General features: G+C 49.1%; 3 protein-coding genes and 1 pseudogene across 3 annotated transcripts; 1 reads left to right on the top strand and 3 right to left on the bottom strand.

Moving 5' to 3' along the window:
- Positions 1–3,132: 3,132 nt before the first annotated feature.
- On the bottom strand, positions 3,133–23,383 carry LOC100280205 (uncharacterized). The gene is made up of 20 exons (NM_001366123.1): positions 23,220–23,383; positions 23,046–23,115; positions 22,548–22,590; positions 22,166–22,243; positions 21,967–22,051; positions 21,794–21,876; positions 21,604–21,661; positions 20,006–20,116; positions 19,693–19,750; positions 19,422–19,518; positions 17,296–17,331; positions 17,072–17,208; positions 16,145–16,215; positions 16,016–16,069; positions 15,732–15,874; positions 15,486–15,632; positions 15,063–15,293; positions 14,871–14,930; positions 13,354–13,572; positions 3,133–3,684 (listed from the first exon to the last, which is right to left on the bottom strand). Exons 1-20 carry the CDS (start codon positions 23,338–23,340, stop codon positions 3,550–3,552), a joined length of 2,037 nt encoding a protein of 678 aa, NP_001353052.1. The 5' UTR covers positions 23,341–23,383; the 3' UTR covers positions 3,133–3,549.
- A 3,710-nt stretch (positions 23,384–27,093) lies between these two features.
- On the bottom strand, positions 27,094–30,451 carry LOC101027259 (uncharacterized). The gene is made up of 2 exons (XM_023301704.1): positions 30,118–30,451; positions 27,094–27,364 (listed from the first exon to the last, which is right to left on the bottom strand). Exon 1 carries the CDS (start codon positions 30,297–30,299, stop codon positions 30,126–30,128), a length of 174 nt encoding a protein of 57 aa, XP_023157472.1. The 5' UTR covers positions 30,300–30,451; the 3' UTR covers positions 27,094–27,364; positions 30,118–30,125.
- An 18,105-nt stretch (positions 30,452–48,556) lies between these two features.
- LOC100285364 (uncharacterized) lies at positions 48,557–50,638 on the bottom strand. The gene is made up of 4 exons (NM_001158256.2): positions 50,234–50,638; positions 49,656–49,757; positions 49,057–49,371; positions 48,557–48,974 (listed from the first exon to the last, which is right to left on the bottom strand). Exons 1-4 carry the CDS (start codon positions 50,558–50,560, stop codon positions 48,912–48,914), a joined length of 807 nt encoding a protein of 268 aa, NP_001151728.1. The 5' UTR covers positions 50,561–50,638; the 3' UTR covers positions 48,557–48,911.
- Positions 50,639–62,740: 12,102 nt separating this feature from the next.
- Positions 62,741–64,294, top strand: LOC118476263 (uncharacterized; annotated as a pseudogene).
- The last annotated feature ends 7,133 nt before the right edge of the window (positions 64,295–71,427 follow it).

Raw genomic sequence — 71,427 nt, forward strand, 5'->3', positions numbered from 1 at the left:
GAGGATTTGGCGAAAGCTCTTGATGATGAGCGTCATCTCCTCGTTGTCGAGCTTGGAGGCGTCGATGGGGAGCCTACTCGACGTAGACTCTTTCTTCTTCTCCTCCGTCGCTTTGAAGGCGACGGGTTGCACCTCGGGTGTGGAGGTGGCGCCTCGCTCGATGATTTGTTTGGAGCCTTTGATCATCAACTCAAAGCTCACAAACTTTCCTATCACTTCCTCGGGAGACATTAGCTTGTATTTAGGATCACCACGAATTAATTGTACTTGTGTAGGATTAAGAAAGACAAGTGATCTTAGAATAACCTTGACCATTTCATGGTCATCCCATTTGGTGCTCCCGAGGTTGCACACTTGGTTCACCAAGGTTTTGAGCCAGTTGTACATGGCTTGTGGCTCCTCCCCTTGGTTGAGCATGAATCGACCGAGCTCCCCCTCGATCGTCTCCCGCTTGGTGATCTTGGTCACCTCATCTCCTTCGTGCGCGGTCTTGAGCACGTCCCAAATCTCTTTGGCACTCTTCAACCCTTGCACCTTATTATACTCCTCTCGACTTAGAGAGGCGAGGAGTATAGTAGAGGCTTGGGAGTTGAAGTGCCGGATTTGGGCTACCTCATCCGAGTCATAGCCTTCATCCCCCACAGATGGTTCCTACACTCCAAATTCAACAATGTCCCAAATGCTAGCGTGGAGTGAGGTTAGATGGTGCCTCATTTTATCACTCCACATACAATAATCTTCATCGTAAAAAACTGGTGGTTTGCCTAGTGGGACGGAAAGTAAAGGAGTGTGTTTGGAAATGCGAGGATAGCGTAAGGGGATCTTACTAAACTTCTTGCGCTCATGGCGCTTAGAAGTGACGGACGGCGTGTCAGAGCCGGAGGTGGAAGGCGACGAAGAATCGGTCTCGTATTAGACCACTTTCTTCATTTTCTTCTTCTTGTCGCCACTCCGGTGCGACTTGACGCGGGGAGGTGATTCCTCCCTCTTCTTTTTGCCGGACTCTCCCGATGGAGCTTTCCCGTGGCTTGTGGCGGGATTCTCGCCGGTCACCATCTCCTTCTTGGCGTGACTTCCCGACATCACTTCGAGCGGTTAGGCTCTAATGAAGTATCGGGCTCTGATACCAATTGAAAGTCGCCTAGAGGGGGTGAATAGGCAAATCTGAAATTTATAAACTTTAAGCACCACTACAAGTCGGAGCGTTAGAAATATAATCGAGTCCGAAAGAGAGGGCGAAAACAAATCACAAGCAGATAAGAGCGGATGACACGGTGATTTGTTTTACCAAGGTTTGGTTCTTGCAAACCTACTCCCCGTTGAGGTGGTCACAAAGACCGGGTCTCTTTCAACTCTTTCCCTCTCTCAAACGGCCACCTAGACCGAGTGAGCTTCTCTTCTCAATCGATTGGGACACTTAGTCCCCACAAGGACCACCACACAATTGGTGTCTCTTGCTTTGATTACAAAGATCTTGGGAACAAGAATAGAGGAAGAAGAAAAGCGATCCAAGCGCAAGAGCTCAAAAGAACACAACAAAATTCTCTCTTCTAGTCACTAATTGCTTTGAGTGGAATTGGGACTTGGAGAGATTTTGATTCACTCTATTTGTGTCTTGTATTGAATGCACTAGCTCTTGTATTGAGTGTGTTGGCTGAAAACTTGGATGCCTTGAAGTGTGGTGGTTGGGGGTATTTATAGCCCCAACCACCAAAGTGGTCGTTGGGGAAGGCTGCTGTTGAAGGGCGCACCGGACAGTCCGGTGCGCCAACCACGTCACCCAACCGTTAGGGTTCGACCGTTGGAGCTCTGACAAGTGGGACCACCGGACAGTCCGGTGGTGCACCGGACAGTCACTGTTCACTGTCCGGTGCGCCTTCTGGCGCATGCTCTGACTATGCGAGCGCAGTCGCGCACTGTTCACTGTTCCTGTAGCTTTTGCAGACGACCGTTGGCGCAGTTAGCCGTTACTCCGCTGGCACACCAGACAGTCCGGTGCTACATCGGACAGTCCGGTGAATTATAGCAGAGTGGCTCCCCAAATTCCCGAAGCTGGCAAGTTCGGAGTCGATCTCCCTGGTGCACCGGACACTGTCCGGTGGCACACCGGACAGTCCGGTGCGCCAGACCATGGCAGCCTTCGGTTGGTTTTGCTCTTTTTATTTGAACCCTTTCTTAGACTTTTTATTGGTTTGTGTTGAACCTTTGGCACCTGTAGAACTTATAATCTAGAGCAAACTAGTTAGTCCAATTATTTGTGTTGGGCAATTCAACCACCAAAATCAATTAGGAAAAGGTTTGACAATATTTCCCTTTCAAATATACTATCCTTCTATGGAATCAATGTGTTGATTAATATTCGCTACATATTTATCATTGTTTATTTTTTATCAATGACAAAGCATATGTACAATCTTATATATCTTTTAAGATATGTAAACGTCCACTTTTGGTGATGCTAATAAAAATATAGAATAACATATAATATTTTTGGATATCAATGCATTTTATCACTATTTTAATTGCGCACAAATTTCATGTCATTAGTGTTAATTTGTGAGATATGGGGTTGATGATATATATGTTGTTCGTTTTTATGTAATCATTGTGCACTAATATTTATCGAATAATTTATACGCCGTCATAATGCACGAGCACATACCTAATAATAATATATATATGTTATCTAATCTAAAGATCAGTAAAAATCGACAATTTGTATTCACACCATGAAGATTGAGGACTTGGCAGTTCTAACTCTTGTAATAAGGTGTTCCCCTGTTTCTGATTACTCGTTGCCTCGTTGTTTATCATGTCCCTTTCGCTTCAAGATCACAGATCACTCACACTTGCAGACTCCAGATAGCCTAAAGAACAGTCTGGACGCAATTGCAGATCAATAGCACTATAAGAAAATTTGAGGCACAAAAGAGTTGGGGATAAATAATCCGAGATGAGGTTCTACTAGCAGGTGCAGGGAAGATCAATCATGAATCAAGTTTGGGTGCCTGGCAATCCGAGCTCATGGCTTGTATTCAGGGCAAAGGCTGCTCAATGTTTGGGCATTGACAGCGTCTGAGAAGGTGTTTGGCAACCTGCAGTTTGATTCAACTGCAGCGAACGCGAGTGGTATGTCTGAAAAGGGATTATTATTTAAGAAAAATAAAAATAATAGTCCGTGTCACGACGTTAGCCGAGTTTTGGCTCACGACGAAAATACCTGCCGGCTTACATCAGACATGATGTACGTTAACACTCTGTCTACCATTGTTTACTCCATTCTGAGACCACAGGTTAACACTCTGTCTAATAGAGAGGCTTGTCAGTTTTCAAGCAGGTGTCAACAAATACGTCCCTGGAGTCACGTCACAGGGCAGCTGAAGCATCGGAAAGATGGCAACTGGATTACTTCAGTGGTCCAACTGTTTTCACTACATCGGTTATACTCTGTTCCATTTCCCAAAACTAAGGCCACCGCACTACTATGTAGTTTACTTAATTTTAAAACGTCTTTGCAGTACGTCAGGTCCAAATGTAAGAAGCGAGTCATTAGTCTGAATCCGAGCTTGACATTTCCCACTGACGAGCATCTTTTGGGTCGACGTCTGGGACAGAAGGTTCACCGAAGAGCGACGTGCTAAGCTTCGGACGGGGCCTCTTTGCCTTGTCTTTCCGAGCTTTCTCCTGTGAGATGACACTACATACTGTCAGAGTTCTGAATGCTGAGTAACAAGTCAAACATAAACATACTTTCTGCAGTGTTAAGAACGTAATGTTTCGATTTGCTAGGAAAACAAGTAGGTTTTATGGAATGCAAGAACCTTCCGATCAAATACTGTTAGACTACCCGTCTAGGGTTTGTGTTATTCCATGTGTAATGACTGTTATACCCCTGTGTAATGGGCCTTGGCCCAGTTACTCTCTCTATTTAATATCACTCCCAACCCCTGATTAGGGTATGGGCACACATTCCAACATGGTATCATAGAGCTAGGGTTAGTTTTTCCAGCCGCCATCCCTCTTCTCCCGCCGCCGGCACCCCAGCCGCCGGCTCCCTCTCCCTCCCAGCCGCCGGCTCCACAGCCGCCGGCCTCCCTCTCCCTCCCAGCCGCCGCCGGCACCCCAGCCGCCGGCTCCCTCTCCCTCCCAGCCGCCGGGCTCCCTCTCCCTCCCAGCCGCCGGCGCCGGACCGCCGGTCCCCTGCCCAGGCGCGGAGCGCTTCTCTGCCTCTGCGCGTCCGCCGCCGTCCCTCTTCCCCGACGCGCCCAGGGCCCCTCTACCCCTGCGCGTCCGCCGCCCCCGGACGCCGCCGCCGGACTCCCTCGGCCGCCGGTCTTCCTCCCCTGCGCGCCCAGGGCCTCTGCCCCTGCACGCCGCCGCCGCCGGCCTTCCCCCTGGGAGCGGCGCCCGTCGTCCCTGCGCCCCCTCGACCAGGCTCCTGGCCAGGCCACGCCCCTGCCCCTGCAACCCCGCCGCCATGAACGCCAACACCACTGCCGCCACCGGCACCATCACCCCCGCTGCAACCGGCAGCGAGCCCGCCCATGGAGGGGCCCCGTACATCACCGGCCTCGGACCGCTCCGCGCTTCGTCCCCGCTGCCCCTGCATCGCACCTCCCCGCCGGGCTTCCCCGCCTTCGCTTCACCCACCTGGAGTCATCGTGTCGCACCCTCCACCATCCCCACCACCGACCCCCCGCTCGTCAGCACCCTCGCCTCGATCCAGGCCGCTGTGACGGCCTCGCGGGAGCGCGAGCGCGCTGCCTCCCTCGCCCTGGAGCGTGAGCGTGCCCTGGGCGCTGCTCTGACCACCCAGATGGCCACCACGCAGCGTCTCCTCGGCCACCCGACTCTCGCCGATGCGGAGCCCCCAGAGGACCCCCACGCCTCCGACCTCGACGCCGACCTCATCGCTGCTCTCCACGCTCAGGCCGCTGGTCTGCACAACATCCGGGCCCTCGTGTCCGTGGTGTTGGATCCGGCGTCTTCCCACTACCCCCGCTGGCGAGGACAGGTCCTCCTCACGCTGCGGCGGTTCGTCCTCGACGATCACGTCCTCGTCGACCACGACGCTCCACCGCCTCGCTCCTGGTGCCTCATGGACAGCGTTGTCCTCTCGTGGCTCCACGGCACCATCACCGTTGAGCTGCAGGACATCATCCGCGATCAGGCGGACACTGCTCGCCAGGCGTGGCTCGCTCTCGAGGACCAGTTCCTCGGGAATCGGGATGCGCGGGCGCTCCACCTCGACGCCCAGTTCCACCTGTTCTCTCAGGGAGACCTCTCCGTGGGAGAATACTGCCGCCAGATGAAGGGCCTGGCTGACTCTCTCCGCGATCTCGGCGAGCCAGTTGCCGATCGTACCCTGGTGCTGAACCTCCTGCGTGGCCTCAGCCCCCGCTACGGCCACCTGAAGGCTCTCATCAAGAGGAGCGTGCCCTTCCCCACCTTCCACGCCGTGCGGAACGAGCTTCTCCTCGAGGAGCTCACCATGGCGAATGAGGCACCCACTCCTGCCTCGGCCCTCTACAGCGCTCCCACCAGTGGTCAGCCGCCTTCAGGGGGCCAGGCCACCCGTCCTCCGTCGACCGGGGCTCCCACCCGCCCCACTCCTGCCGTCCCGGCGGCCCCTCGTCCGACATCTACGACCGACGGGGGTCGTCGCTCCCGCAAGGGCGGCCGTGGGAGCGGCGGCTCCTCTCGTGGTGGTCCCTCCGGCCGGGGTGGCGGCCACGCGTGGCCGTCCTTCTACAACCCCTGGACCGGGACCATCGCCATGTGGCCGGGCCAGGCACCGAGTACCCCCCGTCCTCCGGCGCCCGCCCTCCTGACTACACCTCACTACGGCGCACCTCCTTATGGTGTTCCCGTCGTGCCCCAGGCTCCGCCCGCGCTCCTGCCCCCGGGGACCCACACCTCGACGCCTTGGTCCCCGCCGGCTGGTGGTTGGGACAGCACCTCCCTCGCTGCTGCTTTCAGCACCATGGCGATGACCCCACCCCCCTCCGACTGGGTGATCGACTCCGGTGCCTCGTACCACACCACCCCCACGGCAGGCACGCTCTCTCGCTCTCATTCCCCACTCCCCTCTCACCCATCCTCGATCGTCGTTGGAAACGGTTCCACCCTGCCAGTCACCTCAGTAGGTGCCTCGGTTCTCCCTGGGCCGTTTTACCTCAACGATGTTCTCGTAGCTCCCCACATCACCCACAATCTTCTTTCTGTTCGTCGATTCACTACTGACAACTCCTGTTCCATTGAGTTTGACCCCTCTGGTTTTTCTGTGAAGGATCTGGCCACCAGGACCCTTCTCGCCCGCTGTGACAGCTCGGGGCCTCTCTACACGCTCCAGCCCTCCACCGCCGGCGTGTCTCCACCTCCTGCCTTGGTCTCCACCACCTCCTCCACCACATGGCATCGACGTCTCGGCCATCCTGGACCCGACGTCATGACCAAGATTACCAGTAGTCTCGATCTTTCATGTAGTAGGGGACATTTTGAGGGTCTCTGTCATGCTTGTCAGTTAGGCCGACATACTCGTCTCCCATTTACTACTTCTTCTTCTCGGGCTGAGCAGGCTTTTGATCTGGTTCATTGTGACCTTTGGACCTCCCCTGTACTCAGTCTTTCTGGTTATAAATATTATCTGGTGATTTTGGATGATTTTTCCCATTTTCTCTGGACCTTCCCGCTTCGGTTGAAGTCGGACACATTCACCACCCTCACACACTTCTTCACCTGGGTATCCACTCAGTTTCGTCGCCCGGTCCGTGCTCTGCAGTGTGACAATGGCCGCGAGTTCGATAACAACGCCTCTCGCTCCTTCTTCCTCACTCATGGCGTCCAGTTGCGTCTCTCGTGCCCCTACACTTCTGCCCAGAACGGCCGCGCCGAACGCATGATCCGCACCACCACTAATATGCTCCGCTGTCTCCTCTTCCAGGCGTCTCTCCCTGCCAGCTACTGGGCAGAGGCCCTGCATACTGCCACCCACCTCCTCAACCGTCTTCCCTCGAAGGCGGTCCACCACCCTACCCCCCACTTCGCCCTTTACGGCACAGCCCCTTCCTATGACCACCTTCGCGTGTTCGGCTGTGCCTGCTACCCTAACACTTCCGCTACCGCTCCACATAAGCTTTCTCCTCGCTCCACCCGCTGTCTATTCCTTGGCTACTCCCCTGACCACAAGGGGTACCGGTGTCTGGACCTCACCTCCCACCGCATCATCATCTCTCGTCATGTCGTCTTTGACGAAGATGTGTTTCCCCTTGCTGGCTCCACCCCACCCACCGATCTTGCCTCCCTCCTCGAGTCCGATCCGATTCCTCCCCCACCTTCGGCTCCCCGTCTTGCGCCGTTACCTGCTCCTCGTGCGGCCCCCACGACCTCTTCTGCGCCACGCGCGGCCCCGTCGACCCCGCCTGCGCCACGCGCGGCCCCGTCGACCCCGCCTGCGCCACGCGCGGCCCCGTCGGTCCCGCCTGCGCCACGCGCGGCCCCGTCGGTCCTGCCTGCACCACGCACGGCCCCGTCGATCCCGCCTGCGCCACGCGCGGCCCCGTCGACCCCGCCTGCGCCACGCGCGGCCCCGTCGACTCCGGCTCGCTTCGCCAACCCCGCCCTCGTCTACCATCGCCGCGGCCACGCCACTACCTCGGCACCCCCCGACGCGTGCCCATCGACGGGCGCGGCCCGCTTCGCCGACCCCGCCGTCGTCTATCACCGCCGTGAGCCGGCCCCTCCAGCCGCTCCCGACGTTCCGGTGGCTCACTCCGAGTCATCCGTTTACCACCCGGTCGCCATCCATCGCGACCCCGGGCACGTCCACCCGATGGTGACTCGACGCGCTGCTGGCGTTCTCCGCCCCGTCGACCGGCTCATCCTGGCAGCCGCTACAACCAGCACTCCACCCGACGCTTCCCCGGTACCCTCCTCCGTTCGCACTGCCCTCGCCGACCCACACTGGCGTCGCGCTATGGAGGAGGAGTACGCGGCCCTCTTGGCCAACCACACTTGGGACCTGGTGCCGCGTCCACCAGGCACCAACGTGGTCACCGGCAAGTGGCTATTTCGCCACAAGCTGACCTCAGACGGCTCCCTCGACCGCTACAAGGCCCGTTGGGTCCTTCGGGGCTTCACCCAGCGCCCCGGAGTGGACTACGACGAGACCTTCAGCCCTGTCGTCAAGTTCGCCACTGTTCGCGCTGTCCTCTCCCTCGCCCTCTCCCGCTACTGGGCGATCCATCAGCTCGATGTCAAGAATGCCTTCCTCCATGGCACTCTGACGGAGACTGTCTACTGCAGCCAGCCCACCGGCTTCGTCGACGCTGACCGTCCGGACCTGGTTTGCCGGCTGAACCGATCCCTGTACGGCCTCAAGCAGGCGCCACGGGCTTGGTACAGCCGCTTCGCCTCCTACCTGGCCTCTGTCGGCTTCGTCGAGGCCAAGTCGGACACGTCCCTGTTCATCTACCGGCGCGGCGACGACACCGTCTACCTCCTGCTCTATGTCGACGACATTGTGCTCACGGCATCCACCGCCGACCTCCTTCACCGCACGATCGTCGCCCTTCAGCGGGAGTTCGCGATGAAGGACCTGGGGCCCCTCCACCACTTCCTCGGCGTCACCGCCGAACGTCGGCCTCAGGGTCTCTTCCTCCACCAGCGCCAGTACGCCATCGACATCCTGGAGCGGGCTGGCATGTCTGACTGCAAGCCCTGCACCACGCCTGTCGACACTCAGGCGAAGCTCTCTGAGGACGACGGGCCTCCGGTCGCCGACGCGACGTCCTACCGGAGCCTCACCGGCGCGCTCCAGTACCTCACGTTCTCCAGGCCCGACATCGCTTACGCCGTCCAGCAGGTGTGCCTGCACATGCATACTCCGCGGGAGCCCCATCTCACTGCGCTCAAGCGGATTCTACGCTACCTCCGCGGCTCCCTCGACTACGGCCTCCTACTCCGCCCATCCCCGACGACGGAGCTCGTGGTCTACACCGACGCTGACTGGGCTGGCTGTCCCGACACGCGCCGATCCACCTCCGGCTACGCCGTCTTCCTGGGCGCCAACCTCGTCTCTTGGGCCACCAAGAGGCAGCTCGTCGTCTCTCGCTCCAGCGCTGAGGCCGAGTACCGTGCCGTGGCCAACGGCGTGGCCGAGGCCTCCTGGCTGCGCCAGCTCCTCCACGAGCTTCACAGTCCCCTCCAGCGCGCCACCCTCGTCTACTGCGACAACGTCAGCGCGGTCTACCTCTCCACCAACCCCGTGCAGCATCAGCGCACGAAGCATGTGGAGATCGACCTGCACTTCGTCCGCGAGCGTGTCGCTGCCGGTGACGTCCGCGTTCTCAGCGTCCCCACCACGCTTCAGTTCGCCGACATCTTCACCAAGGGGTTACCGTCGAGTGTCTTTTTAGACTTCCGATCCAGCCTCAACATCTGTACAGGATAGAGTTGTGACTGCGGGGGGGTGTTAGACTACCCGTCTAGGGTTTGTGTTATTCCCTGTGTAATGACTGTTATACCCCTGTGTAATGGGCCTTGGCCCAGTTACTCTCTCTATTTAATATCACTCCCAACCCCTGATTAGGGTATGGGCACACATTCCAACAAATACCACTCAAGTGTTTTTTTTGTGTGGAAACAAATGAATAATGGGAAAGAAAAAAATAATGTTTGAAAAAATGGCAGGAGATCTGCCTTTCAATTAAGATAGGGAAGAGGTTATGTACATACTTAGAATTAAAAAGAAGCACGCTCCCAACAGGTAACCGGGCAGCACTAAGGTGCAAAAGAAACCAAGGAAAAACTCTACGGTTCTACACATCCCAAGTTAAGGCCCTTTGTCGTTGTTCGATGTCTTCTTTCACTCTAGAGGCAACTTGCACTGCCGTTTCGAAAACACCGTTGAAGATTCTTTTGTTCCGTTCTTTCCAGATGTTCCAAATAGTGTAAATCACTACCCCATTGAATCGCCTTCTCTCACTTTTTTGAATCCTGGCCTGGGATTCCTCCCACCACCGGATCATCTTGCTCGGCTCCTCTAATGGAGTGATTAGATTTTCGTCGAAATGCCCCCAAGCCAGGGTGAGTGACCAAACTGATTTGGCAAAGGGGCAAAGCAATGCCAAATGGATACAAGTCTCCAACGGCCCATTACAAAGAGTGCAGTGATCTTGGTGAGGCCAGCCCCTTTTTGTAAATTGTCTACGGTGAGAGCTTTTTCCACTGCCATTGTCCATGCGAAAACCTTGCACTTGTTTTCAGCATGTGCTCTCCACCTTAGGCTGGACCGGAAAGGCCTCAAGGAGCCTCTAAACTGGACACGGTAAGGTGAGGAGCGGAGTATGTTCCGTCTGCCGTCCATCTCCATAGAATGGAGTCCCTCAAGCCAGGCGTAAGGTGGGTGTCCTAGGTTCTGATCCAAAGGGAGACGAACTCCTGCATCTGGGTTGCAGTGGTGATTCGTCCTCGCAGCGCGTTGATCCAGTGGTTATCCCGGAGCTCCATGAACACCGATCTGTTTTTTGTCCTGGATATCGCAAATAGGCTAGGAGCTAAGTGGCATGGCGCTTCTCCATCAAGCCAAGTGTCATGCCAGAAACGGCATCTATGGCCATCTCCAACGACGACCCTTGTTGAGGTAGTGAAAAGTGCTCGATCAGTGTCGTCCGTCGGGGTATCCATGCCAGCCCAAGGCTTGGTATCATCCACCCATTCCTGCCATAACCAACGTAGGCGTAAAGCCCTGCCGAATTTATCAAGGTCTGGTATCCCTAAACCGCCCAAGTCCTTCGGTCTTGTGACCGTTGCCCAATTCGCTAGGCAGTGGCCCCCGTTGGTGTTTTCTTCTCCTTTCCAGAGGAAGGATCTTCTGATTCCGTCGATTCTCTTACGAGCCCAGACTGCGAGCGGGAACACCGTCAGATGATAGGTTGGTATGGAAGAGAGGACCGATGAGACAAGAGTGAGACAGCCGGCACTATTCAGCCACTTCCCTTTCCAGCCAGGGAGTCTATGAGCAATATGTTCGATGAGCGGCTGAACGTGCACTTTCTTTAGAGGGCGTGTATGGAGCTGCAGGCCAAGGTAGCGGCATGGGAAAGATTCTCTGATCCCATTGAAGGGCTCAAGGACGTGGTCTAGCTCGATGTCTTCACAACGTATTGGATGAACGGAGCTTTTTCCTAGGTTTATGCGGAGACCAGAGAAATGGCCAAAAGCCTGGAGAATCTCCATGACCGCCTGCATGTCTTGTCTGACCGGGTTTAGGAGAATGGCAGCAGCATCTGCGTATAACAAGGTTCTCCATCTAGCCGTCTCTTCAGGCAACGGGGAAAGTGTGCCATGGTTGGTTGCAAGGTCAAGTATGCGTTGCAGAGGGTCCATAGCTAGGATGAATAGCAAAGGCGAGAAAGGGTCTCCCTAACGCACCTCCCTGCATGGAAAAGCTTTGGGCCTGGCCGACCGTTAATGAGCACAGAGGAGGTGGCCGTGCGGAAGAGAATGGACACCCATTCGCGCCACCGCTGACCAAAGCCCAAAGCACGCAGTACTTCGATGAGGTAGCTCCAGTTGATTGTGTCAAAAGCCTTATGAATGTCGAGCTTCATGAAGAGTGCAGACGTCTTATGTCTGTGCATTTCCCTAATGGTGGATTGCACGTAGAGGAAATTATCATGGATGCTTCTCTTCTTGATGAAAGCACTCTGACAGTTGGAAACCATATCATTTAGGTGGGGGCGAGTCTGTTGGCCAGCAGCTTGGCGAAGATTTTAGCGATGCTGTGAATAAGGCTGATGGGCCTGTAGTCTGTGATTCTGAGAGCCTCAGCCTTCTTTGGGAGCAGGACAATATTAGCTGAGTTTAAGAGCTCGAAGCCTTGGGAGTTTAGTTGGTACAGACAGTTGAGTGCGGCCGTCAAATCGTTCCCGATAGTGTCCCAGCATGCCTTAAAGAAGGCACCCGTGTAGCCATCAGGGCCTGGCGCCTTGTCGGACGGCATGGAGAAGACGGTGCGCCGAATTTCGTCATAAGAGAAAGGTAATTCTAGGTGTTGGAGGTCCCTCGTCTCGTAACCTAGCGCCTGCCAATCAATGGTCATGGTTCTAGTTGCTGCAGTGCCCAGGTGCTCACTAAAGTAATCGTCGGCCATCTTTTCTTTCTCATGCTGTGAGAAGACTATGCCATCCTGGGACTGTAAGCATTGGATGTAGTTTTTCCTTCTATGAGCATTTGCTTTCAAGTGAAAGAGCTTGGTGTTGGCGTCTCCACAGTGAATGTAGGTGAGCCTAGACCTCTGTCGCATTCTCGATTTCTCAATGACAGCCAACCCCGTGCTACGGATTTTGAGGCGGCGCCTTAGATCCAACTCCTCGGCGGTGAGAGTCCTGGATTCCTGCGCCAATTCCAGCTGTAGGATGATCTCTTTGGCTATGGCCAGCTGCAGTCTTGTGTTTCCTATTTTTCCTCTTTTCCATTTTTTAAGGTTCTTGGCCACTCTGGATAGCTTGATATGAAGCCGCTTGATGGGCAACGTCGTGGACAACGGCCTGTCCCAAGCCTCCTGTACCGCCTGGAAGAAGCCGTCCATTTTTGTCCAGAAATTTTCAAAGCGGAAGAAAGGGTTGTGGAAGTGCTCCAAATCCCCTAGAAGCAGGAGAGGTGTGTGGTCAGACATGAGTGAAGGCAGGGAGTGTAGAAAGCATGCTGGGAAGAGCAGTTCCCATTCGGGAGTGCATAGCAGCCTGTCAATTCGAGTCATTGTTGGATTTTGTTGCTCATTACTCCAAGTGAACCGACGCCCGTTTAGCTTAATCTCTGTCAGCCCCAGATCATCAATGGTCGACTTGAAGGAGGTCATTAAACGGCGGTTGAGGTTGGAATTATTTTTATCTTCCGCCTGATAGATTAGGTTGAAATCACCAAGGATTAGCCAGCGCCCATGCGACGGTGGGTTGATGTTTTTGAGTTCCTGGAGGAACTGCATCTTGTCGTCATCGCTTTGAGGTCCGTACACCACCGTGATTTGCCACTGAATCGCATCCGCGCGCATAGAAATGGTAGCGGTTACCGCATGCGAAGAGAGATGGATGTTAGATAGGTCGAAAAAGCTCTCATCAGTGGCAAGGAGGATGCCGCCTCTGGTTTGGGTGGCAGGCAGAGTCGCGAAGGAGTTTGCAAAGTTGTGTCCAACAGTGCGGGTGACCATCATCGCATCAACATCTTGTAATTTTGTGTAACTGATTGATCAACATTAAGAAAATTGAGCATAGACATGGGGAGAACTTCAAAGGTTTTTGGATCAGTAAAAAAGATAATGCTCATCAAACTTTATATCAAACATGAAATTACCTGTCGAGTACTTTGAGTGGGTGTGTTGTTCCTGAACCATAATATTCCCATAGAAATACATCCGCACATAAGCAAAGTTGAACCAATCATTGGGTGGGTTAGGTAATCTTGGAAATGGAAACCGATGTTCTCTTTTAGACTTTTCCCTGCTGAGCGGATACTTTTAGAATTCCATGCTTTGCTTGTTTCCTCTGGTACAAGATCTGGCACCTTTGAAGTCTACACGCACAAAAGAGCATTGCAAAGATTAACGATATGGGGGATATGGTATACACTTTGTGCAATGTGATTGCCCTGAAAACATTATTTTCAGAAGTGAATGCATTTTCGTCCCTGGTACAATCAACGTTAAACCTTAATCGCATATAGTAAGCCATGGTAAATTTTTACTGCTAGTGCCAACAAGTTAGATATTCTAGGTGCTTGGGTAGATACAACAGGTGTTCATACAAAAATGGTTAGAGGCAACTTGTATCGACCAAATAATGTTGACTGACTGTTGTCAAAAGCATGAGATACATTGGAGAAAAAAGACCGATTCTCGGCTGCAGCGGTAGCTCCAATACTTGAGGAGTGCTACAACACGATGAAGGAATTTCCAGTGGCCTCAGATTGAGCACTGTGATAGAGAGCAAATCAAGTTGCCCATGAGCTGGCATGGAAACTTTTATTTCATAAGATTTTTTTTATTTGGGTAGATTCACCCCCTAGTTTTCTTTTCCATGTTTTATCAAATGACGTAACACTGTTATCAGATGCATAATAAAGCTTGCCGAAAGGCTTATATAAAAAAAAGACAGGATCAAGTAAGGCTCTGTTTGGAAGCAACCTAGTTTTTAAGAATCCAGTTTTTATTTCCAGTTTCTAGAAACGGGTTTATAAAAAAACTGGTTAATAATTTTGGAACCACCCCAGCTTTTAATAAACTGGCTTTAGCTAGGGGAGGCTAGCTTCTTGGTTTTTAAGAAACCGAGAATCCAGTTTCTATAAATTGAGGCATAAACTAGTATGTTTGGAACCACTCCAGTTTTCATAAACCAGTTTCTTGAAATCTGGGTGCTTCCAAACATGCCCTAAGACAAGCCAAGCAATTCATTCAGTCATTCTTTGGTCTATGTGAAAGTACATTCCATTTCTTATATATTCTTACCCCCTTTCATTTATGGATACATGCTGGAGAGTGAAAAGGTAATCTAATTCAAAATCATTAATGGAATGAACATTCTTGAAGTCTACATGTCTAGCTAACCTTGTACACAATAACATAAATGTTTTTTCTTGTAAAACTATCGATTCAACTAGGCAAAGGTCCAGTGCAACATCCTGCAGATTTTTACAAAAAAATAATCTTGTATTCCCTACATTCTAAATTATAAGATGTTTTAGCATTTCTAGATACATAGATTTTGCTATGCGCTTAGATATACACTATGTTTAGATACAGATAAAAAATGTATCTAGAAAAGCCAAAACGTCTTATGATTTAGAACAGAGGGAGTAACATGCAAGAGACTTACAAAGTAAGGAATTTCTCTAGTATCTCCATCTTTGATAATCTGAGAGATCCACCTATTTATCTGGAATATTAGTTAAAAGAGGTATAGAATTAGCATTTAGCAGTGATCTTTTAGTGTTGGTGTACCTAACCTGACATAATTATCAGAAGGCAAAGATAATGCACTAGAAGGTAGGAAACCTTAAATTCTCACCTCTTCAATTTCAACTGGGCCCTTGTACCTTGCCACTAACTGGGACGCATCAGCATGCTGTCCCTGGAGAACATCCACAAGATTGTTCTTTTTTTCAGCTTTCAGTGCCTCATATGTTGCATTTCTTTGGAATCGAACAATAAAAATTTCAGGTTTATCATTGTCATCTCCAAAGTCTCGAGGGCCACAGGCTCCAGTATAATCAGTGGCAAGGTAGAAGGCACAAATTTGCTGTGAAAATATATGTTTATTATGTTATTCGTATTTACAAATATAATAAGAGCAATAGAGCTGGTCCTAACAAATCAATCTACACCTGCAAACTAACAAGAAATAACATTCCAAACTGGATGTTATCCAATCCCGAAGATGACTAGATAATAAGAGATAAATAGTAAAGTTTGAAATTATAAAGCAGTCTACCTTTTGTACTTCTCCATCTAACCAAACAAAGGTTAACCTATCATCTTTGAAGGCAGTTGCAGCACTTGATGTCTCTACTGAATTGTCAACGTTCCCAGCACTTCTGTCAACATCACCTAACAATTTGTCTTGAGCCTTCCGCAAAATCTAGTTTCAAATACAAACTAATATGCTTAGCAAACTAGTAATGAAGCTTATTCAGATACCATACCAATTTGCGCATTACAATTAACTATGAAAACTTACTTGTCTCTTCTTGCTTAATTCTGCACCTGGACGACCAGCAACAATTACACAATACCAAATTGCTGCATCATTGCCAGCACGTGAATGACCTCTAGCATCACAACCCAGTTCCAAAGATGTGTCACTTCTTAGCTGTCGCAGTTCTAAACAAGAAGTCAAGAACAGTAAAGGAGTGAATGTGGTGATAAAGAAATGTTTTGTTTCATTTAAGGAAACTGCAACCTAAACAATATTACACAGCTTGACAATTCAGTGCAATTGGTTCAGAAACTGTTCAACAATACCATGGTGCTTGTGCTCCTCCATCATCTCTATGAACTCTGACTTGCTAAAAATTCCTGATTGGGAGGTCAACAATCAGCATAACTTCCTTCCGCATTAAAAAAACAAACTTAAGGGGGGAGGAATCTTGCCATGGTGTACAAAAGGCGTTGTGCCTGGCCCCTTCAAGAAAACAAGTGCTGGAGCCGATTCCACCCCTAACCTGATCCAAAGTAGACAAGATTGTGTAACCAATTTTACCATGTGTACTAACAGATGGGACCATGGTAATGTTTTGCTTCATTAAAATGCAGTAGCTCAATGCTCACTGATGTTGAAATCAGTAACTCACATGTTTTTTATGCTAGGAAGCTAGTATTTATGATATCAGAATTCAATTATCAGACTGTAACACTAACTATCTGATTAATGGTTTCTCTGGAACCAAAAAATGGGAAACTTTTGAGTCAAGGGAAAAGCAAAGGATCAGGAAATAAATCATTGACAAAGTTGAGTTGAGACTATTTTTGAACTTAAGGTTGGATGCACCACCATATGTAAAACCTACTCGCATGAAATGGTATGTCCGTATGTGCAATAAGACTTCATCAATAAAGATGATCATAATAAATACTATATAATACCACCGAAACAATAAAAACGGAAACATGGGAAGGACATGTTCAGGCAAACAAAAGAAATTTGGTGATTATTATCCAATATATCTAAATAATTCTTAGTTGGAATATATCTAAATATTATATAATGTCATCTGAGAAAATTTGATGATCAATGACAAGTAGCTAAGTACGAAATAATTACTGTAAATAGGAACTGATGACCAATTGTGTAAAATGTGCAGATTCTGCTGAATGAATTTCTGCAACTAATAGACTTAAATGCTAGTACATCAGCTAATAGACGTAAATTGCATCAGCTAATAATTTTTTCATATTTATTTACTCACTATAAAAGTATATATAATATTAAACTGTTATAAACAACTAGCATTAATACATTATACAAAAGCATGATTTATAGATAAAAATAAGCTGCACAAAAACTCAGAAAGCACATACGAATTCCACCAAATCTGGGATTCGTCTTCTCTCCATAGGACAAATCCAAATGATGAATAACTTGAATACTCTTGGGCAGCTTGGCGAACGAATGGAGCAGCACGCTCTCCAGTACTTGAGAAAAAGATAGTTTTGACCTGCATAATGCATCCAAAGATGGCATGAGCAATTGTGAGTAGCCAAAAGCCTAAAAGGTAAAGGTGCTTCAGCAAAAGCTATTCAACCTTATGATTGCCACTCTTCCCAATGAATTGGGGGCCCTGAAAATAAAGATCTGCATTAGAACCATAATTCCTAAGGTAAACCTATCGAACGTAGCTACAACTGTTGAAAAATAACACTGAACAGGGCAGAGATATGCAAAACAACAAGAACAATACATAGAGGAGTTTGTCGGTTGGTTACTTTTATGGTTACTAATTAGACATAAGGATTGTGCAAAAGAAATTGTGGTGCAGATTCATATTCATGATTCAGTAGGTCACATGGATATTAGTTACTAACTCAAATAATAGATAAAATTTCCAACAGGCCTTCAATTTGCTAATTTCAAATATTTAGAAAGAACACATCTGTGGGAAAGAAAAGTGCTTGATGTATTGCATAGGAGATGAGGTACAATATATAGACTACAAGACCCTAACCCTACAGTGGTACCGGCCCACAGACACACACAGTCTAACACCCCCCGCAGTCGCAAAGAGGGCACCACACACGATGAGACTGGAGTAGAAGCCGAAGGTAGGAGCCGACGGGTTGAAATCCCCTCGTAGTCGCAGCGTCGTGAAGGTGCGAATGTTGTAGCTGGAGTAGAGACCAATGTAGACTCCGAGAAGACGATAGCCCCTGGATGCCGAGTTAGCCGAATTCGAGATGGCCGTGGTCGGGAGACACAGCAGTAGCATGTTCTTCGCGAGGGGTCGACGTTCGAGCGTTAATGATCGGCGAGGCGACACAAAGGGACAACAACAACCTCAGGGCCTTCTTGCTTCGTTCCGCGGCCGGTCATCGAGGAGCCTCGCCAGGGAGGCCGGCGACAGCACACGCTTCTGCGTCGGACAGGGTGGTCACACTCGCGGCAAGAAGGGGTATCGGCGGATCAGGCCGGGAAGGCCACGACAGCGGCGGATCCGGCCAAAGGGATGACGGACCCAGTCGCGAAGGCCGCAACAGCGTGGATCGGCCAGGAAGGTCGCGGCAGCGACGGAACCAACGATGGCGGCGATGAAGGGGGAAGGCGACGGGGCGTTTCCAGCCGGGCAAGGGCCTGCGCTGGGCCTGACAGGGGATGTGTGACACCGGTGACAAGAGAAGCGTGAAGAGGAGGCACTGATGGGTGACGGCGCAGTCAGAGGTGCCCGGTCGTCGCGGCCATCAGCGCGGTCCGAGGGTCAGCCTGCCTCTGTCAGCGGATCAGGGCGGCCAGTGTTGGGGAGGGGAGCGAGGTCGCCTGGGGCGACGGCCACCATGGGCGCAGCAGGAGAGGAAGACCCACCGGAGCCGCTACAAGCGCTGCGAGAAAGCAGAGGCGGCCTGAGCCAGCGGGGCTGTCCTCGCAGCAGAGAAGAGCGTGGCAGCAAGGGAGACCGTGGGCCAGGCAGTGTCGTCTAGGAAAGTAGTCATCGACACGGAGGGGCCGACACGCCGTGGCCGGGGATGGGGGTCGTAGCTGCGCCTGCTCGCACGTCAGTGATGGGCCAGTTCGGTGGCCGGAGGAATCCGAGTGTCGTGGCGAACCCTGGTCGGCGGTGACGTGTAGGATCTGGGGGTGGGCGTGCGGGAGCTCCATGGGCGCTGGCCGGCGACGAGGGAGGATGCCGAGAGGAGGACGAGGTGGCCGGCATCCTGGGTGTGGACGGCGACTGGGGTCGGAGGCGGCTTAGAAGAGGAACCGCGAGGACGATATCCACCGTGCGAACGCAGCTCGGCCAGGCGGTGTGGGTGGAGGTCCTCGCGGGGCGTATCTGAGCCGCCGGTGGAGGGGCGGCGTCGGCGCGAGCTCCATGGGCGTTGTTCGGCTTCGGGGGCGAGGGCCGGTGGCTTGGAAGGGGAGCCGCCCCGGGAGGGAAGACGAACCTCCCGGGGACGGCAGAGCGTAAGCAGGTAGGCCGGCGGCTAGGTGTTCACGGTGGCAGCTGATACTCAAGAGAAGAGGAAAACCCTCATCTGATACCATATGGGAATGTAAAGTGCTTGATGTAATGCATAGGAGGTGGGGTACAATATATAGACTCACAGAACCCTAACCCTAATGGGTCGACAGCCCGGCAGTGGTGCCGGCCCCCACACACACAGTCTAACAACATCTATATAGAATAAATTAAGATATAGAACTAATCATAAGGCTCACCAATGTCTCCTTTGAATAGTACAAGATCCGAGGCAATCCTACAACTGATGTTGCAACCCAATCAACAACAGAATCCACAAAAAGCCCACCTGGGTACCTAGGCATAGAAAACATGGCTATTTAGATCGCCTACCAAATATGACATGTCTTCAGCACAGATGGGAAATGGTGTGGCATAAAATCTCATCTTGGGAATGCTGATATAGCAGGAAAAGAAGAGTCACAGACTTAAATATGATCAGGAATCTGATAGTCTAGCCAAAATAGTCACCTCATGTAACAGGATGGACTTTTGCAGTTAGCAGGGTATGCAACAAGTGTTGGTACACCTGCACGAATCAAATGAGTATGGAATGAATGAACAATAACAAAAAGAATACATTTTTTTCTCAACAGAAAAATGAGGACAGAACTTCTCCACTACCAAAAAATAGCAATCCACTTCCCTTACTGACCAAAATCCATGTAACAAACTAACAATGTTTCAAATAGAGGGTCAATATGTTGAAGTGGATCACCTGTAAAACCTAAACTAACTTAAGTTTGCATCATTATGACTAACAAGACTTGTTGCATTGACATACCATTACGGAAAAATGGCCGTTTCGAGAACCGTTTTTCGGCGAAATAACCAGCCACTTGTGAATCACCAACTTCTACCATAGCAGTTCTGACAATTCCATCCAATTGAGTGCCTAGACCATGCAATCAAATATTATGAGGAGGGATCAAGTAGGAGAATGACTTGGAAATTCTAAATTCACAATGTTTGTTAGTAGTTATTGTTGGCAACACCAAATAATTTCTAAAGGAACAGAAAATATTGTTGAGTCGACTCAACGGCCAAATGATCCATAAAGTACCGCTCAGACAAAATGTTAAAATTTCAAAGCTTGCTCACCTAAGGAATAATCTCAGTCTTAATTAACAAATTCAAAGAAGAGTGACTGGAAGTGACAAAATTTATAGCATCCAGGTACTTCAGTAGACAAATTCGATTATATCAGTACATGCCTTTTTCATAGCACACCACATGGCAGTGCATTAAATAGTAACTAATGTCTTTTCTAGACCTGAGTACCTGACCCTGCAATTTACCGCAATTCCAATTTTCATCATCCTTCAATATCATTAACAGCTAACGTCGATGCAACTTATCTCATCTATTAAGTTGTATGCACTGACCAGTTCAACCCAAAATATTAAATAGATGGAAGAGATGGACAATTCACTTATACTCCAACACTCCCCCTCACATCCTCAGACCTCAGGCATTGAATAGAAGCGAGCAGCAATTATTTTTTTATCTAATTGCGGTAGCCAGGATTAACTTGAGGCATCTCCGCATCTAGCTTCGATACCATATTAAGTTGTATGCACCGACCAATTCAACCCGCTTAAGCTGATATGGAGAGGTGAATAATTCACTAATACTCCAACAACATCAATAGTAAATAAATTCATGTAAGACTATTGGTGTGAAGCAACAAACAAAACACATCAGCCAAATGTGTAGACCTACAATATGTTGCATTTTCCATTAAGTTTCTAAATGTGTTGGTTTTTGTTGGAGCGAAGGCCGGCCGCCCCCCTCGCTCGGTTCATTTTTAATGTGAACAGAATATGTCGCGGCGGCTGGAGAGCCGAGTCTACCTCAATCAAGCGAAGGCTTTGGGACAAAGGGATCAATCAGGACATGTGAAGGCCATGACGGGACCCGAAGACCCGACGCCCTAAGGCGAAGGCTGCAGCCATTACTCGCACATGTCAATGAAGGGGGCCAATGCGGCGCCATGCTGGATTGTTCAGCCCCACGCTTCAGTGAGTCTAGGGTAGTGTTGATAGTATGTCAGTCCGAGTTGTACTTAACCACGTTTTAATGACCCGTAATGCCCCCTTGAGGGGGGAATATTATGGGGATAATGTAGGTAACCAAGGGCATGATTCTACTAATGAGGGTGAGACCACCCCCTGGTTATCTATAAATACCCCTGCACTGTACCTTGACGGGACAGGCGGAAAAACATTGTTTCTCTAATCCGTCGTATTGCTAAGCATCAAAGTGTTCCCGTTTCCCATTGCTTGGACCCACTTGGCCACGTGTCAGTGAGTTCCAACAGTTTTCTTTCCAAACGAAGCAACAAATAAAAAATACCATCCAAGTCGGAACAAAGAAACACACCAATTTGCTTCCAGTACTCAATAAATTGAGCACACCGAGGACTCCCCTTTGAATATACCTACAAAAGAGAACAAGAATCAGCAGTACGTTCGGTGATTCCTTCCAGAAGAAGATACTAACAACATGCATAAGTAATGTAAATAAAATAACGGAAGGTTAATTGGTTACAGAGTTTAGCATAAAAACTAACAAGTATGATTAACGGGTATTCTTCACTAATAGCAGACATGAACGACTCATGTGTGAGTACATTGAAGGCATCATCGATCAAACCTAGGAATTGAAATAGTTTTATGTCAAACACAACAAAAGCAAGGAAATATATCAGTACAATTGACAAGCGATTAGATAGGCGGAACTTACTGACTACAGAGTCTTTTAACAATGGAAGATCAATTTTGAGAAAGTGCACCATTTGATATTGTTCTTTGACTCTCTCAAGGACATCCTACCAGATGGAAGGGGAAAGCTCTTAGACCGATAGGGAAATAGAAGTGATAAAAGTGAAGAAACTTTCAATTGATAGACGTGCACGTGAACAGAGAGGAGGGAGAGTGGTAACCTTATGCTCATCCAGTCCAAAAAGATCATAGTCCCTCTTTAAAACTGGATTTGTCAACAGCTCATATGCATAACGGATCTGTACGGACAATCAAAGAATTGTGAAGTTTCATATTAATCTAATAGCAAGCATTGGGGGGGGGGGGGGGGGGGGGGCAGAAGAAAAACTGAATGGTAGTTAGTTTATAATCTCAATGATTCTAAGTTGAATGACAGGTGTGAAAAGCGTATGACTACATAGATACATGAATGGTGAATCCACTATGGAAAGTTATTGCCATGTCTAGCAAGTAGAGGCGATTCTTACAAAATAATCACTATGTTCTATGCAAACATTACCAACTACCAAGTCTAGTAGACTGAGCTCTAGATTTTGACCTCACCTTTATAATATCAACAGTTGGTTGGTGACTCGTTTCAGATAGCCTGAGTTAACATCGACAAAAGGTTCACTCAGATTTTGTAAAGGAGGTATCCAAAAGAATAAAAGCAACCAGTACAGATAAGCAACAAGCGAGCAATCATCCACGGTATCTTACTAATTTCCCTCAAACGAACAGTATCTTACTAACACTGGAGTGGCAAAACGAGTGATATGTCTGTGCGCTACCTCGATGCTGGTGATTCAGTCAAGCACTAATCATGTCCAAACAAACTCTTTCGTTCCATATACGTAAAGGCAGATCAGACGAGATTTTGCACACACGCAGAGGGAGAGAACCATGCACAAGTGCAGAAACACCACCAAACTAGTAAACCATACCCGTTACGACTCGCAATAGTCGAGAACTGCACTTCCCACAACGAACCACACAGAACAAGCCCCACTTCCAAACCAATTCAATCAAAAGCTATCAGTAAGTCGCATCGATCGCACTCACCACTCCTTGGAGAGCGACTCGTATGCCTCCACGACCCGCTCGACAGACGCGAACCTCTCCACTCCCAATACTGCAAACCACACAGCACGACCAATCCACACCAGTCTCAGAAGTCAGAACGCGGCCGAATCGGAGAGCGCGAGGCGGGAGTGAGGACGGCGGAGGAGCTCTCACCGTCGTAGTGAGTGGGCGGGAAGTGGCGGGGCAGGACGAGGACCTGGAACAGGAATCCGGCGGTGAATAGGAGTATCGGCAGCCAGTAGCGGCGCACCTGCGCCGGAATCTCCATCGCCATCGACGGAGACGGACGGCGCGGGCGGAAAAGGCGAAGGTATCGGGGTTTGCGTGGGGGCGAGGGGTTTGCTTTGGTTAAGCTTTTTCTAGGAGGCACTTAGATTAGTTCGCGTTCAAATAGAGGATAGCATGGATCTGTGTATGGAAGGTCCAGCACTATCTCAAGTAGTGCCCCTATTTCACACGCAGTCCCTATTTCAAAAACAATAAATCTCCCTATTTCAAAAACAATAAATCTATGGCACGTCCATATAGAAAAAGTCCACCGAAGATAACCTAAAAATGCCGAAGCGTGCAGACACGGCGGTGGCGCAGTGGTATATACTATGGACAAATCTAGGTAGTTAATTAGTGATAGTGATTGAGGGTGCAAATGCAACTCTTATAAAAACATAAACGGTGATTATATGACTACAATTCCACTGTGTATACACCTTCTATGGTATAAATATATACACTACTCATTTTTTGTTGGAACATATTATGTACGAACCAACTCACTGATGTGAATCATGCAAAACAATACAATAATGTAGATGGGATACATTTTAAATCAAGTCTTCTACCTATTTGCTATTTTTCCTATTTTGGGTCAATTCCTTGTATGCCATCGGAAAATATACTCATTCCTTATGTGTCACTAGCCCCATATGTCATACACAAAAAATATACTTATATGTCACTCAGTGGCACACAAGGAATGAGTATAAAATCTGATGGCATACCAGAAATTTTTTCTATTTTTAAAGGGGTTCTTATATCTCCATTCATATGTTGGTTTGCACCTTATATATCTCCTTTTTGTTTTTAAGCTTCGCTAATGTGTGAAGTTCATTCAACATAGATAGATAGGATGACATATGGTTATTAGACACTGCCATTATATGATATACTTTTGGTGTTATTTTTTGAATTAAAATTTTATTTAAGCTAAATCTAGTTGATATTTGCACTATATATCTTGGTATTATTTTCAGTAGATCTGTTCAAGAGGTATAACTAATATGGAATCTAACAAAATATGCTCACATGGTGATGAAATCCCTTCATAGAGGATAAAATATAAGATCGGTGTTATATATAGTATGTGAACTTTTTCATTGCTACATAAGGAAGGCAATTTTATTGGTTGATGTCACCATGTATCTTTTCTAATCAAACTTGTCTATGATGCTTAAGCTAAGGTCCTTTAAAGCATTTAGGCCTTAGTTTGATTTCGATGATAAATAACAAACGATAACACTAAATTATTTTAACCAACGTGTGTTTTGTATAAACAATGGAACTTAGGACACAAAATGGTGATTGATTGAGTGTATGTAGATTTTGTACCTCTATTGATGGTATTCATTTTTAGTTTTTAAATGATGTGTGAGAAGGTTAAGGACCAATTAGTTTTAAATGTTAGTTGAGCTGATGGATACATATTTAGCGATATAACCATTTTTTCCTTTGGTAAATGAATAAAGGAGGAGCATGGATGAGTAGCTTGACCTAGGTAAGCCTAATGATAAGTGATGATACACACTTATGAAATCTAGTACTAGATAAGTAGGTAGTCATATAGAACCCAAGATATGTTTGAGAACAACTCCAACTGAAAGTGTTTGAAATAGATGAGTTGATCATGTTGCAGTTGCACTAGATATGAAACACCGGACACGAACTTCCCCTATTCAAAATAGGGAGATAACTGATGTAACAGGTATGCATTGGATAGGGCACCTAGATGGACTTATAGGTTGTCTTTAGAGCTTGTACACTCACCAAATGCGTTCGATAAGGCACCAGATATGCCACTCTCCCTTGGCCAGCACTTAGAAACAGTAGTATCGGCTATACGGTTTGGTGATGATAGAGTTTGGTGATCATCCAATGGGATTATAGGTGGCCCAACTCAAAGTGTAAGCAACTGTGGGTGGTGTATCATGCTAGAGTGGCAAAGAATCTATGGGCACTTGATACTATGTGGATCAAGAGAGAACGACACCCATGCGTGTCTAATAAGGACTAATGGGGATTGCCGACTCTCTTATACCTCAGAAAAATACCGTTGTCTTTCTAACCATTATTACTTGAAGCACTTTCTTTAACCATTTACTATGAGTGTTTACTTTGATCAATTCAATTATTATTTTTACATTACTAGAATTGTCATACTAAAATAGGGCTGACACTCAAAGCGCCAAACTCTTGTGCTAAGAATAGAAAAGACTTTCTAAGCAAAAATTGTAAAATCAGCTAATTGATAGGATTTAATTGTTGCGAGAAATTTTAGATTAGTCTAGTTCACCCCTTCCTTGGACATATTGATCCTTTCAATCCTCTTTGGATCCTATGATTTAAAATTTAGCCACTAAATTTTAGACCACTTTAGGCTTTGAGGCTCGTATAGGATGTAAGTGCATTGAAGTTTAGACCATTTTACAGAACTTTACAATAATGAGTTGAAACGGCCTAATGGTTTTTCTCAACTTTAGTCAACTAAATTTTATGCCCAATAATCCAAATTGGTCCAATTTGAGTCAAATAAATTTATATATTATAATCCAAATAGACATGAAATCTAGTTGATATGTGTAAAAAGGTGAGCCATTTTATTTCTTTTTTGACTTCCCATTTAAAAGAACTTAAGTGATAATCCAGTGCTAGAGACATTCACACGAGTTAAGAACTTAAGAGTTGATCCACTTCTAAAAACTCCCATATGAGTGAAGTCTAAACTAGATTCTAAAGAAAGGATAAACCAAGACAAGTCTTCTCATATCAATGAAGTTGTTTATTTGTTCATGTTTGATAGCCAACTTTGCGGCTTCGGGCGATGAAACAGTGATGATTATGTTGAGTAAGCCTCTCGCAGCTATTTAACCATGATCAACCAAGCCACAGGTTTGTTTGGATGGACACATTTTAAAAATTGATTTAAAACTTGTTCGTTTGTCCAAAAATCAACCAAGAATTTTTCAGCTGAACAAAGCTTATATCAATTAGACAAGCAGACTAGAAATTGTTTCAGACAAGCCCATGAAAATTGCTGAACAAAGCTTATATCAATTAGACAAGGAGACTAAAAATTGTTTCAGACAAGCCCATGGAAATTGAATGGCCCTTAGAGAGTGAATCAAAGGCATTAAGAGGCGTTTGAATGCATTAAAGCTAATAGTTAATCAGCTAAAAAATACTAGTAAAATTAGCTAGCTAACAAATAACTATTAGCTATGTCTTCAGCTAATATTAGCACATAACTATTAGTTTTAGTGCATTTAAACATCCTCTAAGAAAGAATTAGAGTCTGTTTGGATACCATCAGCTAAAGCAAGTTGACTAAGAGGTGTTTGAATACACTAGGTTAGTTGACTAAAAAATTGCTAGTGGAATTAACTAGCTAACTATTAGATAAGACTGTTTGCATATTCAACTAATTTTAGTAGCTACCTATTATAGCTTTAATGCATTTAAACATGACCTAAAATTTAGCTCCTTTGGAGCTAAAAGTGGCAAAAAAAGATACATTTCCACCATTTGTCATTTTTAGTTCTCTCTTGTTTAAAACTTTAGCTTCTACAATAACTAAATTTTAGCTCCTGAGATCCAATCAGGGCCTTAGCTCACTTCCCTCCTCGATCCATATAGTTGGAAGGGAATAGTTTTTACAAACTACTCATGAGAGTCATGGACTCGTGGTACAACACATCTGCTTCAGAATTAGTACGTTGCAAGTGCTAAAAGACCATACAGGCTCTCCACACCTCAGTTTCAAATAGCTGCAGTAATATGGCAGAATCTTCACTTCACCAAATCGACAGGATTAGATGCGATCCCACAACATTCAGGCCACACATCGATATTTTTCAATCAGAAGTTGATTGTTGTTGGTTCAATCCATTTGCCTCTTATTACATTACAAATGGAACATAGAGTGCAAGCATTTCGATTAAGGAAACGAGAAAGAAGGGTCTAAATTTTTCATTCAAAAGCATAACAGAACTGGCTGGCCAAACATGCGTTTCTGACAACTCCTTCACCTGCAGGGAGAATGTAAGCGTTAGGATTTCACAAAACTGTAGGGACAGGTGTGGGGTCCCAAATGCACAAGGGGCCGCTATGAGCAAGGGAGGAGTCTTAAACAGTGGGCACAGACGATGTGAAGTGTGGCTTTTAGCAGTGATAACTGCAAGTTTAAGCACAGCACTACTAGAATCTGCAAGTTTACCCACAGCTTGAGTTCCTAGGGAGCAAGCAAAAGACAGTGAGGAAACAGCAAGCAAAAGACAGTGGGGAAGATGTTTCCCTGCAGATTTTAATTTCCTACCAGGGAACATTTTGACAGGAAAGGAAAAATGACCTTCCATTTTTTTCAGGAAAACTGTAGGGAATGATGCTTCACGTAGGTTTCTAATGCTACTTATGGCATGGAAAGGTTTAAGGACTAAAGCAGTGAAATTGCTTCACTAGTCAAATGCTTATCAAGCATGCCAACATAACAGAAAATGTCAAACAGCAAACACAGATAATGTTAAACATGGCTTTAGCAGTGATAAACACCAGAGATCATTAGAAAGGGAAAAACAAATATCATTGGATATTTTAGTGATTTTCAAACAAAAATTTGCCGCGTGTCCTAAGGACCTCAACAATCAATTAACTTCACATCTACTGCCAATGCTCATTTAGGGCCTGTTTTCCCCTCCTCCAAACTTTAGAGCTCTAAAAGCTTTAGAGCACTTTAGCACACTTTTGAGCTCTAAATATGAGGTGGGTCTAAAGTTTAGAGAGGTAACTTCAGACCACTTGTTTAAAGTTTTATCTCTAAAGTTTAGAGCTATAAAGCTTAGAGGAGAAAATCCAAACATGCCCTTAGATATTGAGAGTTTAATTCTGCCCATGGGCATTCTCAAAACCAACAATTAATGTCCAGTTTCATTTACAAAATATCAAGCCAGGAGCACATATAATTTATACAAGGATTCAGCTGCTGACCATGGTTCAGGTTTGGTTTTGCAAGGCATCCTGTAGAGTCCTCATTATAGGTTACACAATCACAATAAAACTTGTTAACACTTTTTTACCATAAATCATAGATTGCTTAACATGTGAACAAAATCACAATCTACTACCAGCTAGTGCCCTTTTTGCCGTCAGCGAATCATTCAGAAGTCCTAGCTAATGCACTGTTTAGCGCAAAAGTACACCCTTGCACTGTATTCTCAAGTGAGATGCTGACTATAATATAGGAACAGAAACTAAAATAACACAATGATCTTGATGTCAGTAGAGTAAAATCGTGATGGCCATGTTCCGTTAGGAAATGTAAAAAAAAAATCTGAAATAGGAGAAACATTTATCTAGTTCTGTACAACCCTGAGAGATGTGACATTGGATGACTGAATTGCTACTAAGAGAATTCGGAATGCAGAGATGAATTTCAAGTCAGGGCCGTTATTGTCAGCAGGTTTCGCTGTCCTTTTACAGCGAAGAAAGTTCAAATTGCTGGGTTCATTAGGTCCAGTGAATTTGGAGTTTGAGAAGCTGCTCACTGTTTTCAACAAAGCAAGCTTTATTTCCTTTTTGCTCAGCATGCAGTTCATGAATTCATATGGACCAACAGATTTGGAAACCATCGAGTATTGATGCCTATTTCATTCCATATTGTGCATGACTACAAAAGTGAACCAGGCAATGAATTTGAATACCTTTTACTCATCATTATTTCTTTTTTGACAATAATAATGGAAGTTGAATAGTTTATGTTTGGCTTGCTGGTTGATGCTGGACAACTGCTTAATCCTCAACTGCTCAACGATATCAACAGCCAAAGTAGTTATTTACCCAGTGCCACTGATAGTAGTTTGCTACTTTGCTAACTAGTATGGTCCTGCTGAAATTCACACACGTGCTAGTGGCTGATACTAATAACTTGTCAGATATGGTCGGATACAGCTGGTTCATCAGAAGGCTTCTTCATGACTTTTTGCCACCTGCATGCTTTTATTGTTTAAATTCTAGCTTGTACACGCAAACCAAACTTAGGCAGCAAAACAGTGAGTACGCCCAACAAAATTTGCTATGAGATGATTAAGGTCAAGGAGCATCCGTATACAACATGTAAAAAACAGTTCTACATCGCCAGTGCCAGGTTGCACCAGCTATGAATTCAAGCCACATTGATTCTACACCATCCCTCTGCTGGTGGCTGCTATGTAGCACCGGTGGCATCAAAAATTGTTCCCTAAGTATACTAAAGTTATAACAGTATTAAGGGATTACTCCCGCATGATGAAAAAAATATCAATGCTACTCCCATCGCCAGCAAGCGAGCTGCTAGGCCTTTAGATTGTGATCTAACCGTAGATGCAACCATAGTTTCTCAGGTTTTTTTTATAAAGCTGCAGTGGAAGGGTTTACTGTCATGATCCAAAGGCACGGGAAACTCGGTTGCACGCTTACACCGAACTACCGAAGGCTTGCAGTCGTTCCCAATTCTAACAGCAGTGGCAAATGTGTTATCATCAATAAGCAATAAGACCCTCCAAAAAATGGACACTGTGACAGGAAGTACATGGACTGATGGACCCCGGCGCGGGTGTCCGATCGGCAATTTTTTGGGGACACGCCAATTAGCACTCAGAATCTGAGACTGGTGCGGGGAATCCAACTAGTGACGAGATGTACGTATCAGATCAGGCACGGAGGCGCCGCATGCCAGAGAGGAGCGCAGATGCAGATCTACCTCGTATGTAGAGAATATGGACGGGTAAGGAGCGGATCGGGGCCTCACCTGGTTCGTCAGTGCTTCTTCTTGTGTTCCTGGACGAACTTAGAGTTCTTGAGATCCTCCTCGGTGAAGTTGGCCGTCATCTTCGTGATGATGAATCCGGTGATGGCGAAACCCGTGAGGAAGGGCCAGTTGCGCTTCCACTCCCGGCGGAAGAAGACCGGCCACGGGTCGAACGTCTTCATCTCCTCTGCCTCCGGCTTGCTCGAGATCTCCTACCTCCGCTCCTCCGCCTCCGCCTTCGCTTCTGGTGAGAAATGGATGGGAGGTGAATGGAATATGTCCGTCCGCGCCGGCGCCGCCTCCGTGCGAGCGCGATTGGGTGGTGGGAGGGGGATGGGCAGGTAGGGCTTGGACTGGGCCTCATCCTCATGGGAGATGGGATTGTGCTGATGTCTGTTGGGTCGACGTTGGGCTGATGGGCCTGCTCCTTTCGCTGATTCGCTTAGCTCGTTTACGTTTAGATTCCAAATAGCATTTGCATTATAAAAAATTCTCTTTACATCTTTACCTCTTAATCACTTCCGGATTCCTGTGACAAAAGAAATTACGGAACCCAGTTCTTCTCCTTTAGAGCATCTTTATAAAATTTAGGGCACCAATAAAAAATAAGCTCCAGCAGTAAAATCCCAATTCAAGTGATTAACTAAAACCTGTTAATCTATTATGTTCGTTTGTAAGGTGTCCATTCATTTTAGATCTAGATATAGGGCTGTCTAATAAGATACAATATATTTGTGGCACTTCAGTAGATGACCCGTATATTTTTTTGATATATTTTCATAAAGTAGGACACTATTGGAGCAATTTTTTTTAACTTGAACCCTATAATTTAATCTGGGGCACCAAGATAAATTATTGTTGGATATGTTCTTATTGAATCTCAGAAACCGAGAAATTATCTCCTCAACTCCCAAAACATTCTAATTACCCCCCAATTAGAAGTTTTTTCAAGTCTGTTTTATATTTTTTATCAAAATTTTAAAACGTTTGGTAAGGTTTTCAATACATAAAATTGTCTATGATATTATAAATATCACGATAAAAACATAGAGATGTATTGGGACACTCAAAACCAAAGAAACTATTTAGAGCTCGTGAACTATCTCTAAAAGTTATAAAGATTATATTTTTGTCTTTGTAAAATGAGAAGAAATTAAAATAGAAATTTCCTAAAGCATTTGAACTGATGTTTAAGTATATTTTATAAGTTTCCACGATAAAAACACAAGATGCAACTTGACAAGTGTTGCAATCATGCTGGTTGCCTCTCAAGTTTTTTGTTGTCTAAGTGTTAACAAGACATTTAGACATCAATTTAGAATGTTTTAGAGTTATTTTAGGTTTCTCTAGACATTCTTTTTATTCTTCTAAAGCTAAATCCATTTTTGGGAACATCTAAAGACAATTTTCATGAACCACGAGTTCTAAATATTTTATCTAGATTAATCGCTTTCCCAATGTTTCCCCATATTTTCTTCAATCTTTTATAGAATCTTGGAGACATTTGCATGGGTTTAAAAACTTGACAAGTGTTTGCTGGAATCGTGTTAGCTAACAAAGATAAATTCACCTTGAAAATCACTTCACGGCACCACAAGGAGCTATTTGGAAATTCAAACGGTTACGAGAATTGAGTGAGCAAGATGGCCGGTTTTGGAGTTTGAAAAAAAAAACATAGACTCAGGTACTAATTGAAGGAGGCAAAAGAGACTGTTTTCTTTACATTAGAGAAAAGGATTAAAGACTTCTTTAAACAATGTGCTACACATGACGAGAAGGCAGAATGGTCTTTTCTCCTCTGTTGTGTTAGAAGTTTAATCTATTGGTAGTACTATTTAAGAAATCAAATTAAAGTTAGTGCTATATTAGAAATTGTACCATTTTTATGATAAATAAAGAATGTTCTCTTTCCAATGTCACCTCCAATGCCAGCAAATGAGTACAACTGAATGACCCTCCACCTATAGATGGACAATTTTGTCATATCTAATGGATCAACACACGTGGCTCGATCATTTTGCCGCCTAGGCACGACACGGTCTGATCCAAATCGTGCTCGACCTGCAAGTCGTGTTATCCTTGGATCGACTTGATGGGCATGATTATTACTAGATATTGTATCATCAAATCTAAAAAAACTTTGAAGCCTGAGTAGGTAGAGAAACCCGCTAGGTTATCTCCAACAACCGCAAGTAAAGGCTCACGTACACTAAATATATGGAAGATTTCCTATCCTATACCCTCTAAAGCATCTTTTAAATATAGAGGATGATGTTGCTCCATCCTCTATATAGAGAGATTACATCTCTCGTCTATCTAATTCAATATTTTAAACAACTGATTAAGCAAAACTGAAATAGTATAAAACATTTAAGAGTGTGATAAATATTTATGTACAAAATCTAGAGAAAACTATATTCTAATATAGGTATTTATGTATAAAGGACGAGATATAAAGGATGATGTTTGAGAGGAATATAGAGGATATAATTTTTTAGAGTAAATTGCATAGGAGAGATATAGAGGAGAAATATATAGGATGTTGTTTGAGACGATCTTAACGTCCACACCCTCTACATCTTTTTGATACATTTTTACTAAAATGCTTCGAGCCGTCCCAACAGCAGGCCTTTGGGCCAAGGCTATTGTTAGACTACCCGTCTAGGGTTTGTGTTATTCCCCGTGTAATGACCGTTATACCCCTGTGTAATGGGCCTTGGCCCAGTTACTCTCTCTATTTAATATAACTCCCAACCCCTGATTAGGGTATGGGTTCCTATTCTAACATGGTATCTTCAGTCTAGGTTAGCTCTCTGTTTCCTGCGCAGCCGCCAGGGGGCCTCTTCCCCCTGCAGCCGTCGCCGGTCTACCAGGCGCCGGGCCTTCCCCCAGCCGCCGGCCTCCCCTCTCCCACTCCTCTCTCTCCCAGGCGCCGCCCTCCCACCGCGCCGCCCGTCCCCACGCTCGCCGTTCGTCGCGCCGCCAGGGGCTGCTGCCGAGCCGGCGCCGTTCTCTGCCCCTCGACCAGGCGCGCCTTGGACGGCCGCCGCTGGTCGCGACCCCGGCCACACACTCGCGCCAGGGTGCCGCGCCGCCCAGGCGCCGTCCCCGCCGCCCCTCTGCGCTAGGCCGCCTCGCGCCCTGGTTCGCACCGCGCCCGGACGCCGGCCCACCGACCGCGCGCACTGCTCTGCGCCGCCGACCTCGCCAGGTGCCGCGACACCCGCGCCCGACGCCCGTTCCCCTGCTGCGTACACGCCCGATGGACGCACCTACAGCCCCCTCGGCCGGATTCCACGTCGGGGACATCACCGTCCCTGGCACCCCCCCCCCCCCCCATCGCCCCTGCTGCACCCAGCAGCGAGCTCACCCACGGGGGCCCCCCCTACATCGCCGGCCTTGGGCCGATCCCCGCCGCCTCCCCGCTGCCCCTGCGTCGCAGCTCCCCTCCGGGCTTTCCCGCCTTCGCTCCACCAACCTGGAGTCACCGAGTCGCGCCCTCCACCGACTCCCCGCTCGTCGGCACCCTCGCCACGATCCAGGCCGCTGTGACGGCCTCGCGGGAGCGCGCGCACGCTGCCTCCCTCGCCCTGGAGCGTGAGCGTGCCCTGGACGCCGCTCTGACCACCCAGATGGCCACCACGCAACGCCTCCTCGGCCGTCCAACTCTCGCCGATGCGGAGCCCCCAGCGGACCCCCCCCCCCCCCCGCCTCCGACCTCGACGCCGACCTCATCGCTGCTCTCCACGCTCAAGCCGCTGGTCTTCACAACATCCGGGCCCTCGTGTCCGTGGTGTTGGATCCGGTGTCTTCCCACTACCCCCGCTGGCGAGGCCAGGTCCTCCTCACGCTGCGGCGGTTCGTCCTCGACGATCACGTCCTCGTCGACCACGACGCTCCACCGCCTCGCTCCTGGTGCCTCATGGACAGCGTTGTCCTCTCGTGGCTCCACGGCACCATCACCGTTGAGCTGCAGGACATCATCCGCGATCAGGCGGACACTGCTCGCCAGGCGTGGCTCGCTCTCGAGGACCAGTTCCTCGGGAATCGGGATGCGCGGGCGCTCCACCTCGACGCCCAGTTCCACCTGTTCTCTCAGGGGGACCTCTCCGTGGGAGAATACTGCCGCCAGATGAAGGGCCTGGCTGACTCTCTCCACGATCTCGGCGAGCCAGTTGCCGATCGTACCCTGGTGCTGAACCTCCTGCGTGGCCTCAGCCCCCGCTACGGCCACCTGAAGGCTCTCATCAAGAGGAGCGTGCCCTTCCCCACCTTCCACGCCGTGCGGAACGAGCTTCTCCTCGAGGAGCTCACCATGGCGAATGAGGCACCCACTCCTGCCTCGGCCCTCTACAGCGCTCCTACAAGTGGTCAGCCGCCTTCAGGGGGCCAGGCCACCCGTCCTCCTTCGACTGGGGCTCCCACCCGCCCTCCACCTGCCGTCCCGACGACCCCTCGTCCGACTTCCACGACCGACGAGGGTCGTCGCTCCCGCAAGGGCGGCCGTGGGAGCGGCGGCTCCTCTCGTGGTGGTCCCTCCGGCCGGGGTGGCGGCCACGCGTGGCCGTCATTCTACAACCCCTGGACCGGGACCATCGCCATGTGGCCGGGCCAGGCACCAAGTACCCCCGTCCTCCGACGCCAGCCCTCCTGACTACTCCTCACTACGGCGCACCTCCCTATGGTGTTCCCGTCGTGCCCCAGGCTCCGCCCGCGCTCCTGCCCCCGGGGACCCACACCTCGCCGCCTTGGTCCCCGCCGGCCGGTGGTTGGGACAGCACCTCCCTCGCTGCTGCATTCAGCACCATGGCGATGACCCCGCCCCCCTCCGACTGGGTGATCGACTCCGGCGCCTCGTACCACACCACTCCCACGGCAGGCACGCTCTCTCGCTCTCATCCCCCCCTCCCCTCTCACCCATCCTCGATCGTCGTTGGAAACGGTTCCACTCTGCCAGTCACCTCAGTAGGTGCCTCGGTTCTCCCTGGGCCGTTTTACCTCAACGATGTTCTCGTAGCTCCCCACATCACTCACAACCTTCTTTCTGTTCGTCGATTCACCACTGACAACTCCTGTTCTATTGAGTTTGACCCCTCTGGTTTTTCTGTGAAGGATCTGGCCACCAGGACCCTTCTCGCCCGCTGTGACAGCTCGGGGCCTCTCTACACGCTCCAGCCCTCCACCGCCGGCGTGTCTCCTCCTCCTGCCCTGGTCTCCACCACCTCCTCCACCACATGGCATCGACGTCTCGGCCATCCTGGACCCGACGTCATGACCAAGATTACCAGCAGTCTAGATCTTTCATGTAGTAGGGGACATTTTGAGGGTCTCTGTCATTGAAAGGGAATTAGGCTTACACCTAGTTCCTAAATAATTTTGGTGGTTGAATTGCCCAACACAAATAGTGGACTGACTAGTTTGCTCTAGTGTATAAGTTATACAGGTGCAAAAGGTTCACATCTAGCCAATAAAAAGAGCAAGTGTTGGATTCAATAAAGGAGCAAAGGGGCAACCGAGGGCACCCCTGGTCTGGCGCACCGGACTGTCCGGTGTGCCACCGGACAGTGAACAGTACCTGTCCGGTGCACCAGGGGACCCAGACTCAAACTCTTCACCCTCGGGATTTCTCGGAAGCCGGCGCGCTATAATTCACCGGACTGTCCGGTGTGCACCGGACATGTCCGGTGCTCCAAGGAAGATCGGCCTCCGGAACTCGCCAGCCTCGGGTTCGCGCGGCAGCCGCTCCGCTAAAATTCACCGGACTGTCCGGTGTGCACCGGACTGTCCGGTGTGCCAGCGGAGCAACGGCTCCCTGCGGCGCCAACGGCTCCCTGCGCTGCATTAAATGCGCGCGCAGCGCGCGCAGACGTCAGGGCTGCCCATACCGGTGCACCGGACATCAAACAGTGCATGTCCGGTGTGCACCGGACACCCAGGCGGGCCCACAAGTCAGAAGCTCCAACGGCTAGAATCCAACGGCAACGCTGACGTGGCAGGGGCACCGGACTGTCCGGTGTGCACCGGACTGTCCGGTGCGCCATCGAACAGAAGCCTCCAGCCAACGGTCAAGTTTGGTGGTTGGGGCTATAAATACCCCAACCACCCCACATTCATAGCCATCCAAGTTTTCCACTTCTCAACCACTTACAAGAGCTAGGCATTCAATTCTAGACACATTCAAAGAGATCAAATCCTCTCCAATTCCACACAAAACCCTAGTGACTAGAGAGAGTGATTTGCCGTGTTCATTTGAGCTCTTGCGCTTGGATCGCATTCTTTCTTTCTCTTTTGCTCTTGTGATCGACACTCAATTGTAACCGAGGCAAGAGGCACCGATTGTGTGGTGGCCCTTGCGGGGAAGTTTTGTTCCCGGTTGATTGAGAAGAAGGAAAGCTCACTCGGTCAGAGGGACCGTTTGAGAGAGGGAAGGGTTGAAAGAGACCCGGCCTTTGTGGCCTCCTCAACGGGGAATAGGTTTGCAAGAACCGAACCTCGGTAAAACAAATCCGCGTGTCACTCTCCTTATTTGCCTTGCGATTTGTTTTGCACCCTCTCTTGCGGACTCATTTATTATTACTAACGCTAACCCCGGCTTGTAGTTGTGATTATTTTTGTAAATTTCAGTTTCGCCCTATTCACCCCCCCCTCTAGGCGACTATCAATTGGTATCAGAGCCCGGTGCTTCATTAGAGCCTAACCGCTCGAAGTGATGTCAGGAGATCACGCCAAGAAGGAGATGGAGACCGGCGACGACAAGCCCACTACAAGCCAAGGGAGCACTTCATCTTCATCGGAAGAGTCCCGCACCAAGAGAAGAGAGAAGAAGAAGAAATCCTCCAAGCGGAAGGAGAAAAGATCTTCCTCTTCTCACCATAAGGAGAAGAAGGAAAAATCTTCTCACAAGCCGCATCGGAGTGGGGACAAGCACAAAAGGATGAGGAAGGTGGTCTTCTACGAGACCGACACTTCATCAACCTCCACCTCCGGCTCCGACGCGGCGTCCGTCACTTCTAAACGCCAAGAGCGTAAGAAGTATAGTAAGATCCCCCTACGCTACCCTCGCATTCCTAAACATACACCTTTACTTTCCGTCCCATTAGGCAAACCACCAACTTTTAATGGTGAAGATTATGCTATGTGGAGTAATTTGATGCAATTTCATCTAACCTCTCTCCACAAAAGATTATGGGATGTTGTTGAGTATGGTGTACAGGTACCATCCGTAGGGGATGAGGACTACGACACGGACGAAGTGGCCCAAATCGAGCACTTCAACTCTCAAGCCACAACCATTCTCCTTGCCTCTTTAAGCAAGGAGGAATACAACAAAGTACAAGGGTTGAAGAACGCCAAGGAGATTTGGGACCTACTCAAGACGGCGCATGAGGGTGATGAACTCACCAAGATCACCAAGCGGGAAACGATCGAGGGGGAGCTCGGTCGCTTCCGTCTTCGCCAAGGGGAGGAGCCACAAGACATGTACAACCGGCTCAAGACCTTGGTGAACCAAGTGCGCAACCTCGGGAGCACAAAATGGGATGACCACGAAGTGGTTAAGGTTATTCTGAGAGCTCTTATTTTCCTTAACCCCACTCAAGTACAATTAATTCGTGGCAATCCTAGATATACACAAATGACCCCCGAGGAAGTCATCGGGAATTTTGTTAGTTTTGAATGCATGATTAAGGGCTCCAAGAAGATCAACGAGCTTGATGAGCCTTCCACATCCGAGGCGCAACCCGTGGCCTTCAAGGCAACGGAGGAAAAGAAGGAGGAGTCTACACCAAGTAGACAACCAATTGACGCCTCCAAGCTCGACAACGAGGAGATGGCCCTAATCATCAAAAGCTTCCGGCAAATCCTCAAGCAACGGAAGGGGAAGGACTACAAATCCCGTTCCAAGAAAGTTTGCTACAAGTGTGGTAAGCCCGGTCACTTTATTGCTAAATGTCCATTATCAAGTGATAGCGACAGGGACAACGACAAGAAGGGCAAGAGGAAGGAGAAGAAGAAGTACTACAAGAAGAAGAGCGGCGATGCCCATGTTTGTCGGGAGTGGGACTCCGACGAAAGCTCAAGCGACTCCTCCGACGACGAGGACGCCGCCAACATCGCCGTCACCAAAGGTCTCCTCTTCCCCAACGTCGGCCACAAGTGCCTCATGGCCAAGGACGGCAAAAAGAAGGTAAAATCAAAGTCCTCCACTAAATATGAAACATCTAGTGATGAGGATGATAAAAATGAGGAGGATAACTTGCGTATTCTTTTTGCCAACCTTAACATGGAACAAAAAGAAAAATTAAATGAGCTAATTAGTGCTATCCATGAAAAGGATGATCTCTTGGACTCCCAAGAAGACTTCCTAATCAAGGAAAACAAGAAACATGTTAAGGTTAAAAATGCTTATGCTCTAGAAAGAGAAAAATGTGAAAAATTATCTAGTGAGCTAAGCACTTGCCATGAGATTTTAGACAACCTTAGAAATGAAAATGCTAATTTGTTGGCTAAGGTTGATTCTCATGTTTGCATTGATCCTAAAAATAATGATGTTGATTTGCTTGCTAGGATTGATGAATTGAATGCTTCCATCGCTAGCCTTAGAAATGAGAATGAGAAATTAATTGCTAAGGCTAAGAATTTTGATGTTTGCAATACTACTATTTCTGACCTTAGAACTAAGAATGATTTGTTGCATGCTAAGGTTATTGAATTAAAGTCTTGCAAACCCTCTACATCTACTATTGAGCATGTGTCCATTTGCACTAGATGTAGAGATATTAATGTTGATGCTATCCATGATCACCTTGCCTTAATTAAAAAACAAAATGATCACATAGCACAACTTAATGCTAAAATTAGAGAGCATGACTTAGAAAATGAAAAATTTAAATTTGCTAGAAGCATGCTCTATAATGGGAGACGCCCGGGCATTAAGGACGGCATTGGCTTTCAAAAGGGAGACAATGTCAAAATTAATGCCCCTCCTAAGAACTTGTCTAACTTTGTTAAGGGCAAGGCTCCCATGCCTCAGGATAACGAGGGTTACATTTTGTACCCTGCCGGGTATCCTGAGAATAAGATTAAGAAAATTCACTCTAGGAAGTCTCACTCTGGCCCTAACCATGCTTTTATGTATAAGGGTGAGACATCTAGATCTAGGCAACCAACCCATGCCAAGTTGCCTAGAAAGAAAACTATTAATGCATCAAATGATCATACCATTTCATTTAAAACTTTTGAAGCATCTTATGTGTTGACTAGCAAATCTGGCAAGGTAGTTGCCAAAATTGTTGGGGGCAAACACAAGGGCTCCAAGACTTGTGTTTGGGTACCCAAAGTTCTTGTATCTAATGCCAAAGGACCCAAAACCGTTTGGGTACCTAAAACAAAGAACTAAACTTGTTTTGTAGGTTTATGCATCCGGGGGCTCAAGTTGGATACTCGATAGTGGGTGCACAAACCATATGACAGGGGAGAAAAGGATGTTCTCCTCATATGAGAAAAACCAGGATCCCCAACGAGCTATCACATTCGGGGATGGAAATCAAGGTTTGGTCAAAGGTTTGGGTAAAATTGCTATATCTCCTGACCATTCTATTTCCAATGTTTTTCTTGTAGATTCATTAGATTACAACTTGCTTTCTGTCTCCCAATTATGTCAAATGGGCTACAACTGTCTTTTTACTGATATAGGAGTCACTGTCTTTAGAAGAAGTGATGATTCAATAGCATTTAAGGGTGTGTTAGAGGGTCAGCTATACTTAGTAGATTTTGATAGAGCTGAGCTCGACACATGTTTAATTGCTAAGACTAACATGGGTTGGCTCTGGCACCGCCGACTAGCCCATGTTGGGATGAAGAATCTTCATAAGCTTCTAAAGGGAGAGCACATTTTAGGACTAACCAATGTTCATTTTGAGAAAGACAGGATTTGTAGCGCATGCCAAGCAGGGAAGCAAGTTGGCACTCATCATCCACACAAGAACATAATGACGACTGACAGGCCATTGGAGCTCCTACACATGGATCTATTCGGCCCGATCGCTTACATAAGCATCGGCGGGAGTAAGTACTGTCTAGTTATTGTGGATGATTATTCTCGCTTCACTTGGGTATTCTTTTTACAGGAAAAATCTCAAACCCAAGAGACTTTAAAAGGATTCTTGAGACGAGCTCAAAATGAGTTCAGCTTAAGGATCAAGAAAATAAGAAGCGACAATGGGACGGAGTTCAAGAACTCTCAAATTGAAAGCTTCCTTGAGGAGGAGGGCATCAAGCATGAGTTCTCTTCTCCCTACACGCCACAACAAAATGGTGTAGTGGAGAGGAAGAATCGAACTCTATTAGACATGGCAAGAACCATGCTTGATGAGTACAAGACACCGGACCGGTTTTGGGCCGAAGCGGTCAACACCGCCTGCTACGCCATCAACCGGTTATATCTTCACCGAATCCTCAAGAAGACATCATATGAACTCCTAACCGGTAAAAAGCCCAATATTTCATATTTTAGAGTTTTTGGTAGCAAATGCTTCATTCTTATTAAAAGAGGTAGAAAATCTAAATTTGCTCCTAAAACTGTAGAAGGCTTTTTACTTGGTTATGACTCAAACACAAGGGCATATAGGGTCTTTAACAAGTCCACTGGACTAGTTGAAGTCTCATGTGACGTTGTGTTTGATGAAACTAACGGCTCTCAAGTAGAGCAAGTTGATCTTGATGAGATAGGTGATGAACAGGCTCCATGCATAGCGCTAAGGAACATGTCCATTGGAGATGTGTGTCCTAAGGAATCCGAAGAGCCTCCACATGCACAAGATCAACCATCCTCCTCCATGCAAGCATCTCCACCAACTCAAAATGAGGATGAGGCTCAAAATGATGAAGAGCAAAGACAAGAAGACGAGCCACCTCAAGATGATAGCAATGATCAAGGGGGAGATACAAATGATCAAGAAAAGGAGGATGCGGAAGAACCAAGACCGCCACACCCAAGAGTCCACCAAGCAATCCAACGAGATCATCCCGTCGACACCATCCTCGGCGACATTCATAAGGGAGTAACTACTCGATCTCGGGTTGCTCATTTTTGTGAACATTACTCTTTTGTTTCCTCCATTGAGCCACACAGGGTAGAGGAAGCTCTCCAAGATTCGGATTGGGTGGTGGCGATGCAAGAGGAGCTCAACAATTTCACGAGGAACGAGGTATGGCATTTAGTTCCACGTCCTAACCAAAATGTTGTAGGAACCAAATGGGTCTTCCGCAACAAGCAAGATGAGCATGGTGTGGTGACAAGGAACAAAGCTCGACTCGTGGCCAAAGGGTATTCACAAGTCGAAGGTTTGGATTTTGGTGAAACCTATGCACCCGTAGCTAGGCTTGAGTCAATTCGCATATTATTGGCCTATGCTACTTACCATGGCTTTAAGCTCTATCAAATGGACGTGAAAAGTGCCTTCCTCAACGGACCAATCAAGGAAGAAGTCTATGTTGAGCAACCTCCCGGCTTTGAAGACAGTGAGTACCCTAACCATGTCTATAGGCTCTCTAAGGCGCTTTATAGGCTCAAGCAAGCCCCAAGAGCATGGTATGAATGCCTAAGAGATTTCCTTATTGCTAATGGCTTCAAAGTCGGCAAGGCCGATCCTACACTCTTTACTAAAACTCTTGAAAATGACTTGTTTGTATGCCAAATTTATGTTGATGATATTATATTTGGGTCTACTAACGAGTCTACATGTGAAGAGTTTAGTAGGATCATGACACAGAAATTCGAGATGTCGATGATGGGGGAGTTGAAGTATTTTCTAGGATTCCAAGTCAAGCAACTCCAAGAGGGCACCTTCATTAGCCAAACGAAGTACACTCAAGACATACTTGCTAAGTTTGGGATGAAGGATGCCAAACCCATCAAGACACCCATGGGAACTAATGGGCATCTCGACCTCGACACGGGAGGTAAGTCCGTGGATCAAAAGGTATACCGGTCAATGATTGGTTCATTGCTTTATTTATGTGCATCTCGACCGGATATTATGCTTTCCGTTTGCATGTGTGCAAGATTCCAATCCGACCCTAAGGAATCACACCTTACGGCCGTAAAACGAATCTTGAGATATTTGGCTTATACTCCTAAATTTGGGCTTTGGTACCCTAGGGGATCCACATTTGATTTAATTGGTTACTCGGATGCCGATTGGGCGGGGTGCAAAATCAATAGGAAGAGCACATCGGGGACTTGCCAGTTCTTGGGAAGATCCTTGGTGTCTTGGGCTTCAAAGAAGCAAAATTCGGTCGCTCTTTCCACCGCCGAAGCCGAGTACATTGCCGCAGGACATTGTTGCGCGCAATTGCTTTGGATGAGGCAAACCCTGCGGGACTACGGTTACAAATTAACCAAAGTCCCTTTGCTATGTGATAATGAGAGTGCAATCAAAATGGCCGACAATCCCGTCGAGCATAGCCGCACTAAGCACATAGCCATTCGGTATCATTTTCTTAGGGATCACCAACAAAAGGGGGATATCGAGATTTCTTACATTAATACTAAAGATCAATTAGCCGATATCTTTACCAAGCCACTTGATGAACAATCTTTTACCAGACTTAGGCATGAGCTCAATATTCTTGATTCTAGAAATTTCTTTTGCTAAGCTTGCACACATAGCTCTTTTGAATACCTTTGATCATATCTCCTTTATATGCTATGACTAATGTGTTTTCAAGTCGATTTCAAACCAAGTCATAGGTATATTGAAAGGAAATTGGAGTCTTCGGCGAAGACAAAGGCTTCCACTCCGTAACTCATGCTTCGCCATCACTCCGAGCAACTCTCTCGTCTTTGGGGGAGAAATGAGCATCAAGGAAAAGGACTTCATCCTTGGGGGAGAGAGTAAAAGCTCAAACGCAAAAGGACTTCGTCTTTGGTATAATCTTAACTCACTTATTTATGACCAAAGGGGAAGATTGCACTTCGAGGGCTCTAATGATTCCGTTTTTGGCGATTCATGCCAAAAAGGGGGAGAAATGAGCCCAAAGCAAAAGGACCGCACCACCACCACCAAACTCAAAAACTTAGTGCTTTCCAAAAGTATTTATCATTTGGTATCCTATTGTGTTCAAAAGGGGGAGAAAGTAGTATTTCAAAAATTGATATATCAAAACCCTCTTGAACACTAAGAGGTGGATCTCTTTTAGGGGGAGTTTTGTTTAGTCAAAGGAAAAGCATTTGAAACAGGGGGAGGAAATTTCAAATCTTGAAAATGCTTTTGCAAACTCTTATTTATTTACCTTTGACTATTTGCAAAAGATCTATGAAAAGGATTCACAAAAGGTTTTGCAAAAACAAAACAAGTGGTGCAAACGTGGTCCAAAATGTTATATAAGAAAGAAACATTCCTTGCATATCTCGTAAGTAGTTATATTGGCTCAAATTCCAAGTAACCTTTGCACTTACATTATGTAAACTAGTTCAATTATGCACTTCTATATTTGCTTTGGTTTGTGTTGGCATCAATCACCAAAAAGGGGGAGATTGAAAGGGAATTAGGCTTACACCTAGTTCCTAAATAATTTTGGTGGTTGAATTGCCCAACACAAATAGTGGACTGACTAGTTTGCTCTAGTGTATAAGTTATACAGGTGCAAAAGGTTCACATCTAGCCAATAAAAAGAGCAAGTGTTGGATTCAATAAAGGAGCAAAGGGGCAACCGAGGGCACCCCTGGTCTGGCGCACCGGACTGTCCGGTGTGCCACCGGACAGTGAACAGTATCTGTCCGGTGCACCAGGGGACCCAGACTCAAACTCTTCACCCTCGGGATTTCTCGGAAGCCGGCGCGCTATAATTCACCGGACTGTCCGGTGTGCACCGGACATGTCCGGTGCTCCAAGGAAGATCGGCCTCCGGAACTCGCCAGCCTCGGGTTCGCGCGGCAGCCGCTCCGCTAAAATTCACCGGACTGTCCGGTGTGCACCGGACTGTCCGGTGTGCCAGCGGAGCAACGGCTCCCTGCGGCGCCAACGGCTCCCTGCGCTGCATTAAATGCGCGCGCAGCGCGCGCAGACGTCAGGGCTGCCCATACCGGTGCACCGGACATCAAACAGTGCATGTCCGGTGTGCACCGGACACCCAGGCGGGCCCACAAGTCAGAAGCTCCAACGGCTAGAATCCAACGGCAACGCTGACGTGGCAGGGGCACCGGACTGTCCGGTGTGCACCGGACTGTCCGGTGCGCCATCGAACAGAAGCCTCCAGCCAACGGTCAAGTTTGGTGGTTGGGGCTATAAATACCCCAACCACCCCACATTCATAGCCATCCAAGTTTTCCACTTCTCAACCACTTACAAGAGCTAGGCATTCAATTCTAGACACATTCAAAGAGATCAAATCCTCTCCAATTCCACACAAAACCCTAGTGACTAGAGAGAGTGATTTGCCGTGTTCATTTGAGCTCTTGCGCTTGGATCGCATTCTTTCTTTCTCTTTTGCTCTTGTGATCGACACTCAATTGTAACCGAGGCAAGAGGCACCGATTGTGTGGTGGCCCTTGCGGGGAAGTTTTGTTCCCGGTTGATTGAGAAGAAGGAAAGCTCACTCGGTCAGAGGGACCGTTTGAGAGAGGGAAGGGTTGAAAGAGACCCGGCCTTTGTGGCCTCCTCAACGGGGAATAGGTTTGCAAGAACCGAACCTCGGTAAAACAAATCCGCGTGTCACTCTCCTTATTTGCCTTGCGATTTGTTTTGCACCCTCTCTTGCGGACTCATTTATTATTACTAACGCTAACCCCGGCTTGTAGTTGTGATTATTTTTGTAAATTTCAGTTTCGCCCTATTCACCCCCCCCCCCTCTAGGCGACTATCAGTCATGCTTGTCAGTTAGGCCGACATACTCGTCTCCCATTTACTACCTCTTCTTCTCGGGCTGAGCAGGCTTTTGACCTGGTTCATTGTGATCTTTGGACCTCCCCTGTACTCAGTCTTTCTGGCTATAAATATTATTTGGTGATTTTGGATGATTTTTCCCATTTTCTCTGGACCTTCCCGATTCGGTTGAAGTCGGACACCTTCACCACCCTCACACACTTCTTCACCTGGGTATCCACTCAATTTCGTCGCCCGGTCCGTACTCTGCAGTGTGACAATGGCCGCGAGTTTGATAACCACGCCTCTCGCTCCTTCTTCCTTACTCATGGCGTCCAGTTGCGTCTCTCGTGCCCCTACACTTCTGCTCAGAACGGCAGAGCCGAACGCATGATCCGCACCACCACTAATATGCTCCGCTGCCTCCTCTTCCAGGCGTCTCTCCCTGCCAGCTACTGGGCAGAGGCCCTGCACACTGCCACCCACCTCCTCAACCGTCTTCCCTCGAAGGCGGTTCACCACCCTACCCCCCACTTCGCCCTATACGGCACAGCCCCTTCCTATGACCACCTTCGCGTGTTCAGCTGTGCCTGCTACCCTAACACTTCCGCTGCCGCTCCACATAAGCTTTCTCCTCGCTCCACCCGCTGTCTATTCCTTGGCTACTCCCCTGACCACAAGGGATACCGATGTCTGGACCTCACCTCCCATCGCATCATCATCTCTCGTCATGTCATCTTTGACGAAGATGTGTTTCCCCTTGCTGGCTCCACCCCACCCACCGATCTTGACTCCCTCCTCGAGTCCGATCCAATTCCTCCCCCACCTTCGGCTCCCCGTCTTGCGCCGTTACCTACTCCTCGTGCGGCCCCCACGACCTCTTCCGCGACCCGCGCGGCCCCGTCGACCCCGCCTGCGCCACGCGCGGCCCCGTCGCCTCCGGCTCGATTCGCCAACCCCGCCCTCGTCTACCATCGCCGCGGCCACGCCACTACCTCGGCGCCCCCCGACTCGGGCCCGTCGACGAGCACGGCCCGATTCGCCGACCCCGCCGTCGTCTATCACCGCCGTGAGGCGGCCCCACCAGCCGCTCCCGACGTTCCGGCGGCTCACTCCGGGTCGTCCGTATACCACCCGGTCGCCATCCACCGCGACCCCGGGCACGTCCACCCGATGGTGACTCGGCGCGCCGCTGGCGTTCTCCGCCCCGTTGACCGGCTCATCCTGGCAGCCACTACGACCAGCACTCCACCCGACGCTTCCCCGGTACCCTCCTCCGTTCGCACTGCCCTCGCCGACCCACATTGGCGTCGCGCTATGGAGGAGGAGTACGCGGCCATCTTGGCCAACCACACCTGGGACCTGGTGCCGCGTCCACCAGGCACCAACGTGGTCACCGGCAAGTGGCTATTTCGCCACAAGCTGACCTCGGACGGCTCCCTCGACCGCTACAAGGCCCGTTGGGTCCTTCGGGGCTTCACCCAGCGCCCCGGAGTGGACTACGACGAGACCTTCAGCCTTGTCGTCAAGTTCGCCACTGTTCGCGCCGTCCTCTCCCTCGCCCTCTCCCGCGACTGGGCGATCCATCAGCTCGATGTCAAGAATGCCTTCCTCCACGGCACTCTAACGGAGACTGTCTACTGCAGCCAGCCCACCGGCTTCGTCGACACTGACCATCCGGACCTGGTTTGCCGGCTGAACCGGTCCCTGTACGGCCTCAAGCAGGCGCCACGGGCTTGGTACAGTCGCTTCGCCTCCTACCTGGCCTCCGTCGGCTTCGTCGAGGCCAAGTCGGACACGTCCCTGTTCATCTACCGACGCGGCGACGACACCGTCTACCTCCTGCTCTACGTCGACGACATCGTGCTCACGGCATCCACCGCCGACCTCCTTCACCGCACGATCGTCGCCCTTCAGCGGGAGTTCGCGATGAAGGACCTGGGGCCCCTCCACCACTTCCTCGGCATCACCGCCGAACGTCGGCCCCAGGGTCTCTTCCTCCACCAGCGCCAGTACGCCATCGACATTCTGGAGCGGGCTGGCATGTCTGACTGCAAGCCCTGCTCCACGCCTGTCGACACTCAGGCGAAGCTCTCTGAGGACGACGGGCCTCCGGTCGCCGACGCGACGTCCTACCGGAGCCTCACCGGCGCGCTCCAGTACCTCACATTCTCCAGGCCCGACATCGCTTACGCCGTCCAGCAGGTGTGCCTGCATATGCACACTCCGCGGGAGCCCCATCTCACTGCGCTCAAGCGGATTCTACGCTACCTCCGTGGCTCCCTCGACTACGGCCTCCTACTCCGCCCATCCCCGACGTCGGAGCTCGTGGTCTACACCGACGCTGACTGGGCTGGCTGTCCCGACACGCGCCGGTCCACCTCCGGCTACGCCGTCTTCCTGGGCGCTAACCTCGTCTCTTGGGCCGCCAAGAGGCAGCCCGTCGTCTCTCGCTCTAGCGCTGAGGCCGAGTACCGTGCCGTGGCCAACGGCGTGGCCGAGGCCTCCTGGCTGCGCCAGCTCCTCCACGAGCTCCACAGTCCCCTCCAGCGCGCCACCCTCGTCTACTGCGACAACGTCAGCGCGGTCTACCTCTCCACCAACCCCGTGCAGCATCAGCGCACGAAGCATGTGGAGATCGACCTGCACTTCGTCCGCGAGCGTGTCGCTGCCGGTGACGTCCGCGTTCTCAGCGTCCCCACCACGCTTCAGTTCGCCGACATCTTCACCAAGGGGTTACCGTCGAGTGTCTTTTCAGACTTCCGATCCAGTCTCAACATCTGTACAGGATAGAGTTGTGACTGCGGGGGTGTTAGACTACCCGTCTAGGGTTTGTGTTATTCCCCGTGTAATGACCGTTATACCCCTGTGTAATGGACCTTGGCCCAGTTACTCTCTCTATTTAATATAACTCCCAACCCCTGATTAGGGTATGAGTTCCTATTCTAACAGCTATGACCCATGGGCCAGAACACTAAGCAAATCATCCTCCCAATCTCAAAACTCTATCATGGTTATTCATCCTCTGTAGCATCTTTTTATATATATATTTTTTCTAAAATAAAATATAGACCCAAAGCACGTAAGGTTGAAAACGGACGAGTAAAATCCCGTTCCGACCCGTACCGTTTTATACATTTGATCCAACCATTTCCGTATTTACAAAAAATACGGAAATAGGTGATGGTTTATTCCGTCCATTTTTACGGGATCACGTTTTTATCCGGATTGAACTCGTATTCATTCTGTATTTGGTAAAATATGGGATGAGCCTAGTATGCATTAGTAAATAAACTAAAGCCTCGTGTCTTTAGGTGACAAATTATAGCACAAGTGGTCATTGTAACCATTATCTCTTTTCAATGACACGTGGTCTAAAGTGTTAAACAACATCGAATGTAGCTAAATGTATACTATTAACAACCAAATAACAATACAATGTTGTATCTCTATATCTATTTGTTTTATGTTATTGTCCTGTCAATCAATCACTAGTCAAACATCAATACCATTACATCTACGGCTAGATCTAAATCAAATGGACCAAAAAACCTGCTTAAACGCTTGCATTTAATGATTGCTGGCATATTAGTTGTTGTCCTTCTTAAATATCTCAGAAACATTGTTTTTCCTATACATCTACATATGGCGTACACATAGCAAAAGCTAGTATTTAGAAAAGCTAAATTCTCTTATAATTTAAAATAAAGTGAGTAGATGGAAGGGAAATTTGAACTGCCAATTTTGTGGTACAGCTGAAACAAATAAATGCATCTTTCCAGCGGGGAAAAGTCTTCCTGTATACAGCCATTTCACAGCCAGTCTCTCATTATCATCTTCTTGGTACTCATATGGAGGAAAGAATAGACACTACAAACTAAAAGTTTTGAAACACACTATCAGCCTCTAAACCCCCATAAGAAAATAATCTCAAAATTGACGTCTCGGCTTTGACTCCGCAGCCGTGACTCGGATCTGTCTACCATCCAAGTCCTGCATTACGATAAAACATTCAGATTAGCACATCCTCTATGTACAACAATGCGCTAAAGGATCAAAATAGCATAGGACTTACGATGCCATCGAGGTTTGATATGGCATTGTTGACCTCTTGGGCGGAGCCATAGGTGACGAAACCAAACCCCCTTGACCTGCCGCTATCCCTGTCGTAGATGACCTTAGCATCAAGCACTTGCCCTTGCTCACTGAACAGGTTCTCCAGAGTCGAGTTGTCAACGCCCCACGCAAGGTTCCCCACGTAGACCTTGTTAGCTGAATCGACAAAGCCGCCGCCGCCGCCGCCACCACCACCCCTTGGTGCTCTTGGTGTGGATTCATCTCTAGGTGGCGGTGGCCCGCAGTTCACCCTCAGTTGTCTTCCTTGAAATGCCTGTTTGCGAGGCGAGGTTAATTAGTCAATAGTCTTATCTGCAATGTCACGCACTATGCACTCGATAGAAGCAATTCAGTCCCAAACAGCTAGCCAGAAGCTATGACCAATGATTGGATAGAAGGTATGATTCCGATGTCAGGTTTCCGAGCAATGCAAGCTTTAGTGCAAACCCCGAATCCGAAAATCCTAAGAACTGGCATTATCAGCACTGCTGCCACATATTTTTCCTCAGTAACATACCAAAAGAGACAGTTAGCTTAAAAGAGTGAAAGTATCCTCACATAACCGTTGAACTGCTCGACAGCAGCTTCGGCTTCTTCGGCCGAAGACATTGTCACGAATCCAAATCCTCGGCTCCGTCCAGTCATTCTGTCATATACAACCTAGAAACACAAAGAAACCTTAGAGGACGTTCGGTTATTACGGAATGGAGCTATGGAACAATTCCTGTCCAGATTGCTTCTATAATATATATAAGTTTTGATTAGCTAGAATAATCCCTGGTGTATTCATGTGCAAACGAACAGGACCTTAGGGTATTCAAACGCAAAAACTTAAACATGCATGCATCTGTTTTGGTTGGAATTGACCATTTGAATAACATGACGATTCTTGCCACTATTTAGTATTTACTGTAACACCGACCCAATTTAGACATTTCTCTAGTGGGATTTTCTGATATTTAAACTGCATGTAAATCTAACTGAACTCGAACCAGCCCAGTTTTAACAACACTCATCCAGTGACCATGGCAGACTAGGCAGAAATTTGTCATTTTCAAATACAATTTGAAATTCAAGTACACTCAACTGACGACTAGTGATTACGAAGAGGAGGGCTGGAAAACTCGAATATATACCTCGACCATCTCGACGGAGCCGGCCTGCTCGAAGAGCCCTGCGAGCTGCGCGCTGTCGACGCTGAACGGTAGGTTGCCGACGAACAGCTTCAGGTCCTCGGAGAACTCCTCGGATCCATCCTCCCCCTCCTGCTCCGCGCCCTCCGTCTTGTACTCCGACGACACCGCGACGGCGACGGGCTCGAAGACCCGCCTACCCGGCGCCGAGACAGCGCGCGGCGGCAGCCTGAAGGGGAGGAAGGCTGTGGCCGCGGGCGCGGCCGGCTTCGGGGAGGATAGGGCGAGGAAGCGGGGCGAGAGCGAGCTGGAGAAGAGCGCGGCCGCCATGATGCTCGCCTCGGGTAGGGGACGAGGATTTTGGTGATAAGGTTCCGGAGCCTGGCTGGAGGTGAATGGCGATGACACGGGAGGACTTGGGGAGTGAGGAGGGGCTTAATAAATACCCCCCACCCCACGAGAAGGTGAACGGCTCGCGCCTGGCTGTTCGGATATTTGTCAGAATCGTGAGATATTTTCGAGGATTAGGACTGTGTGGCCCACTGTCAGTGCAAGTAAGACTGGCCGACTGAGTTGCTGGCCGAGCTGCTACCGCGTAGCGCAATGCTGCAATGGATGGCTCGTGAGGTTGCATGTATCAAAAGAATCCAGGTCATGGTAGAGTAAAGGGGTATTAGGTATGACAAGAAAAAGAAAGATACAGATGCTATATGAAGCCAAAGGTGAAGGTCAGAAGTGAGTTGCAAGGGGTATATTAGGTATGACAAGAAAAAGAAAGAGAAAAAAAAATCATCATTAACCATGCACGCTCACTCAAACATCAGGCCCATCAGCCTCCCTTGCCTACAGAACTTATACAGCCAAGGATATCTGTTGTTGCAAGTGTTGTCTCTGCCACGTCATTCACTCGTCAAGGTGCCGGCATCATTCAAGCGGTCACGCAGTATGTCACCCTGCTTGCTGCAAGCATCCATACAGAGCTCTACCGCCTGTTGACAAAGGTAACAAGATGTCAGCACTTGTAATTACCTTTAGCTAAAAGACGCTCGGGTTTCGGCTCTCCTCCGCGCTTCACGGCTCTCTGGCCATCGCGCATTTGACGCGTGTCTGGGCGTCTGCTCGCTCTCCGTCATATCCTTCCTTCTCCTCCTCCTCCTCCTCCTCCTCCTCCTCCTCCACATCCGCCTCCGCTCGCCACCAGCGTTGGGGGACCGCCCATTGTCGCCGATCTCTCCAAGCTCCGCCGCGTCCCTCCATCCCTCGTCGTTGAGGTCCTCACCGCGCGCCCTCCCCCGCCGCCGCCGCTTGCGCTCCCGTTCTTCCTCTGGGCCGGCCGCCAGAAGGACTTCCGTCACTGCTTCCCAGCTTTCCATGCCCTCACCTCGCTACTGTCCGCGGCAGGCCTCCCAGCCACGGTTGACTAGCTCCCCGACCTCATGCGCGCGCACGGCAGACTGGTCTCCCACCCGCAGCTCACCCTCCTCGTCCGCCTCCACACCGCCGCGCGCCGCCCCCTCCGCGCTCTCCACGTGCTTCGCCGCTTCCGCCACGAGTTCGACGTCGAAGTGTACAAGTCACACCCCTCCCACCTCCCCGGTACGCGGCCTCCTCCTCCTCCCCCTCCCCCCTCCCCAACCGATTACTTCTCGCAATCCCTCCGGCGGCCTCTTTTACCTGGAGGTATTGGTGCTGCACTGCAGAGAGGTCGGCGCTGCAGACAGGGGACAGGCAGTGGTTCTTCTTCAGCCAGACGGGGGACTAGATCACTGCTGTTGAAATTTGGTGAGTGTTAATCCATTTGAACGGGACGCCCTGATGTGATCTCTACGCCCTGTTGTGTAGATGCAAGGGATGAGGTAGATCCTGCTGTCGTGCATGTGGTTTGGTTGCAAGATCTCCAGATCTTGCGAGCATGTATTGCGGGCCCATGTATTTCTTGGGATACTCGATATGTGATATTGTGAGGAGTACTTTAGCAGTAGAATTTGTGTGAGTCCCTCATCATGGGGTTTTATTATGGTCTGGTAGGTGTACTGGAGTGGAGTTTGAAACCACAGTAACTTCCATTGTTATGTTGGTCTACATATGTGTTTGGTGATGGAACTATTTGTTGGAGTCTGATGTTGTAGTGTTGTACGTTCTGGTGTTTTCCCATGGTTGGAGTTCCAAGGTGCGAAAGGTGTTCTGGTTTAGTTCTGCCACCATGCTTTATTAGTTTATTGTTACAAGGACTCCTGAACATGCCAGCATTTCTTTCTTGAGATCCTATTTTTTTCTGGATTTCAGCATTTATTGTATTTGAAAGGGAATTAGGCTTACACCTAGTCCCTAATTAATTTTGGTGGTTGAATTGCCCAACACAAATAATTGGACTAACTAGTTTGCCCAAGTGTATAGATTATACAGGTGTCAAAGGTTCACACTCAGCCAATAAAAAGATCAAGTTTTGGATTCAACAAAGGAACAAAGGGCCAACCGAAGGCACCTCTGGTCTGGCGCACCGGACTGTCCGGTGTGCCACCGGACAGTGTCCGGTGCACCAGAGGACTCCAACGCAAACTCGCCACCTTCGGGAATTTCCAGAGGCACTCGCGCTATAATTCACCGGACTGTACGGTGTACACCGGACAGTGTCCGGTGCGCCAAGGGAGATCAGCCTCAGGAACTCGCCAGCTTCGGGAAACTCCAACGGCTAGTCCGCTATAATTCACCGGACATGTCCGGTGTGCACCGGACTGTCCGGTGCAACTCCGGAGCAACGGCTAACTCGCGCCAACGGCTACCTGCAGAGCAATTAATGCGCGCTCTGCGCGCACAGAAGTCAGGCGCGCCCATTCCGGCGCACCGGACAATGAACAGGAGTTGTCCGGTGTGCACCGGACACCCAGGCGGGCCCACAAGTCAGAAGCTCCAACGGTCAGAATCCAACGGCAGTGATGACGTGGCAGGGGGCACCGGACTGTCCGGTGTGCACCGGACTGTCCGGTGCGCCATCGAGCAGACAGCCTCCCAACGGCCACATTTGGTGGTTGGGGCTATAAATACCTCAACCACCCCACCATTCATTGTATCCAAGTTTTCCACCTCCCAACTACTACAAGAGCTCTAGCATTCAATTCTAGACACACCAAAGAGATCAAATCCTCTCCAAATTCCACACAACGCTTTAGTGATTAGAGAGAGAGATTTGCTTGTGTTCTTTCGAGCTCTTGTGCTTGGATTGCTTTCTTCTTTCTTGATTCTTTCATTGCGATCAAACTCACTTGTAATTGAGGCAAGAGACACCAAACTTGTGGTGGTCCTTGTGGGAACTTTGTGTTCCAAGTGATTGAGAAGAGAAAGCTCACTCGATCCGTGGATCGTTTGAGAGAGGGAAGGGTTGAAAGAGACCCGGCCTTTGTGGCCTCCTCAACGGGGAGTAGGTTTGCAAAAACCGAACCTCGGTAAAACAAATCTCCGTGTCTCACTTGCTTATTCGCTTGGGATTTGTTTTTGCGCCCTCTCTCGCGGACTCGTTTCTTTATTACTAACGCTAACCCGGCTTGTAGTTGTGTTTATATTTGTAAATTTCAGTTTCGCCCTATTCACCCCCCCCCCCTCTAGGCGACTATCAATTGGTATCAGAGCCCGGTGCTTCATTAGAGCCTAACCGCTCGAAGTGATGTCGGGAGATCACGCCAAGAAGGAGATGGAGACCGGCGAGAAGCCCACTACAAGCAACGGGAGCACTTCATCGAAAGAGTCCCGCACCAAACGGAGGGAGAAGAAGAAGAGCTCCTCCAACAAAGGGAAGGAGAAGAAATCTTCTTCTCACCACAAAGAGAAGAAGGAAAAATCTTCTTCCCACAAGCCGCATCGGAGTGGGGACAAACAAAAGAGGATGAGGAAAGTGGTCTACTACGAGACCGACACTTCATCAACATCGACCTCCGGCTCCGACGCGCCCTCCGTAACTTCTAAACGCCAAGAGCGTAAGAAGTTTAGTAAGATCCCCCTACACTACCCTCGCATTTCTAAACATGCACCTTTACTTTCCGTCCCATTAGGCAAACCACCAACTTTTGATGGTGAAGATTATGCTAGGTGGAGTGATTTAATGCGATTTCATCTAACCTCACTCCACAAAAGTATATGGGATGTTGTTGAGTTTGGTGCACAGATACCATCGGTAGGGGATAAGGACTATGATGAGGATGAGGTGGCCCAAATCGAGCACTTCAACTCTCAAGCGACAACGATACTCCTCGCCTCTTTAAGTAGAGAGGAGTATAACAAAGTGCAAGGGTTGAAAAGCGCCAAGGAGGTTTGGGATGTGCTCAAAACCGCGCACGAGGGAGATGAGCTCACCAAGATCACCAAGCGGGAAACGATCGAGGGGGAGCTCGGTCGGTTCCGGCTTCGCAAAGGGGAGGAGCCACAACACATGTACAACCGGCTCAAAACCTTGGTGAACCAAGTGCGCAACCTCGGGAGCATAAAATGGGACGACCACGAGGTGGTTAAGGTTATTCTAAGATCTCTTATTTTCCTTAACCCTACTCAAGTTCAATTAATTCGTGGTAATCCTAGATATACTAAAATGACCCCCGAGGAAGTAATCGGGCATTTTGTAAGTTTTGAGTGCATGATCGAAGGCTCGAGGAAGATCAACGAGCTTGACGAACCCACCACATCCGAAGCTCAACCCGTCGCATTCAAGGCGACGGAAGATAAGAAGGAGGAATCCACACCAAGTAGGCAACCAATCGACGCCTCCAAGCTCGACAATGAGGAAATGGCGCTCGTCATCAAGAGCTTCCGCCAAATCCTCAAGCAAAGGAGAGGGAAAGACTACAAGTCCCGCTCCAAGAAGGTTTGCTACAAATGTGGTAAGCCCGGTCATTTTATTGCTAAATGTCCTATATCAAGTGACAGTGACCGAGGCGACGACAAGAAGGGGAGATGAAAGGAGAAGAAAAGGTACTACAAGAAGAAGGGCGGCGATGCCCATGTTTGTCGGGAATGGGATTCCGACGAAAGCTCAAGCGACTCCTCCGACGACGAGGACGCCGCCAACATCGCCGTCACCAAGGGACTCCTCTTCCCCAACGTCGGCCACAAGTGCCTCATGGCAAAGGACGGCAAACGGAAGAAGGTTAAATCCAACTCCTCCACTAAATATGAGTCTTCTAGTAATGATAATGCTAGTGATGAGGAGGATAATTTGCGTTCCCTTTTTGCCAACCTTAACATAGCTCAAAAGGAAAAATTAAATGAATTGGTTAGTGCTATTCATGAAAAGGATGACCTTTTGGATTCCCAAGAGGACCTCCTTATTAAGGAAAATAAGAAGCATGTTAAGGTTAAAAAGGCTTATGCTCTTGAAATTGAGAAATGTGAAAAGTTATCTAGTGAGCTAAGCACTTGCCGTGAGATGATTGACAACCTTAGGAATGAAAATGCTAGTTTAAATACTAAGGTTGATTCACATGTTTGCAATGTTTCAACTTCAAATCCTAGAGATAATAATGTTGATTTACTTGCTAGATTTGATGAGTTGAATGCTTCCCTAGCTAGCCTTAGAATTGAAAATGAAAAACTGCTTGCTAAGACTAAAGATCTTGATGTTTGCAATGCTACCATTTCCGACCTTAGAAGTAAAAATGAAATATTGCATGCTAAGATTGTAGAACTAAAATCATGCAAACCCTCTACATCTACCATTGAGCACACTTCTATTTGCACTAGATGTAGAGATGTTGATATAAATGCTATCCATGATCACATGTCTTTAATTAAAAAACAAAATGATCATATAGCTCAATTAGATGCTAAAATTGCCGAGCATAACTTAGAGAATGAAAAATTTAAATTTGCTAGAAGTATGCTCTATAGTGGGAGACGCCCTGGCATCAAGGATGGCATTGGCTTCCAAAGGGGAGACAATGTCAAACTTAGTGCTCCTCCTAAAAGATTGTCTAATTTTGTTAAGGGCAAGGCTCCCATGCCTCAGGATAACGAGGGTTACATTTTATACCCTGCCGGTTATCCTGAGAGCAAAATTAGGAGAATTCATTCTAGGAAGTCTCACTCCGGCCCAAATCATGCTTTTATGTATAAGGGTGAGACATCTAGTTCTAGGCAACCAACCCGTGCTAAGTTGCCTAAGAAAACTCCTAGTGCATCAAATGAACATAGTCTTTCATTTAAAACTTTTGATGCATCTTATGTGTTGACTAACAAATCCGGCAAAGTAGTTGCCAAATATGTTGGGGGCAAGCACAAGGGGTCAAAGACTTGTGTTTGGGTACCCAAAGTTCTTGTGTCTAATGCCAAAGGACCCAAAACCATTTGGGTACCTAAAGTCAAGAACTAAACTTGTTTTGTAGGTTTATGCATCCGGGGGCTCAAGTTGGATACTCGACAGCGGGTGCACAAACCACATGACAGGGGAGAAAAGGATGTTCTCCTCATATGAGAAAAACCAAGATCCCCAACGAGCTATCACATTCGGGGATGGAAATCAAGGTTTGGTCAAAGGTTTGGGTAAAATTGCTATATCTCCTGACCATTCCATTTCCAATGTTTTTCTTGTTGATTCCTTAGATTACAATTTGCTTTCTGTATCTCAATTATGCAAAATGGGTTACAACTGTCTTTTCACTGATATAGGTGTCACTGTCTTTAGAAGAAGTGATGATTCAATAGCATTTAAGGGTGTGTTAGAGGGTCAGCTATACTTAGTAGATTTTGATAGAGCTGAACTCGACACATGCTTAATTGCTAAGACTAACATGGGTTTGCTCTGGCACCGCCGATTAGCCCATGTTGGGATGAAGAATCTTCACAAGCTTCTAAAGGGAGAACACATTTTAGGATTGACAAATGTTCATTTTGAGAAAGACAGGATTTGTAGCGCATGCCAAGCAGGGAAGCAAGTTGGCTCTCATCATCCACATAAGAACATAATGACGACCGACAGGCCACTGGAGCTCCTACACATGGATCTATTCGGCCCGATCGCTTACATAAGCATCGGCGGGAGTAAGTATTGTCTTGTAATAGTGGGTGATTATTCTCGCTTCACTTGGGTATTCTTTTTACAGGAAAAATCTCAAACCCAAGAGACCTTAAAGGGATTCTTGAGACAGGCTCAAAATGAGTTCGGCTTAAGGATCAAGAAAATAAGAAGCGACAACGGGACGGAGTTCAAGAACTCTCAAATCGAAGGCTTCCTTGAGGAAGAGGGCATCAAGCATGAGTTCTCTTCTCCCTACACGCCACAACAAAATGGTGTAGTGGAGAGGAAGAATCGAACTTTACTGGACATGGCAAGGACCATGCTTGATGAGTACAAGACATCGGATCGGTTTTGGGCCGAGGCGGTCAACACCGCTTGCTACGCCATCAACCGGTTGTATCTACACCGAATCCTCAAGAAGACATCATACGAACTCCTAACCGGTAAAAAGCCCAACATTTCATATTTTAGAGTCTTTGGTAGCAAATGCTTTATTCTTGTTAAAAGAGGTAGAAAATCTAAATTTGCTCCTAAGACTGTAGAAGGCTTTTTACTTGGTTATGACTCAAACACAAGGGCATATAGGGTCTTTAACAAGTCCACTGGACTAGTTGAAGTCTCATGTGACGTTGTGTTTGATGAAACTAACGGCTCTCAAGTAGAGCAAGTTGATCTTGATGAGATAGGTGATGAAGAGGCTCCATGCATCGCATTAAGGAACATGTCCATTGGGGATGTGTGTCCTAAGGAATCCAAAAAGCCTCCAAAAGCACAAGATCAACCATCCTCCTCAATGCAAGCGTCTCCACCAACTCAAAATGAGGATGAAGCTCAAGTTGATGAAATAGAAGATCAAGCAAATGAGCCACCTCAAGATGATGGCAATGATCAAGGGGGAGATGCAAATGAGGAAGACAAGGAGGAGGATGAGCAAAGGCCGCCACACCCAAGAGTCCATCAAGCAATTCAACGAGATCACCCCGTCGACACCATCCTCGGCGACATTCATAAGGGGGTAACTACTAGATCTCGTGTTGCTCATTTTTGTGAACATTACTCTTTTGTTTCCTCTATTGAGCCACACAGGGTAGAGGAAGCACTTCAAGATTCGGATTGGATAGTGGCAATGCAAGAGGAGCTCAACAACTTCACTAGAAATGAGGTATGGCATTTAGTTCCACGTCCTAATCAAAATGTTGTAGGAACCAAATGGGTCTTCCGCAACAAGCAAGATGAGCATGGTGTGGTGACAAGGAACAAAGCACGACTTGTGGCCAAGGGATACTCCCAAGTCGAAGGTTTGGATTTCGGTGAAACCTATGCACCCGTAGCTAGGCTTGAGTCAATTCGCATATTATTAGCCTATGCTACTTACCATGGCTTTAAGCTTTATCAAATGGACGTGAAAAGTGCCTTCCTCAATGGACCTATCAAAGAAGAGGTCTATGTTGAGCAACCTCCCGGCTTTGAAGACAGTGAGTACCCTAACCATGTCTATAAGCTCTCTAAGGCGCTTTATGGGCTCAAGCAAGCCCCAAGAGCATGGTATGAATGCCTTAGAGATTTTCTTATTGCAAATGGATTCAAAGTCGGAAAGGCTGATCCTACACTCTTTACTAAAACTCTTGAAAATGACTTGTTTGTATGCCAAATTTATGTTGATGATATTATATTTGGGTCTACTAATGAGTCTACATGTGAAGAGTTTAGTAGGATCATGACACAGAAATTCGAGATGTCTATGATGGGGGAGTTGAAGTATTTTCTAGGATTCCAAGTCAAGCAACTCCAAGAGGGCACCTTCATTAGCCAAACAAAGTACACTCAAGACATTCTAAACAAGTTTGGGATGAAGGATGCCAAGCCCATCAAGACACCCATGGGAACCAATGGGCATCTCGACCTCGACACGGGAGGTAAGTCCGTGGATCAAAAGGTATACCGGTCGATGATAGGTTCATTACTCTATTTATGTGCATCTCGACCGGACATTATGCTTTCCGTTTGCATATGTGCAAGATTCCAATCCGACCCTAAGGAATCTCACCTTACGGCCGTAAAACGAATCTTGAGATATTTGGCTTATACTCCTAAGTTTGGGCTTTGGTACCCTCGGGGATCCACATTTGATTTGATTGGTTATTCGGATGCCGATTGGGCGGGGTGCAAAATCAATAGAAAGAGCACATCGGGGACTTGCCAGTTCTTGGGAAGATCCTTGGTGTCTTGGGCTTCAAAGAAGCAAAATTCGGTCGCTCTTTCCACCGCCGAAGCCGAGTACATTGCCGCAGGCCATTGTTGCGCGCAATTGCTTTGGATGAGGCAAACCCTGCGGGACTACGGTTACAAATTAACCAAAGTCCCTTTGCTATGTGATAATGAGAGTGCAATCAAAATGGCGGATAATCCCGTCGAGCATAGCCGCACCAAGCACATAGCCATTCGGTATCGTTTTCTTAGGGATCACCAACAAAAGGGAGATATCGAGATTTCATACATTAATACTAAAGATCAATTAGCCGATATCTTTACCAAGCCACTCGATGAACAATCTTTTACCAAACTTAGGCATGAGCTCAATATTCTTGATTCACGCAATTTCTTTTGCTAGATTGCACACATAGCTCATTTATACACCTTTGATCATGTCTCCTTCATATGCCATGACTAATGTGTTTTTCAAGTCTATTTCAAACCAAGTCATAGGTGTATTGAAAGGGAATTGGAGTCTTCGGCGAAGACAAAGGCTTCCACTCCGTAACTCATCCTTCGCCATCGCTCCAAGAAAAGGACCTTGTCTTTGGGGGAGAGAGTAAGAGCCCAAAGCAAAAGGACCGGACTTCGTCTTTGGTATAATCTTAACTCATTCATTTATGACCAAAGGGGAAGATAGCACTTCGAGGGCTCTAATGATTCCGTTTTTGGCGATTCATGCCAAAGGGGGAGAGAGAAAGAGCCCAAAGCAAAAGGACCGCACCACCACCAATTTCAAAAACTCAGTGTTGAATATTATCAATTGGTTTTCCTATTGTGTTCAAAAGGGGGAGAAAGTAGTATTTCAAAAATTATCACAAAACCCTCTTGAACACTAAGAGGAGGATTTCATTTAGGGGAGTTTTGTTTAAGTCAAAGGAAGAGCATTTGAAACAGGGGGAGAAAATTTCAAATCTTGAAAATGCTTCTCAAAATCTTATTCATTTGCCTTTGACTATTTGCAAAAGAACTTTGAAAAGGATGTACAAAATTGTTTGCAAAAACAAAACATGTGGTGCAAGCGTGGTCCAAAATGCTTAAAAAAACGAAGAAACAATCCATGCATATCTTGTAAGTATTGATATTGGCTCAATTCCAAGCAACCTTTACACTTACATTATGCAAACTAGTTCAATTATGCACTTCCATATTTGCTTTGGTTTGTGTTGGCATCAATCACCAAAAAGGGGGAGATTGAAAGGGAATTAGGCTTACACCTAGTCCCTAATTAATTTTGGTGGTTGAATTGCCCAACACAAATAATTGGACTAACTAGTTTGCCCAAGTGTATAGATTATACAGGTGTCAAAGGTTCACACTCAGCCAATAAAAAGATCAAGTTTTGGATTCAACAAAGGAACAAAGGGCCAACCGAAGGCACCTCTGGTCTGGCGCACCGGACTGTCCGGTGTGCCACCGGACAGTGTCCGGTGCACCACCGGACATGTCCGGTGCACCAGAGGACTCCAACGCAAACTCGCCACCTTCGGGAATTTCCAGAGGCACTCGCGCTATAATTCACCGGACTGTCCGGTGTACACCGGACAGTGTCCGGTGCGCCAAGGGAGATCAGCCTCAGGAACTCGCCAGCTTCGGGAAACTCCAACGGCTAGTCCGCTATAATTCACCGGACATGTCCGGTGTGCACCGGACTGTCCGGTGCAACTCCGGAGCAACGGCTAACTCGCGCCAACGGCTACCTGCAGAGCAATTAATGCGCGCTCTGCGCGCACAGAAGTCAGGCGCGCCCATTCCGGCGCACCGGACAATGAACAGGAGTTGTCCGGTGTGCACCGGACACCCAGGCGGGCCCACAAGTCAGAAGCTCCAACGGTCAGAATCCAACGGCAGTGATGACGTGGCAGGGGGCACCGGACTGTCCGGTGTGCACCGGACTGTCCGGTGCGCCATCGAGCAGACAGCCTCCCAACGGCCACATTTGGTGGTTGGGGCTATAAATACCTCAACCACCCCACCATTCATTGTATCCAAGTTTTCCACCTCCCAACTACTACAAGAGCTCTAGCATTCAATTCTAGACACACCAAAGAGATCAAATCCTCTCCAAATTCCACACAACGCTTTAGTGATTAGAGAGAGAGATTTGCTTGTGTTCTTTCGAGCTCTTGTGCTTGGATTGCTTTCTTCTTTCTTGATTCTTTCATTGCGATCAAACTCACTTGTAATTGAGGCAAGAGACACCAAACTTGTGGTGGTCCTTGTGGGAACTTTGTGTTCCAAGTGATTGAGAAGAGAAAGCTCACTCGATCCGTGGATCGTTTGAGAGAGGGAAGGGTTGAAAGAGACCCGGCCTTTGTGGCCTCCTCAACGGGGAGTAGGTTTGCAAAAACCGAACCTCGGTAAAACAAATCTCCGTGTCTCACTTGCTTATTCGCTTGGGATTTGTTTTTGCGCCCTCTCTCGCGGACTCGTTTCTTTATTACTAACGCTAACCCGGCTTGTAGTTGTGTTTATATTTGTAAATTTCAGTTTCGCCCTATTCACCCCCCCTCTAGGCGACTATCAGTATTCCTTCAGGCTGGTTTTGAATCTTCAAAACCTCTTGTTCTGTTGTCATGGAAACAACGTGGTTGAAGTTCCAAGCTACACACATCTGTATGGTTTGCACTGCAGGTGCATATTTTGTTGTATTTAGCTGGAAAGATAATTTCTGGATAGGTAGCATGTGCTCTATTTTTCATGAAATGGATTCTTTGATGTCTGTACTGATTACCCGAAGTTTTGAGTTTTGTATCTGGTTCATGTACTTGTGTTGGGATGTCTGTTCTAGATTTTTTTTTTCAAATATGTAAGTTGTAATGGCATGAAGTTAGCCCCAAACTATGTTCTCTATTGTAACAGGCTCGAATCAAAAAGATAATGCAAGCAGATGAGGATGTTGGAAAGATTGCATTAGCGGTGCCTGTTTTAGTCTGTAAGTTCTGCTAGAATCATTGTGCCTTTATATGTATTATGTACATATCTGTGTTTGTCCACAATAACCTTGCGTGGTATTGGATCTGACAAGTTGTGAATTTTGTGTTCATTCGATGATAAAAAACATTATATTCTTCTTTTTTAATTTTAAAACATACTAAACTTCATTAAAATATAACAACATAGTGTAGAGAATAGAATTTAGGAATCCATGATACATCATGGCCCTAGGTCATAAAATTGCATGAATGTAGATTTATTTTCTCCTCTGCAACTTCTCTCTTGGCTTTCCCATACTTTGGCATTCAATATGTCAAGCCATGTACCATCTTGGGCATAAAAGGCTAATTAAAAATCCCAATTCATATGTCAATGTTGAATATGGTTATAAAGATTTATTGATATTAACTGGTAATTTACATATTCGTACTGCCTGCTTGACCTTATATTGAGATGTTCACCAGCTTGACCATTGAACCTAGAGTGTTTACAGAAATTGGGTATGTGGGTTTTAATTGTAGTGGTCTGTTGCTATCTCTTATTGCACATTGATTGAAGTGACGTCGGTTTCCTTTTCTGTGGATGTATTTTAGCACGATTGCCTCGAGTTTTCCCATGGTCTGTACAGGGTCTTATGCACAGTAAATATAGTTAAACCACATATATCCGTATCAGAGTGTATTCATGTGTAGAAAAATATCGTAAATGTAGTGGTTGTAGGTTGCAGCATTGAAATGAAATGTTTGAAAACTATAAAATATATAGAATCTAGAATCCATGAGATGTATGTACCATATTTGTCGGTTGTATGTGTGTGTTCTCTGTTCCCTTTTGGACACGTACATGATGCTGTTACCACTTGCCAGTGTAGAGGGATTACCATCATCCTTTGCAGGCTCACTAAAAATCCGTAGTGAATAAGAATCAAGTTATGTTCCAGGACTGTGGGTCTGTGTACTTTCTACTCTGTATGCTAGACTTCTAGAAACTTGAGTGACAATTGTCAAAACTGGAATTATTTTACTTGGTTACATGAAACTTCGAGTACTGGTCGTTCGAGATCCTTGTGCTGTTTGCAGGGCTGATGTCCGACTCTCAGCTCAGCACTTCCAGCATTGCGATGTGGTAATTAACTTAACTTACTCTAGTTACTATCATCATTCATTTCGACAATACATAAAGTGGTAATTTCTATGTGTTTGCTGGCAGCCAAAACACCGAAGCCATATCATACATGATCACCTATGGCTTCGCCGCTGTCATCAGCACAAGGGTGTCCAACGAGCTGGGAGCCCGAAACATCGCCAACGCCAAGAGGCCCTCACCGTGTTGCTGGCGCTGTCCCTGATGCTGGGGGTGGCGTTCCTGCTGCTCCTGGGCCTCGGCCACGACCTCTTGGTGCGCCTCTTCACCACCAGTGAGGCTGTGGTCAGCACCTTCGCCTCCATGACGCCGCTGCTCATCGGCTCCGTCGTGCTGGACTCCACGCAGGGGTGCTCTGCGGCGTCGCCAGGGGCTACGAGTGGCAGCACCTGGCGGCGTGGACCAACCTGGTGGCCTTCTATATCATCGGCTTGCCGCTCGCCATCCTCTTCGGATTCACGCTCGGCTTCCAAACCAAGGTACAATATGTGTTCTATTCTGAATGAATGAATGTTCATGTACCAAATAATTAATGAATGTTAATGTACCAAATTAGCATGCCTGTGTCGTCCAGGGGCTATGGATGGAGCAGATATGCGACCTCCTTTGTCAGAACTGCGTCCTCTTTTTCATCACCATGCGAACCAACTGGCACGAGTTAGACCTGACCATGTTCAACAAGGACAACGATTTTGTCTGCTAGGAATCCAGAAAGAGTTTTTCTTTTTTGCCATGTGCTGTTGCTGAAACATTAAACCATCAGCAACAGGCTTCGACAGAGCTGTCTGGTGTTTGCTCATCAGCCATCATCAATTCATCATCAGTGTAACACTATAGATTGTACCAGTAGTAATACAATACACAGAAATTTAAGATGCATGAGTCCAATATAGCTGACGCTCGGGCGCCTCCTGTTCTAGTTGCCTTAATACCGTCTCTTCTAACGCGGCAGGTAGGCCAGCCATACGTTGGTTATTCTGCCATCACTCCACTCTCCAGTGAGCGCGAGTTGTGTTATCTCCTTGCGGACTGGCATGAAAGCCACCACAAGACTTCCATCTTGCCGTGCTTCCTCGTCCGAGGTCGGATCGATGATGATGTTCTTGCCAAAACAGGACTGGACAAGGATGTAACAAGGTCATACATCATGATTCCAGCATCTGCCAGTGCAAGACTAGCGCATGATATAATGATGGGAAGATCACCTGAAATTGAACAACTGCAAGTAAGGCCCAGCATTTTAACAAGGAAACTTATGAAGAAAGAAATAGCCACGCAAGGAAGGTTTCCATCCAAACAATACAAATCAACTCCAAAGCGAGACACGAGAGGTAGGTATATGGTGTACCATTCCACGTACTAGAGTGACAAATGTTGTATAGCTGTATAGCTCACATTGCAATTGAGCCTACCAACATCAGTGTACATCATTGCTTTCTTACTTGGTCCAAACCTGCAAAGATAATCATTAAATAAAGGGGAATGATCGACCGATAAAACAGATTGAAGATAAGCAAAGAGTCTCACAAGTCGACAAGTTCGCAGACAAGATAGACGTGATTCAAATATCATAATGCTAAGAAGTACATACTCAAGCCCAAGTAATTTCTCTAGTCAACAAATATTCATCTTATAACTAAACTCATAGATGGTAAGAGCACAGCAGCGTACAAAACTAAAACCATGATTCTCAATTTACCGACAAGAAATACATGCACATTGTGTTAAAACTGTATTAGGGTTTATGGGATATTTACCATTTCACCCCTCTGTCTGTAATGGGCCAGGCCCAACTCAGTCTACTATTAATATACAGGCTCACCCTAGTTTAGGGTTAGGGTTTCATTCTACATGGTATCAGAGGGCTTCCTCCCTCAACCTCCAGTCCAGCCGCCGCCGCCGCCACCCCTGGCCGGCCGCCGCTCTCCCTCTTCATGGCCGGCCGCCGCTCCCCCTCCCCCCGGCCGGCGCCAACCCCTGGCCCGCCGCCCTGCTGTCTCCAGTCCGCTCCTCCAGCTCCGCGCGGGACCCGCCCAGACCCGTCACCCGCGCCGGCGGCGTCGGTGACTGCCGCCAGCCTCGCCTCCTCGAGCTATCGCGCCCAGCCCTGACCGTGCGACCCCAGCGGCCGCGTCACTCGCGCCGTCAGCTCGTTGTCCGTCTTCAGGAAGCAGCGCCGCCCCCTGCCCTGCTTCCGACCTCGCCGGCGCGCGCCACTACGCCGACCGACGCCCGCGCCCCGAGCCGCCCGGCCGCGCCCCTGGACTGCTGCTCCCCCTCGCCGGTCGCGCGCTCCTCGCTGGCCGCCCCACCCCCCGTTCCGTCTCTCTCTCTCTGGCGGCCAGCACCAGCCCCCCTTCAGCTCCGCCGCGCAGTCGCGCTCCCACTGCCGTGAGACCTGCTTGCCCATGGCACACCTCCCCCTAACAGCTGCCATGCCAACCGCCGCGACCACAGCTGTCGACTCGGCCCTCACCGTTGACCCCGTGCTCGACTTCCCCTCGCCCAGCGCCGCCGGTGCTACCACCGCGGCTAGCGCGCGTGCTGTCGGCCTCGTCCCCTCTGGGTTTGGCCTCCCAGGCTACCCGACGTACCCCGGCGCCCTCACCGGTCTACCCTTGCCAACACGCCTCCCCAGACTCCCGCCCCCTGGGTTCTCCACCACTCGGTCGCTCGTCGCCGATGCCACCTGGGCTTCCCCGCCACCCTCCACCGACTCCACGCTGGCATCTACCATCGCCGCCATCCAGGCTGCCCTGGCCGCTTCGCAGGAGCGCGAGCGCGCCACGTCCCGCGCTCTGGAACAGGAGCGCGCCCTGGCCGCCACTCTGACTGCCCAGATGGCCACTGCGCAGCGTCTCGTCATCGGTCCTCCTCCGGTCGACCAGTAGACACCCCTGCCCACCCCAGAGGCTCCCCACACCTCTGGACTCGATGCTGACCCCATCGCCGCTCTCCACGCCCAGGCGGCCGGACTACAGAACATCTGGTCCCTCGTGTCCGTCGTTCTGGACCCGGCGTCCTCCCACTACCCTCGTTGGAGGGGGCAGGTCCTTCTCACCTTGCGACGACCACGTCCTCGACGACGTCGCCACCCCGCCGTCCCGGGCTTGGTCCCTGATGGACTCCGTGGTCCTCTCCTGGCTCCACGGAACCATCACCGTCGAGCTCTAGGACATCATCCGCGACCAGGCGGACACGGGTCGTCAGGCGTGGCTCGCCCTCGAAGAACAGTTCCTCGGGAACCGGGACGCTCGCGCCCTGCACCTCGACACCCAGTTCCACCTGTTCTCTCAGGGGGACCTCTCCGTGGACGAGTATTGCCGCCAGATGAAGGGCATGGCGGACTCTCACCGCGACCTCGACGAGCCTGTCGCCGATCGGACCTTGGTGTTGAACCTTTTGCGTGGCCTTAGCCCCCGCTATGGCCACCTGAAGGCTCTCATCAAGAGGACCGTTCCCTTTCCCACATTTCGTGCCGTGAGGAACGAGCTTCTCCTCGAGGAGCTCACCATGGCGTCTGAGGCCACTGCTCCGGCTCCGGCGCTCTACAGCGCTCCTCCCGGTGGTCAGGCACCTTCAGGGGGCCAGGCCCCTCGCCCTCCGTCGACCGGGGCCCCTACCCGCCCCACACCTGCCGTCCCTGCGGCCCCTCGTCAGGCGTCCGCCATCGACGACAGTCGTCGTTCTCGCAAGGGCGGCCGTGGGGGTGGTGGCTCCTCTCGTGGTGGTCCCCCCGGCCGGGGTGGCGGCTAGACGTGGTCGTCACTCTATAACCCCTAGACTGGGACCATCGCCATGTGGCCAGGCCAGGCTCCACGTGCCTCCCGTCCCCCTGCGCCGGCCCTACTGACTGTGCCACCCTACGGCGTGCCTCCCACACCTCCCTACGGTGTGCCTGCATCGCATCCGGCTCCGCCCCTACTCCTGCCCCCGGGGACCCCCACGACGACTTGGTCCCCGCTGTCTGGAGGCTGGGACAACGCCTCCCTCGCCGCCGCTTTCAGCACCATGGCGATGACCCCCCCTTCCTCCGACTGGGTGATCGATTCTGGTGCCTCCTACCACACCACTCCCACTACAGGCACGCTCTCCCGCTCCCATCCCCCTCATTCCTATCATCCTTCATCGATCGTCGTTGAGAACGGTTCCACTCTGCCCGTCACCTCTGTAGGTGCCTCAGTTCTCCCTAGACCGTTCTACCTCAACGACGTTCTCGTAGCCCCCCACATCACTCATAATCTCCTTTCTGTTCGTCGTTTCACCACTGACAACTCTTGTTCCATCGAATTTGACCCCTCTGGTTTCTCTGTGAAGGATCTGGCCACCAGGACTCCCCTCGCCCGCTGTGACAGCTCGGGGCCCCTCTACACGCTCCGGCCATCCACCTCCGGCGCGTCTCCGCCTCCTGCCCTGGTGTCCACCACCTCCTCCACCACTTGGCATCGTCGTATCGGACATCCCGGCTCTGACGTCATGACCAAGATTACCAGTAGCCTAGATCCTTCATGTAGTAGGGGACATTTTGAGGGCCTCTGTCATGCTTGTCAGTTAGGTCGGCATACTCATCTCTCATTCACCACTTCCTCTTCTCGGGCTGAGCAGGCTTTTGACCTGGTTCATTGTGATCTCTGGACCTCTCCTGTACTCAGTCTTTCTGGTTATAAATACTATTTGGTGATTTTGGATGATTTTTCCCATTTTCTTTGGACTTTTCCTCTTAGATTGAAGTCCGACACGTTCACCACCCTCACACACTTCTTCGCCTGGGTCTCCACCCAGTTTCACCGCCCGGTCCGTGCCCTGCAGTGTGACAACGGCCGCGAGTTCGACAATCACGCCTCTCTCTCTTTCTTTCTCACTCATGGCGTCCAGTTGCGTCTCTCGTGCCCTTACACCTCTGCCCAAAACGGCCGGGCCGAACACATGATTCGCACCACCACCAACATGATCTGCTGCCTTCTCTTCCAGGCGTCTCTCCCCGCCAGCTACTGGGCAGAGGCCTTGCACACCGCCACCCACCTTCTCAATCGTCTTCCCTCCAAAGCGGTGAGCCACCCTACTCCCTACTTTGCCCTGTATGGCACAACCCCCACCTACGACCACCTTCGCGTGTTCGGCTGTGCCTGCTACCCTAACACTTCTGCTACTGCCCCTCATAAGCTTTCTCCTCGCTCCACCCGCTGCCTCTTCCTTGGCTACTCTTCTGACCACAAGGGGTATCGGTGTCTGGACCTCGCCTCCCACCGCGTCATCATCTCTCGTCACGTCGTCTTCGACGAGGATGTGTTTCCCCTTGCTGGCCCCTCCCCACCCACCGATCTCGACTCCCTCCTCGAGTCTGATCCGGTCTCCCCCTCCTCCCAGACGCCCTGCCTTGCGCCGTTACCCGCACCCCGTGCGGCCTCGACGCCGCGGCTTGCGCCTATTTCCGCGCCACGCGCGGCCCCGCCGGTCACACCTGCGCCACGCGTGGCCCCGTCGACGCCCACGGCTCGCTTCGCCGACCCCGCGCTCGTCTACCACCGTCGCCGCCACGTCACTACCTCGGCACCTGCCGACCCGGGCCCGTCGACGCGCCCGGTGCGCTTCACCGACCCCGCTGTCGTCTATCACCGCCGCGTGACGGCCACGCCCGCGGCCTCCGACGCCCAGGCAGCCTGCCCTAAGCCACCGGTGTACCACCTGGTCGCATCCACCGTGACCCCGGGCACGTCCACCCGATGGTGACCCGGCGCGCCGCCGGCGTCCTTCAACCTGTCGACCGGCTGATCTTGGCAGCTGATACGACCACCACTCCACCGGACGCCTCCCCGGTCCCCTCCTCCGTTCGTACCGCTCTCGCTGACCCACACTGGCGATGCGCTATGGAGGAGGAGTACGTGGCCCTCCTGGCCAACCACACCTAGGACCTGGTGCCGTGTCCACCAGGCACCAACATGGTCACCGGCAAGTGGCTATTTCGCCACAAGCTTACCTCGGATGGCTCCCTCGACCGCTACAAGGCCCGTTGGGTCCTTTGGGGCTTCACCCAACGTCCCGGCGTGGACTACGACGAGACCTTCAGCCTCGTCGTCAAGTTCGCCACTGTTCGCACAGTGCTCTCACTCGCCCTCTCTCGGGACTGGGCAATCCATCAACTCGACGTCAATAATGCCTTCCTCCACGGCACTCTGACGGAGACTGTCTACTGCAGCCAGCCCACCGGCTTCGTCGACAAAGCCCGTCTGGATCTGGTCTGTCGACTGAACCGCTCCCTCTACGGCCTCAAGCAGGCGTCGCGGGCCTGGTACAGTCGCTTCGCTTCCTACTTGGCCTCCATCGGCTTCGTCGAGGCCAAGTCGGACACATCCCTCTTCATCTACCGCCGCGGCGACGACACCGTCTTCCTTCTGCTCTACATCGACGACATTGTGCTCACGGCATCCACCGCCGACCTGCTATAGCGCACGATCGTCGCCCTGCAGCGAGAGTTCGCGATGAAGGACCTGGGGCCCCTCCACCACTTCCTCGGCATCACCGCCGAGCGCCGGTCCCAGGGTCTCTTCCTCCATCAGCGCCAGTACGCCATCGACATACTGGAGCGGGCTGACATGTCCGACTGCAAGCCCTGCTCCACGCCTGTCGACACTCAGGCGAAGCTCTCAGAGGACGACGGGCCCCCGGTCGCCGATGCGACATCCTACCGGAGCCTGACCGGCGCGCTCCAGTATCTCACCTTCTCTTGGCCTAACATCGCCTACGCCATCCAGCAGGTGTGCCTGCATATGCACACCCCACGGGAGCCTCATCTCACCGCTCTCAAGCGGATCCCGCGCTACCTCCGCGGCTCCCTCGACTACGGCCTCCTACTCCGACCATCCCCGACGTCGGACCTCGTGGTCTACACCGACGCCGACTGGGCTGGCTGTCCAGACACGCGCCGATCCACTTCCGGTTACGCCGTGTTCCTGGGCACCAACCTCGTCTCCTGGGCCGCCAAGCGGCAGCCCGTCGTCTCTCGCTCCAGTGCTGAGGCCGAGTACCGCGCCGTGGCCAACGGCGTGGCAGAGGCCTCCTGGCTGCGACAGCTCCTCCACGAGCTCCACAGTCCCCTCCAGCGCGCCACCCTCGTCTACTGCGACAACGTCAGCGCAGTCTACCTCTCCACCAATCCCGTGCAGCATCAGCGCACGAAGCACGTGGAGATCGACCTGCACTTCGTCCGCGAGCGTGTCCCCGCCGGTGACGTTCGGGTTCTCAGCGTCCCCACCACGCTGCAGTTCGCCGACATCTTCACTAAGGGGTTACCGTCAAGTGTATTTTTAGACTTTCGCTCCAGTCTCAACATCTGTACAGGATAGAGTTGTGACTGCGGGGGGTTGTTATAACTGTATTAGGGTTTATGGGGTATTTACCATTTCACCCCTCTGTCTGTAATGGGCCAGGCCCAACTCAGTCTACTATTAATATACAGGCCCACCCTAGTTTAGGGTTAGGGTTTCATTCTACACATTGATCCAACTGAAATAACCACACTGAATGGCTGAGGGCCAGTGCTTATAAAGTTACAGGGTTGCTTTGGTTGACCCTAGCTTGCTCGTATTTCACTCCAAAGACATCAACATAAATATTTAACAGGCCAAGGAGAGTACGCCAAGGAGAGTACGTTGATGTGCGGAATATAGAAGTAGCTTTTTCACATTTGATATCCAAAACATAAAACATACTATGAAAAGGTGATATCAAAGGATGTTGCACTTACACAGACACAATAACCTATCTTCCCAAATTCTGCATAGGCAGACCCTGATGCGGCAGTAATTGGTCCTGTCTACATAACTGCAAGACACATTGTAAATTATCGACGAATTACATGGTCCAG

This window comes from Zea mays, chromosome 2 (assembly GCF_902167145.1).
Source record: "Zea mays cultivar B73 chromosome 2, Zm-B73-REFERENCE-NAM-5.0, whole genome shotgun sequence".
NCBI lineage: Eukaryota > Viridiplantae > Streptophyta > Magnoliopsida > Poales > Poaceae > Zea > Zea mays.

Excerpts from the sequence above, each read along its gene's own strand:
- LOC100280205 (NM_001366123.1), bottom strand. The coding sequence starts at position 23,340 with ATGGCGATGGAGATTCCGGCGCAGGTGCGCCGCTACTGGCTGCCGATA. Across the intron at positions 23,116-23,219 it reads CCCGCCCACTCACTACGACG|TATTGGGAGTGGAGAGGTTC; the intron begins GTGAGAGCTCCT and ends TGTGGTTTGCAG. Across the intron at positions 3,685-13,353 it reads CCACTCAAAGTACTCGACAG|GAGAAAGCTCGGAAAGACAA; the intron begins GTAATTTCATGT and ends GTCATCTCACAG.
- LOC101027259 (XM_023301704.1), bottom strand. The coding sequence starts at position 30,299 with ATGAAGACGTTCGACCCGTGGCCGGTCTTCTTCCGCCGGGAGTGGAAG.
- LOC100285364 (NM_001158256.2), bottom strand. The coding sequence starts at position 50,560 with ATGGCGGCCGCGCTCTTCTCCAGCTCGCTCTCGCCCCGCTTCCTCGCC. Across the intron at positions 49,758-50,233 it reads GCTCCGTCGAGATGGTCGAG|GTTGTATATGACAGAATGAC; the intron begins GTATATATTCGA and ends TTGTGTTTCTAG. Across the intron at positions 49,372-49,655 it reads TCGAGCAGTTCAACGGTTAT|GCATTTCAAGGAAGACAACT; the intron begins GTGAGGATACTT and ends CCTCGCAAACAG.